The sequence below is a fragment of the Aegilops tauschii genome, chromosome 3 (genome assembly GCF_002575655.3).
Source record: "Aegilops tauschii subsp. strangulata cultivar AL8/78 chromosome 3, Aet v6.0, whole genome shotgun sequence".
NCBI classification, from domain to species: domain Eukaryota; kingdom Viridiplantae; phylum Streptophyta; class Magnoliopsida; order Poales; family Poaceae; genus Aegilops; species Aegilops tauschii.
Genome location: NC_053037.3, coordinates 23,712,619 through 23,784,707, shown reverse-complemented (window position 1 = coordinate 23,784,707; position 72,089 = coordinate 23,712,619). Strand labels below are relative to the sequence as shown.

At 40.9% G+C, this 72,089-nt stretch overlaps 1 protein-coding gene, 1 long non-coding RNA gene and 2 other non-coding genes across 7 annotated transcripts; 2 read left to right on the top strand and 2 right to left on the bottom strand.

Moving 5' to 3' along the window:
* Positions 1 to 27,099: 27,099 nt before the first annotated feature.
* Positions 27,100 to 31,260, bottom strand: LOC109769096 (uncharacterized). 4 transcript variants are annotated; one of them, XR_002234244.4, is made up of 4 exons: positions 30,835 to 31,260; positions 27,794 to 29,709; positions 27,512 to 27,720; positions 27,100 to 27,419 (listed from the first exon to the last, which is right to left on the bottom strand). It is a non-coding gene; the product is annotated as an uncharacterized lncRNA (long non-coding RNA). The 4 variants fall into 4 exon arrangements; XR_005771728.3 differs by having other exon boundaries at positions 27,794 to 29,720; positions 30,835 to 31,256; XR_005771730.2 differs by having other exon boundaries at positions 27,794 to 29,354; positions 29,620 to 31,227.
* A 13,430-nt stretch (positions 31,261 to 44,690) lies between these two features.
* On the top strand, positions 44,691 to 44,764 carry TRNAP-GGG (transfer RNA proline (anticodon GGG)). The gene has a single exon. It is a non-coding gene; the product is annotated as a tRNA-Pro (tRNA).
* Positions 44,765 to 44,903: 139 nt separating this feature from the next.
* Positions 44,904 to 44,977, top strand: TRNAW-CCA (transfer RNA tryptophan (anticodon CCA)). The gene has a single exon. It is a non-coding gene; the product is annotated as a tRNA-Trp (tRNA).
* An 8,416-nt stretch (positions 44,978 to 53,393) lies between these two features.
* On the bottom strand, positions 53,394 to 54,878 carry LOC109786193 (AP2/ERF and B3 domain-containing protein Os01g0141000-like). The gene has a single exon (XM_020345558.3). The coding sequence runs from the start codon at positions 54,780 to 54,782 to the stop codon at positions 53,721 to 53,723; it is 1,062 nt and encodes a 353-aa protein (XP_020201147.2). The 5' UTR covers positions 54,783 to 54,878; the 3' UTR covers positions 53,394 to 53,720.
* Between the last annotated feature and the right edge of the window lie 17,211 nt (positions 54,879 to 72,089).

Sequence of the window (72,089 nt, the reverse complement as noted above, 5' to 3'; positions counted from 1 at the left end):
ACGGAATTGGCGGAAATTTGTCTTTTTCACGAGAGGTGCATCAAAACTCTTCACACCCAACCATTTGGTAAATTTTACATTAAATATGGCCTGATACTTTATAAAAATGATTTGGTCCAATTTTGCAACAAATATATGGTAGGTTATTCACAAAAAACTCATTTTGGACACTCAAAAAATAATTAAAAATAGATAGAAAGATCAGAAATGCATACAAATTGGTGCTCGTCCATAAAATGTAGTCTAATTTGAGTGAACATTTGTGTGACACCCTTATGCAAAATATTTTTTATAGCTACTTCACAAAATCCCTCAATTTTTTGTACTTGAAAACTATTTTAAATAACTGATTTTCCGAACCAATCAAAACTCTTCCCACGGATCGATGACATGGCGCCCATCCATCCATCCATCCATCTGTATCTCCATCCCACATCCATCCATCCATCCATCCATCCATCCATCTACAGAAAAAAGAAGAAAAAAAAGAAAAAGAGATACCCCCTCCCCCCCGCAGCCCAAACCCTAGATCAGATCCCCCAATCGCACCCATCCTCCCTGCTGCCAATCTCCCCACCGCCGCCACCTCCTCCCCGTACCCGTGCCCCTCCCGATCCAGTCCTCTCCCACCCACCGCCGACCTCACCGTCCTCCTCACCCACCGCCGCCTCCTTCTCCCTCGATCCCCTTCCTTCGATCCAAACCCTACCAGCACTCCTCCCTCGATCCCCTTCCTCCCCGAGAACATGCACCGCCGCCTCCTTCTCCTCGATCCAGATCGACACGCCTCACCTCGCTGGTAGGCCCCGCCCCTCCTTCCCCAGCCCCAGCCATCCTCCCTTTCGCCACGCCCGCCTGCTCCACCTACTCCACCGCCGCCTCCGACGCCATGGCGGACGCCGACAGCAGCAGCAACCCGCTGCTCGCCGACTTCGACTTCCCGCCCTTCAACTGCGTCGATTCCCGGGATCCGCGCGCTCCTCGCCCGCCTCGTAAGCCCTCATCATCCCTTCCTCTGCCTCCCGTTCGCTCGTCGCCCGTCTGGATCTGACCCGCTCCCTCGTCTGTTTGTTGGTCGCAGGAGGGCGAGCTAGAGGAGCTCGAGAAGGGTGTCGACCACCTCAAGGCCGCCAAGGACTCGCATGACGAGACGCGCGTCCCACTTCCCCGACCATGAACCCGAGCGGCAAAGCCAATGAAGACTTAGCGGCGCTGCGGGTAGAACCGGCGTCCCAGGCAAGCTACATGCCTACATCCACGCCCGTTGTTCCTTCCCTACAGGTACAGTTGTGGTATACACCCGTTGTACATATTCCACTTCACACATGACACATGTATATCCTCTCCTCGTATACACCCATCGATTGGGTAGAGCCCATTAGATCTGGAAGCTCCGCTGGATAGCTAGCCATTTGTAGATTAGTTGTTGCAGCTTAGCCTATCATAACAGCTAGCCATTTGTAGATTAGTTGTATGCATCATGTCAGCTGGTACAGATCTGCATCTATAGATGAGGTCAGTGGCGTGGAGCACTTGATGACCTTCATTTTATTTAACACGTGATGTTGCCAACTCCCTGGATGCATTTGTTGACGTTGTTTTGTTTACTCCCAGCTTAGTGCAGAGCCCAGCCCTAGCAGCGGCGGCTATGCCGGCGAGCAGGGCAACATCGTTGCCTCCTGCGCCAGCATCGAGGAGCCTGACCCGCCCCCGATGCCATGGACTGGGCGCGCGGCAAGAAGCACGCCGACGAGGTCAGCCTAGTTTGCTCCCTTCTCCTCTTAACCATACACTGCACGCTCTGTGTTCTTGTTTCTTGAGCTATTTCAATTATCTAATCATGGATTATTCTGTTTTTGGATAAGACCAAGAAGGTGGCCATGGCCGGGCTCGTTCACCATTCGTTCAACTTCAGAGCTCATCTGGTCTGTTCTTGCCCTGGCCAAGCTGTTCAAGTATGTTAGGTTTGCAATAATATTTAGTGTTGGTTTGGCTCTTGCAATGCATAGGCACAGCAGGATATACTCCTGTGTGCTACTAAATGTCACGGAGAAGAAACAAAGATGGCAAGTAAAAAGAAACTGTTTATAACTTGGAACACTAGCTGAATTTACAGCAAAACTAATTTGTAAAAGAAAACCTGGATTAGATCAACAAGTCCTTAGCATATCAAACGTGCCACTTTGGAAATTTCAGCCTGTAGCACAAAATTTGTTGTCTTATTGCTGCTGTGTCACTGTATCCTAGTAATTCTGCTGTGTCACTGTATCCGAGTAAAGCAAGATGCTTGGTATACTCATGTTCCTTATGATATTGGTGTACACTCAATTTGGTTATTTCTTCTAGTTCTGCTACTAGTTGCTGTGTACTCCTAGTGTTGTAGTTGCTCTGTAGTAATACAGAAATATTAATGCTCAAATATGATGATGTGGCCTGCAGCGCACCTACTTCGACGCCGCCCCGTCCGTCATCATCGCCTTCGATGACGACGGGGACACCGCAGGCGCCGTCGGCCTCGGCGGCGGCTTCCACCACTACCACATCGTCGTCACCTACCAGGGCATCAAGGGGTGAATTGATTTGATCGTTAATATGTGGTTGGATGTGATGTTTTGCAGGTTGAAGGTGCTAAGGTGTTGGAGACGTGCCTGGACTTGTTGAGCGTTTTATCTGCTATATTGTGATTGGTGTAATATTGTATGGTTATATTGTGATTGGTGGAATGTAATAAACTTGATTGGTACATCGGTGATTTGGCTGTTATTTGAATATATTTTAAATGTCCTCTCTGATTGGTATATCGTTGAGTTACAAGTTGTGAAAAATTAAAACCTGATGTTTGGGGCCTAGTGCCTAAAAGAATCTGACTATGTGCATCCAGATGACTACAATAATCTGAAAATTGAATGTAACAAAAACAAGAAAACCCGAAAATCAAAATTATATAGAATGTGAAAAGGCTGCACCTCAGAAAGCAAAAAAGGCCGAATCAATTGCCCAAGCCCATGTAGCTAGCGAAAATTGACAGGAAAAATAAATATTAAAAAGGTTGAATTAATGGGCTCGGCCCATGTAAAACACCGAATTGGACCGGGCTGATTCTTATCCACGTCAGCTTGCCACGCTGGATCCTACGTGGCCTGGGGAGGCTGCTAATGACCAAAAATTTGGTCGTGGACCCAACGACCTTTTACATATCACAAAGAAGGTCGTTAATTTCAGTTTACGACTGCCAGCTTTTGACCATCTGTTTTTGGTCGCAAAAAGGTCGCAAATGAAAAACAATGACCATTCAGCGACCAATAGTGATGGTCGCAAGTTGACATATTTCTTGTAGTGACAGTACAATTGGTTGGATTTAAGAATGCTAGGAAGCTGGATGTTGGAATAATGATCAGTTGCCCCGATGCTGATTTCAAGGTTTGCAAGTGATGAGATGGGCCATAACCCGCAGGCCCCAGGACCTGCCAAGAAGCAAGCACACTCTTGCTGAAGGAAAAACCCTGGAAGAGGATATGCCTTTACCAACAGACGATCTTTTACGAGTTTACGCAAAACCTGAGACTTGTGAAAGAACGATAGATGTTCGTTTGGCTTGCAGAATCAATGGATTTGTCCGAACTTGGTTCGTCGACAACAGAAATTCTGCAATGCTTGTGAGGATGACCGAGTGTTAGAATGCGAGATTCGCTAAACCATATACAAGGTAATGATTTGGGTGCGGGATGGATTGATCACCATACCGACTTACTCTTATTATTCGCCTTGCTATGTGGGATGGTAAATCTGAGTGACTTACCCATAGTAGAGAGACGACGATCAAAACCTTGTTTAAACCTTAGAATGGTATGACAATTTTTCCTTGTACTAGGCAGTTGTTGCCAATCGTAGGTCATACAGTGAGAATGAAGCCCAGACCCATTTTCTATAGGAGAAACCATAAATTGTTGACCACCATGAGATATCGATAGTTGTTTAGTATTGGCGCCAGACCCGTCAGCTTAGAAGACCCAGTCACAGAAGAACCTTATCAAGATGAAAGGACAGAAGATTTGCGGTAAAGGTTATGCCACTACCGGAAGATCCCAGTGAAGGAATTTTCCCTAGAATCTGAGAAGAACGACCCTGTCAACAAAAAGGATGGAGTATATAAGTTTTGATGGAACCGTAACCATGCTTCTAAGGGTGGTAGCACCTGAGACCCCTGGAGACGATCGAAGGATTTTGAGAAGACCCCAATCCTAACCTATTTCTTTCTAGCCTCTCCGAATCTCGAGGACGAGATTCATTTTAAGGGTGGTAGGTTTGTAACATCCCAAAATTCTAAATTTTGGAATGTTATATTAAATAGATAGTTATGTTTGATTGATTGTGTGAAATTGATTGAAATTTGAATCTTTTTGAAAATTAGAGGGAATAAAATGACTTTCCCAAAACTTTCATCTTCAATTGATGTTCTCCATGAATTCAAATTCTTTTCAAATACAAAACCCTAGAGTGAAGATGACATGACTTCTTCCATTTAAATAAATGAAAAGGGTTTTGAAAAAAACTTGAATTTCATGTGGAAATATTTTAAATTCAGAAACTTTATGCAACTCAATGATTTTCATTAGAGAAGATAAAATGACTTCTTCAAAACATATGAAATATGAGTTGGGAGTTTAAAAGAATCAAATTTAAAGTCCCTTTGAAAATTATTTGCAATTTGGAGTTATTTGGGTTTTATTCAAATTATTTTTCTCCAAAAATAAAATATATGGAAAATATGGTAAAATGATTCCCTACATCAGAAAATTGGAGAGAAATAAAATTAAAATCATTTTGGTATTTGTAAATGATTTTTATTGGATTTTATTAGAGCTGTAGCACTCTTTGCTTTATTTAAATTTTTGTGGATTTTATTTGACTCAATAAATATGTTCATGTATTAGGAAATCTTTTTCGGAAAATTTTGATGTATAATATGCCTATATATAATTTTTATATTTTTGCTTTTTATTTTATTTTTAGTTGTCTGTTAAAAAAAACTCTTCGAACAGTGCCAGGCCAAAGCCCAGCACAGCTCTCTCTCTCTCTCTCTCTCTCTCTCTCTCTCTCTCTCTCTCTCCTCGCCAGGCCGGCCGACCCACTACAAGAAATATGTCAACTTGTGACCCTCGCTATTGGCCGCTGAAAGGTCATAGTTTTTCATTTGCGACCTTTTTGTGACCAAAAACAGAAGGTCAAAAGCTGGCAGTCGTAAACTGAAATTAACGACCTTCTCACAGAAGGTCGTTGAACCCATGACCTTTTGTTTTGGTCACTGGTTGTCTGCCTAGGCCACGTCGGATCCGACGTGGCAATCTGACGTGGCAAAATTGCGACCAATTGAAAAGGTCACTGATAAGATTCAGCCCGGTCCGATTCGGTGTTTTACATGGGCCGAGCCCAACAATTCATCCTATTTGCGTTTTTTTCATGGTCAACTAAATGGGCCAGGCCAAATTTTACGGCCTTTTACTTTTCTGGGCCCTTTCGTTTTTCTAGTAAATTTCTTTTTTTGTTGGCCTTTTCATTTTGTTTTTGCTGGCCTTTTCATTTTGTTTTTTATAACTTTTGGCAGAATTATTATTATTTTCGCTATTTTAAATAAAATAAACAATTCCACAACAACAACATCAGTTAGGCTGTAGCCTTTTTCCTTTTTAGGTGCAGTACAACTTTAAGCATAGAAAATTGGAAAACAGATATTTAACCAATATATATTGCTGAGAAATTTTCATAATTTTGCTGTCAAAGCAGGATGTACACAGGAATACAAGTTTGTTGTCAAAGCAGCATTTCAAAAGTACATCTTCACATGATCCCAGCAACGAAAAAACATCATACATAATTTTTTTTACAATATGCCATATGGCTCAGATCACATAACACATGACATCCAGGTTCAAATGATGCCAGCAACGAAAAAACATCACCAGCACAGTATACTACCTGCACATTCAAAGAGAACAAACTATATGTCAAAAGAGAACTGAGGAGAAAATATCCACTAAAAGAAAGCAGATAGTATACTCAGTAATTACTACAGGTTTGCTCACTGGATACACACAAAATAGAAGGAGAACGGGTGAGGCAATGCAGCAGGGAGAAACAGTGAAGATAGTTCTTGAATTTCAGTGAAGATAGTTCACCTTCTATGTGTACAGTACATATGACACCAACACCAGCAGGTCAGAAGATAATACACCAAATGTGCATGAAAGACAATACAGTAAACACCATCTTGTTTATAGTAAGTAGCATGTCTCTAGCACATCATCTCATTTAAAGAATGCACTCAGGCAAGAACTGGACAGCTGGTCTAATTTTCTCACACTTGGCATTTTCACCGTTAACACCATCATGTACAACAGCAAACTTCTCCAAGCTGGCCAATTGACTGATACTACTGGATAAGCAAAGCAAACTACTACCAAAACAAGAACCAGACATGGCAAGCAAAGTACCAGCATTTTACTCATAGCAAAGCAAACTACTACCAAAACAAGAATCAACAAGCAAACCCATCTCGCAGCACCACCAGTTTGAACGAACAGACAGGCTGATGGGGGACGGAGCGGAAACGAGACGCTTACCAGGAGACCTGCTTGACAGAGCCCTTTGCCCCAGTGCTTGCATGGAGCTGGAGCATCACCCACATAACAGTAGCACTGCATATGAAAAAGAGAACAGCAACGCCGCATTACAAACGCTCTGTTGTCAACTCTGCTATTGTAATCATATTACAAACAGGATCATATTACAAACGCTATGTTGTTAACAGGATCATAAGCATGTGTATGAGTAAAATCAAAGAGGATAAGAAGATATGTTTAGTTACAGTCTTACAATTGATGCTTTGTAACTACAGATAACTAAAAATGAGTACAGTAGATGTACAGAATTTGTATGCTCCATTTGTAACTACAGTAGTTCTTTCATTTGTTCGAAATTTTCAGTAGATGTCACAGTAGCATGATAAAAATTTCAGTTGAAACTAAAGATGCAGTACACTAAATTACTCAAGCCTTGCTAAACAGCAAGTCTTACAGTAAACAACAGGATACCAGAATCTATGTTAGTAAGTGTATGTAGCTCAAGGCAACAGTAATGTCAACCTAACATTAATACATCTTGTTCAAAAAATGAAAAGCAGACTGTAGTGCAGCACCAGCCATGAGGGCTTCCTTGTCCACCTGCAGCAGCAGCAGCTTGTACAAATCAAAGCAACCTGCACCCAAAGCAAACACACGAGGAATCAGAGGGAGGCAGGGGAGATGAAGACAAGATGCAACACCTAAATCAGACAAGGACCAAACTAATAAGTTGTGTCAGTGTAACATGGCATTCCCAAACTGAATATATTTCCAAAACAGAGAATAACATCAGCAACAAAAAAACATGGCATCCCCAGAATGAATATATTTCCAAAACAGAGAATAACAACCTCAAAGTGGTACAAATATAATTGTGCACAATTCAAGTCTTCAACCAAATTTAGATTTTAATTGATCAAAGTTGTGTCAAATGATCATATCGAGGTTTAACTACTAGGCATGCAAGTGTTGTTTCCAATTGATTCAAATTCCGTAACACACTTGCTTGTGTGAGAAATTCTGAATGTAAAAGTTGAGGCCTCCATGCAAGTAGCATATAGACTGACGCAACTTATAGTTCAAGGTCGAGCTAACTTTTCTTCTAAGCATGCTGCTACGGCTACACCACCTACAAATCTGTGCAATGCAGAGTATTTCATAGTACGAATATAACTTCTAGTGGGCCAATGGATACTTCATAATCCATCACAATTGACCCGTGTGCTGGTCTTGGAAGTAAAATGACCTTTGCAGCAAAATAAAAGCCCCACAAAGGAAAGATAGATGCTCCTCTGGATTTATTTGTCCTGTCATGTGTAACAACTAACTCAATTGGTAATAAACATTGAGTGTACCCTTAAAGTGCATCATATGTACAGCACCATAACATTCACTCAAAATACAGTAACTTATACCCCCAAAGTAACCGAGCAATAAGACCATGCACAACACGCAATTGCTATTTTCTGTTTTGCAAATTTATTCGCATAAATAAATCTCGTGGCAGCTTCAGCAAATCTAACTGAAGCTCCATGGATGCTAAGCAGGCAACCTGATAAACAAAAAAGTTATTCAAAATCTGAACCACAATTGCAGTGCTTTTAACGTAATTTGAACCATGTGAATCAATACTGCTATGCTATGCTGAAACAGAGCATCAGATCTGAAACTCTGTAAAATGGGAAGAACGGAAGTGTACCTTGCTCTTGGTGACGTTGATGGCGTGGAACAGGAGAGTGACGGACTCCTGCATCTGCTTGACGCCGGTGGTGGTCTCCTCGGAGACGCTGACGAGCCTCTCCTCAATCTTGCGGTACTTGTGCGGACGATGGCGAGCATGACGGGGTTGTCGGTGGACTCCGGGTCGGCGACCTTGCCGGACTCCTCGTTTGCCTTGACGCCATGGTGGATGAGCAGCGTGGCGTCGTCGACGATGAGGTCGGGGCTGCCGCCGACGCCCCAGTCGAGGCAGCGCTCGGTGCACCACCCGCACTCGTCGAGTGCCGTGGCTAGGGTTCTGGGCGCACGCGAGGAAGGAGAGAAGGTTGGAGGGCGCTGTGGCGGTGGGAGGAGGCGCCTCCTCCTCCTCTGCCGACGGATCTGGAGGACGCGGCCAGCCTAGTTCGAGTCAGTCTGGAGGGAAGGGGAGGGGAGGGGAGGAGCAGATGGTGCACTACTAGGAAAAGGCCTACTAGTGGCGCACCAGTTTTGCCTACTAATGGCGCACTACTGGTGCGCCACTAGTACCACGCCACTGTGCGCCATTAGTATACTCCACTGGTATTCCCTCCAGGTGCGCCACTAATAACCTTATAGGTGCGCCACTAGTAATAAAGGAAGGTGCGCCACTAATAAGGGCTTAAATGCGCCACTAGTAATGTATTTGGAAAACAAAACAAAATCTAAATTTACAGAAAACAACCTATAAGGAAAAATAATTTAAAAACAAAAAATGAAATAGAATAATAATTTTTATTATAGTAAGAATATTACAATGTCTTTACAAGTTTCCAATAAAAGGAAAATTGCAAGGAAATAAAAGAAAATCCTAAAACTAATCTTCTAGTAATCTTTTCTTCTTTTTCTTCACTTTATCCCTACAAAATGTAACAAAATAAACAGAAAGACAAACAAACTATTTATAACATGTCAATACTGTCATTTTTTATGCATAACTAGATATGAGCATATATTTCCAGAATTACATGGTGTGAATATTGTATGAGTAAGATTATAATGGAAATGAATTTTGATAGGAGCCCACTTTCAACGAGTATTTATCTGACAGAGCTAAATAATCAGGGCATTTACCTTTTGAAAATACTAGATGACCCGTTGCGCCGATGGCGCAAGGGGCGAGAGTAAGGCATCTATTGTGAGAGTGAACATAAATATATTTAGGGGCAGATTGGTACACAGAATATTTGCAATCCTATTAGAAAGAAAGGAATTAGCATTGGTGGAATGTGTACAGGATCCATTGGGAAATCCTTGTAAGTTCTGGAGATATGATCACAGGGAATGTTTGATGGAAACATTTATGTGAAAGCATGCATAATAGAAACAGATAACATCATTCGAAACTTAAATAATAAACTGCATGAGTAGCCCATAATTATACAGGTCCAGTGTCGTCTAACTCTTGTACAGCAAAACATATGCTGAGCAACCAAAACAAATAAGACATGGTAGCGATAATATGGAGAGGCATCATTGACACTTGAGTCATAGACAGAGGGCAAAACTCCTTCAACATGGGCACATATGCTCGCATTTGAGCAACATCAGTCATGTCTACGCACCGTGGATGTTGGGGATGATAAAGTAGTTAGACGTTTACATTCGAAGGCACATCAACAGGCGATATCGAAGTATGCAATATCAGATAATAAAAAAGGTCACTCAAAGACATTGGTTATATATGTACGAAACAGTAGATAAGGAAACCAATGCCAAGTTAGTACGCTATATTTTGATGTTTTTTGCCGATGCTTTACGTTGTGAAAGAAATGCTCTAATAATTGTCTAGACGACGTATGGGTGGATGAGGTTGATCATTACTGGAAAGTAAGAAACAGGTAATCTTGTGTAAAGAGAGATGTAGATGTTGTAACGAGAGTGCTAATGACAAGCAGGGTATGCTCAATTCTAAAAGAAAGTGCATATATTAGTCTATGGGCAAAAGGGCTGCAGCAAACCAGGTACTCATAGAAAGTTAGTACGCATTGAGATAAGGCATAATCAGTAACTGGCTGTTCAATCCGTAACTACTTGCTGATACAGAAAAGTATCACCAAGCAGACAGGTTAAGGGACATGTTAGTCTATGGGCAAAAGGCTCATATACCAAACCGAAATAGAAGATCTGAGATCAAATACTTGATGTGTAAAATTTTGCTAACGAACCAAAGAAAATCTGATTCATCTCTTTATTTATTACTGTAAAACAAAGCAACACAGTAGTACGATGATACAAATCCACACACATGCATGACGGAATGCGCCGTTTGTCTCTGCTCTGCCTCCCTCCTCTCAAACCATCCACCGTGACCTGAACTTGAGAGAGTATAGTCAGCGGTGAAAAAGGTCTGAACTTGAAACAACTAATGTCAGCAAGACCCCAAGGCTTGAAGCTTTGCATATAATAAAAAAACCAATTCCCAACTATTTTTGCCCAATCATCCCAAACAAGCACCATGTATTTTAAAGAGAAATTCAGTCCAAGCAGCTTCATTAATCCTTCAGGTGCATAATCAATCACTGTAGTGTTCTAGCCTTAAGAAACTGAAGAAGAAACAATCAAAAACAAAAGTAAAATCATGTGTAGCAGCAGCAAAAGCAAAACTAATCACATTCTGTCATTCTGACCTATCATCTTTTAAATCAAACTACACAAGAATAAAATTATTTAACAGAACATGAACACCATGTATCCTATTCAGAGACATCTTCACTGCATATATATGCTATATAATCAAAAATCTGAAAGCATCTTAGAGGAAGCCCTCACTAAGAACCTTGGCAGACGTTCATGAAGCTATTTCAGCGTCGTCCAGCCCGCTCCACCTGAAATTAGAAATATTTAGAAAACCCAACTCCTTCTAAATATTTACAGGAGTTTCTTCCGAACCCCAATCAGGCTACTTATGGTTATCAATATTCAATAGTCAGAACACATAACTAAGAGTCTAAATACCGAGGTACAAATTCAACAAAAAAAGCACCCACAAAATGGGACATAAAGGAACATAGGTAGAAATCCAGCATCGAAATCTTCATGCTTGATACAAGGAAGATTATCAAACGTATGCAGACACTAAAATGCAAGCAAGATTACCCTTGCAGCAGCCTCTCGGTCAGGTGCGAAGTATCCAGCTCCTCCATTATCCGCGAACGTAGGTAGTGCATAGCAAATGGCAGCGTGGTTGTATCCGAGATCCTCTGCATCACAGAACTACTGTAGTTTGCTAGCGCTAAGACGATATTGCTATAAGCAGCACATCACAGGGTACCCTGCATCACCCACCAATACATACACAAGAAAAACAAATCTGGTGGTGGTTTGGGTTTGTGTGCTCACTGATTCTTGATGATCTCATCGGCGGCGCGCTCCTCCTCGGCGCTGCTCCACCCGGACGAGCTGCTTCTGGTGCGTGTCGTAGAAGCGGTAGGCCGCGTAGCCGGCGCCGGCGACGCCCAGCGAGAGGAGCATCTTCCACCGGTGCCGCGCCCAGAAGCCCTTCCCGGGGGCGGAGCCTAGCTGGAACATGGTGGCCTGGGCGGGGACGGGAGGTGGGAGGCGACGCGGGAGAAACCCTAGCCGCTTGCCCCTGACCTTGGGGTGGGAGAGGAACTTGACGGCGGAGCCCCTGACCTTGGGATGGGGAGGACCGGGCGGCCGGGCAGGGCGGCCAGGCGAGGGCCTCACCTCGAACGGGACAGAGATGGTGGGGGCGGAAGGGCTCGTCGCCGCCGGGGCGAGGGTCGGAGCGGGGGAGGCGGCGGGGGCGCGGGGGCGGCGCAGTATGGGTCGGGGAGGGCGGGTCGGGTGAGAGAGATGGGGAAGATAGAAGAACTTTTAGTGGGGGAAGGGTTAGCAATGGCGCACGGGGTGACTGGTGCGCCATTACTAGTTAACACTAGTAATGGCGCACTGTGCCACGGTGCGCCATTAGTATTTTTGGAAAAAAGAAAAAAAATTGTTAGTAGTGGCGCACCATGTTTGTGGTGCGCCATTAGTGTCTATCACACTAATGGCGCACCAGCACACGGTGCGCCATTAGTATTTTTGGAAAAAAGAAAAAAATAATTTTGTTAGTAGTGGCGCACCTTTGTTGTGGTGCGCCATTAGTGTCTATCACACTAATGGCGCACCACATGTCTGGTGCGCCATTAGTGTGCATATTGTCTATAGCCCTTTTCCTAGTAGTGGGGGGGGAGCCGGCAGCAGGGTAGAGGGCGGAGTCGCCGGCGGCGAGGCAGATGTGCTCGGCGGCGGGAATGGATTTGGGGGCACAGGAGGAGGAAGAGGGGATAGTGAGGTGGTGGAGAAGCGCCTGGATGCGGCGTCGGCCTTTGCCTCCCGGAGGCCCGGCGACACGCGGCTGCGCCACATCTCGCAGATCGGGGCGGCCCCTAGCGCGCGTGTAGGGTTCGGCTGTGGAGCGCGGGTGGGATTGGAGAGGAGGGGATCTCTAGCCAGGAAGGGGAGGGGAGGGGAGTGGAGGTGGCGCCGGCGGCGAAGTGGATGCGGTCGCCAGCGGCTGGTTCATGGGGATCCAGATCATGGGGACGACACCATTCGTGGGGGACGGCGGCGGCGCGTCGGTAACAAGGTGAGGGTGTGTGGTGGGCTGGTTGGTTCGGTTGGGTGGTGAGGCCATGAACGACGGTGAGCTCCGCCGGAGGGAGGTGGCGGCGGCGGCGATGGATCTGGAAGGGAGGAGGTGAGCTCTCTCCATCGGGCAAGAGAACGAGGAGACGGGGGATCTGGAATGTGATCGATGGATGGATGTGGAAACTGGAAAGAAAGGAGGCGGGGGGTGGATGCAAAATGACCATCTAGGGTTTCGGGGTTGGTGTGGATGGGTTGAGGACAGCCGTTGGATCCCCAAGCATCCAACGGTGTTTGATGCACGATCCGCGTGATATGTCCACGGACCAATCAGAATGCAGTACGATGTTATGACCATCTAAATTGGTCGTAGTTGACTTAATATAATGTGTTAAAATCATTTAAGCTACTTTATGATCTGAGAAATTCTAAGAAAAATGGAAAACCTTCTCATTGTGTCACCAAAATGTGAACAAGTTTTCAGAAAAAATAACAACATGGAATAAGATAAATATCTTTAAAAGGTGTCATCGGAAATGAGTTTTTTGCAAAAGAAAACATTTTCCCTTTTTCGAGTGCCCAAAATGAGTTTTTTTTGTGAAGGACCTACAATATATTTATTGCAAAATTGGATGAAATCAATTTTTTAAACTATTAGGCCATATTTAATGCACAAATGACCAAAGAGTTGGGTGTCAAAAGATTTTATCCACCTTTGGTGAAAAAGACAAATTTCCGCTGATCCAGCTGGAAGCGGGTCAAATTTGAACTACAACTGCCTTATAGTTTGCTCTTTATTTTTTCAAAAAATCATTTCTAGGTACATAAGTATCTATTTAATCAGAGAAACACCAAAAGTTTTCCAAGATTCAACCACTAGCTAAGAACGGTCATGCCCGCCGTTTTGACCGCATTTTGAAACGGGCATGAAAAATTCAAAAAAATCAAAAAATTAGGAAACCTTCGCATTGTGTCATTATATGTGACCATGTTACCAGGAAAAATAATAAACTTGTAATACGATAATTATTTTTTTTAAAATGTTCTCAAAAACGAGCTATCATGCGTGAAGATTCATGGCTTTCAAGCCAAATGATCAATCTTATGGCCACATTCATGGCATAGTTTGTTCAAATAATCTCATATTGTGCACAAGGGTGCATCTTGGAATTCCAAACAATGTTGCCTAAGGGTGTTTTCATTTTCTTTGCACGGAAAATTCATTTTCCATTTTTCGAGTGCCCGAAATGAGTTTTTTTGTGAAGGACCTACCATATATTTGTTGCACAATTGGACCAAATCAATTTTATAAAATACTAGGCCATATTTAATGCATAATTGACAAAATGGTTGGGTGTCAAAAGCTTTGATCCATCTCTGGTGAAAACGACAAATTTTCGCCGATTCAGTAGGAAGCGGGTCAAATTTGATCTGCAGCTGCCTCATAGTTTGCTATTTATTTTTTCCAAAAATCATTTCAGGTACATAAGTATCTATTTAATCAGAGAAACATCAAAAAATTTCCAAGATTCAACCACTAGCTAGTAACGGTCAAGCCCGCCGTTTTGACCGCATTTTGAAATGGGCATAAAAAATCAAAAAATTGGAAAACCTTCGTATTGTGTCATCATATGTTACCAAGTTCCAGGAAAAATATTAAACTTGTAATACGGCATTTATTTTAAAAAAGTGTTCTCAGAAATGAGCTATCATGCGTGAAGATTCATGGCTTTCAAGCCAAATGATCAATCTTATGATCACATTCATGGCATAGTTTGTTCAAATGATCTCATATTGTGCACATGGGTGCATATTGGAATGGCAAACAATGTTGCCTAAGGAAGTTTTTATTTTCTTTGGACGAAAAAACCATTTTCCATATTTCGAGTGCCCAAAAGGAGGTTTTTTTGTGAAGGACCTACCATATATTTGTTGCACAATTGGACCAAATAAATTTTCTAAAATACTAGGCCATATTTAATGCACAATTGAGAAAATGGTTGGGTGTCGAAAGCTTTGATCCATCTCTGGTGAAAAAGACAAATTTCCGCTGATTGAGCAAGAAGAGGGTCAAATTTGAACTGTAGCTGCCTCATAGTTTGCTATTTATTTTTTCCAAAAATCATTTCTAGGTACATAAGTATCTATTTAATCAGAGAAACATGAAATTTTTTCCAAAATTCAACCACTAGCTAGGAATGGTCAAGCCCGTCGTTTTGACCGCATTTTGAAACGGGCATACAAAATTCAAAAAAATTCAAAAAATTGGAAAACCTTCGCATTGTGTCATCATATGTGACCAAGTTTCTAGGGAAAATAATAAACTTGTAATACGGCTTTTATTTTAAAAAAGTGTTCTCAGAAATGAGCTATCATGCGTGAAGATTCATGGCTTTCAAGCCAAATGATCAATCTTATGGCCACATTCATGGCATAGTTTGTTCAAATGATCTCATATTGTGCACAAGGGTGCATCTTGGAATTCCAAACAATGTTGCCTAAGGAAGTTTTCATTTTCTTTGCATGGAAAATTCATTTTCCATTTTCCGAGTGCCCAAAAGGAGGGTTTTTTGTGAAGGACCTACCATATATTTGTTACACAATTGGACCAAATAAATTTTCTAAAATACTAGGCCATATTTAATGCACAATTGACAAAATGGTTGGGTGTCAAAAGCTTTGATCCATCTCTGGTGAAAAAGACAAATTTCCGCCGATTCAGAAGGAAGCGGGTCAAATTTGAAATGCAGTTGCCTCATAGTTGGCTATTTATTTTTTCCAAAAATCATTTCTAGGTACATAAGTATCTATTTAATCAGAGAAACACCAAAAAATTCCAAGATTCAACCACTAGCTAGGAACGGTCATTCCCGCCGTTTTAACCGCATTTTGAAACGGGCATAAAAAATTCAAAAAAAATGGGAAACCTTCGCATTGTGTCATTATATGTGGCCAAGTTCCCAGGAAAAATAACAAACTTGTAATACGGCAACTATTTTAAAAAAGTGTTCTCAGAAACGAGCTATCACGTGTGGAGATCAATGGCTTTCAAGCCAAATGATCAATCTTATGGCCACATTCATGGCATAGTTTGTTCAAATGATCTCATATTGTGCACAAGGGTGCATATTGGAATGGCAAACAATGTTGCCTAAGGAAGTTTCCATTTTCTTTAGACGAAAAAACATTTTCCATTTTTCGAGTGCCCAAAAGGAGGTTTTTTTGTGAAGGACCTCCCAAATAATTGTTGCAAAATTGGACCAAATCAATTTTCTAAAATACTAGGACATATTTAATGCACAATTGACAAAATGGTTGGGTGTAAAAAGTTTTGATCCACCTCTGGTGAAAAAGACAAATTTTCGCCAATTCAGGAGGAAGCGGGTCAAATTTGAACTGCAGCTGCCTCATAGTTTGCTATTTATTTTTTCCAAAAATCATTTCTAGTTACATAAGTACCTATTTAATCATAAATACATGGTTTGGTGGCGATACGTCGAGGTTTCGGCGGTGGCCGAGGGCCCCAACTCTAGAGCGCGTAAACTCGCATGCCCGCCGCGTGGTCACCGCGTGACCGTGGCATTGCCATGTGTTCTGGGCAGCCTAGGCATGTCTAGTGGGTTGGGCACTCCCCAGGTAGGTGATAGGAAGAAAATTACAACATAAGATTCTGACGAGGAGACCGATCGATGCTCAAACATGAATTAGCAGGCAAGTGTTTGATTAGCGGTACGGGAAATGTACATGGCTAATGGGCTTGAGTTTTGACTGAGGATGATCAGTTACTAAGAAGACCGTCTTCAGAAATTTTCAGCTCAAAAGGAGGAGCCTAGGTGGTACTTGCTTTGCAAAGTACCACACCGGACATAAATACGAATGTTGAAGCTGGGCTCAAAATAATGAATGGATTGAGCTGGCATTTGGTGGAGAATGGTTATTTGGGCATAGGAAAGCACTGTAGAAAATGGATACTATTTGGACATGCCAAAGTGGTACTTCCTTCACAAAGTGCTGCTCTAAACAGAATAGGAAAATGAATATTGTTGAATTATTTTTGAACTAGGCAAGGAAGGTTTTTGACATATTTGATGAAGATATGATCCAAACAATTTATGAGAATTTTTTGGGAATTTTTGGAATAACAGAAATATAGGTTGCTTCACAACCTAGGGCAAAAATGGACACATGGACATGACACATAGGCAAAACTGATGAGATGGCGCCTAGTCATCGCAACCCACCACAATTTACAAGGCTATGACCATCTATATTGGTCATTAACAACTAGAAATAAGGCAGCGGACTAGCGTTGTTTGCTTTATGACCATTTCGTGCAAGGAAATTACGACCTTTCTGACCAAAATGATCGCAATGGTTTAGGGTTTGGAGCCCCCCAAACAGCTTTTGACCAATTGGTCTCAAATGGTCATAGATCTATGACCAATTCTTCCAGGGTCACTGACAGAAGGTCACTAGTTGACATATTTCTTGTAGTGAAAGAGGAGAGGGCAAGGAAAGTGTGGCTTAGGATTCCTACTTCCTTCCCTCTCCCCCCTCTTTCCTTCCACCTCGGTTATATATGGCAGGGGGTGCGTGGCATGGGAGGGACTCCAAGTAGGATTCCTCCTACTTGGGGCGCCCCCCTTGGCTGCTCCCTCTCCCTCCCACCTATATATATATGAGGGGGGAGGCTCCTAGAACACACAACAACATCTGTTAGCCGTGTGCGGCGCCTCCCTCCACAGATTACACCCTCAGTCATATCTCTGCAATGCTTAGGCGAAGCCCTGCATGGATCACTTCACCATCACCATCACCATGCCGTCATGCTGACGAAACTCATCTCCCTCGACACTTTGCTGGATCAAGAGTTCGAGGGACGTCATCGAGCTGAACGTGTGCAGAACTCGGAGGTGCCGTACATTCAGTGCTTGATCGGTCGGAGCTAGAAGAAGTTCGACTACATCAACCACGTTGTCAAACGCTTCCGCTTTCGGTCTACGAGGGTATGTAGACACACTCTCCCCCTCGTTGCTATGCATCTCCTAGATAGATCTTGCATGAGCGTAGGAAATTTTTGAAATTGCATGCTACGTTTCCGAACATGCGCAGCTACCACTTTATTCTGCTAGAGATTAAGCTTGACCGGGGAGTAGTAACTGTCTTAGACTCGAGACAAAAAGATCCCCAGGACTATGCGGAAATGACTGAAATGCTCCAGAAGTAAGTTCAATCGATCATTATCGCACCATATCGGCAACTTTTTTCATTTCCTGATATCAAGTAATTATTTTCTTTGTTTGGCAGGTTTGGAAAGAGTTCACCGGAATTGTTCCAGGACTGCCGAGGGAGCTGCGATTTACACACCCGAAAGTAAGTACTACTAGCTAGTTCCGTGCATCTCCCATTGATTCTAGTTTCATCAATACTATTTATCATGCCTGATTATCAGTTTGATCGAACTCTATTTCTCGTAAAGTGCTTGTGGCAGGAAGCCGAGAATGATTTTTTGTGGATACTACGTTTGCGAGTTCATCTACAATGCGACCTCTCAGCGGGGCTACTCTAGAAAACAATATCAAGTACGTAAACAATAATATTCACAATTTTATTTTATTACCATCATTTGTGTTGAGTTTTATTCATATATATGTATTGACCCCCTTCTTTAAATTAGATCTGGCAGATGCGGGATGAAGTCCTACCACATGATCGCATACGAGCAATTCAAGAGGAATTGACGGGATTCTTTCTTGACCACGTCATACATAAAGCCAGAGAATACCGTGTGGAAATTGATATAGACTTGATGTTAGGGATTGTAAGAGATCTTATATTGTATATATGTAGCTAGTAGCGTCGGATAGATATACGAAAACTTGTTGTTCGACCAATCTCTCGGGGAAAGAGAGGTCACTTCTCTCTGTATATGTTCATGACGATCTTGTGTAATTAATGGTTCCTTCATTTGCTTACTGGCTAGCGTGTCGAGTTCTCTCTATATGTATAGTAGCTAGGGTCGACCAAGCACGGAGAAAGAGAGGACACTTCTCTCTATTAGCTAGCTCACACAATATGAAACCCCTAAATTAACCCTCCAAAACCCCCTAAACTTAACCCCCCCCCCCCTTAAAAAAACAAAAACCCCAGCTCTTGCCAGCTGCTGACGCGTGGATGCCTTTTGGTCCCGGTTGGTGTTACCAACCGGGACTAAAGGTCCTCTTGCCTGGGCACCCCGCTGCGACCATGTGGAGCCCCTTCAGTGAACCGGGACTAAAGGTTTTGGGCTTTAGTCCCGACCTTTTTGTCCTGGTTCCAGAACCGGGACTAAAGGCCTTCTGGAACCGGGACTAGTTCCCTGTTTTCCACTAGTGTTAGCTCGTAGAGGCATGCGGCAACGTCTCTCCATCTTTGCGGATGACGTGGTGGTGTTCATCAAACCTAAGCCTGTGGAACTTGAGGTTTGCAAGAGCATCTTGGAAATGTTTGGGGAGCTGTCACGACTGCGGATAAATACAGTGAAATCGGCGGCTCTCCCAATAAGATGCAATGATCAGGAAATCACTATGGCGTGTGGGGAGCTGGGATGCCCGAGAGATTATTTTTCAATCAAATACCTTGGACTGCCATTGTCATTGAGAAAGCAATCAGCGGCGCAGTTGCAGTATCTAGTCGATCAGATGGCGAATTGCTTACCCAAGTGGAAAGCGGCTTTAATGCCGAAGAGCGGACGACTTACCTTGGTGCAGTCAGTGCTTTGCGCCATGCCCATTCATGCCATGATGGCCTTGGATCTCCCGATGAAGACTATTGCTGCGATGAACAAGGTGTGCAGAGGGTTTCTCTGGTGCAGACGGGCTACCGCGAATGATGGCAACTATGCGGTCGCCTGGGATTCGGTATGTACACCGAAATGGGCTGGAGGTCTAGGGCTACCGAATCTCAGATGGCTCAATGTGGGCATGCAAGCTAGGTGGCCATGGCTCAAAAGGGTGGACACAAGTAGACCCTGGAGTGAATTCAAAATAAAGGTCCCAATGGAAGCGAAGCTACTTTTCCAGGCGGTAGCAAGGAGTGAAGAGCATTGCGGCCTCAATACACTTTTCTTGGAGGATCGTTGGATAGATGGTATGAGCGTATAGGATATCGCTCCAACTATTTACGACAGGATCCCAGCGCGGATCAGGTCGACGAGGATGGTTGCTCTGGCCAACGAGAATGGGTCTTGGGCAACGGATGTTGGCCCGAATCTTGGGGTAGAGGCATTGCAGGAATTCCTCACATTATGTGCCGGATTCTGTTTCTTGGTCATAGGAGACCAACGGCCACTTCTCGGTGCGATCGGCATATGCGGCAAGGTTCTGGGGCCGGACTGTGGAGCCCATGGCGGAGCTGACTTGGAAATCTCGGGCCCCATCTACATGCAAATTCTGTGCTTGGCTCGCATTGCGGGACATGTGCTGGACCTCGGATCGTCTTGCACGGAGAGGGTTACCGCATCAGGACGCATGCCCTTTGTGCGATCAGGAGGATGAAACTATCAATCATGTGCTACTAACATGTGTGTTTGCCAGATCGACATGGGGTGTGATCTGTGAGGCCCTGAGCAAGCCGGACTGGACGCCGACAACACAAGACTACCTCGACCTATGGCTAGATGGTAAGCAAGGGACGAACAACTGGCAGAAGAAGGATCTCCTCACTATTTTCGTCCTAACAATTTGGGGGTTGTGGAAGCATCGGAACGCTATCGTGTTTGACGGGGCATCTCCCTCGACGGGAGTGCTTCTAGGTAGAGTGAGGTCTGAAGGAAGGCTATGGTCGGTAGCAGACAAGTTAAAGGGGAATGTGGACCCCCTTCTTCCTAAGACTAGAGCGGTGGGCGAGTAGTGAGGAGTAGTTTTGTAACGAGACTCTTGTAAAACTATGATGGAGGCATTCTTTGCCTTTCTTCTTTAATATATGATATGCACACGTGCATATTCGAGAAAAAAAATCTACGTGAATTGAAAAATGTCATCGATTTTCAGAAAATATTCATGAATCTGAAAAGATGCTCTTGGATTTCCAAAATTGTACACGAATTTGAAAAAAAAGTTCTCTGATTTACGAAACATTCACCAATTTTAAAAGATCTTCTAATTTTAAAAAATATTTGGAATTTAACAAAATGTTCTCGCTAATTGAAAAATGTTTCCAATTGTAAAAATGTTCATGAAGTCAAAAAATGTCCATGAATTCTAAAAATTGTTCCCATATTTGAAAAATGTTCATGAATTTGAAAAGAATCAGCAATTTCTAAAAAAAATCTGTGAATTAAAAAAAATGTTGATGAATTTCGAAAAATGTTCACATGTTTGAAAAATGTTCACGTGTTCAAAAAATGTTAAGATTTTGAAAAAATGTTCGTGAATTTGAAAATTGCTCGGTATCTATTTTCCTTTTGATTAATTTTTTATTGTGCTTTCAGATCTTAAATTTTGCATGCAAAACTCTCGTTTTTGCCCTCTTCGTCCCCGTGGTGTGGGTAAGTTTGGTGCCGGGCTACCTGCAGTGAACCTGAATCATGTTTTTTCTTTTGAATCCACTTGGCAGCTGCATCCTACCTTATCCTGTGGATTCAGTGGCAGCAGACTTATTTACCTCCTTTGAACTTTAATTTGGTACGTACGTTGCAGGGCTCAGATGCAGACGCTAGTTACTAGTATCTGCATCTCCATTTAGTTTGTACGAAACTTACAAGCGACAGTTATTGCATTATTGCTACATGATGTAAGCTCCCTGACGTACTTGGGTGAGCTACAGTGTGCAAGAGCTTTCATCGGTCCAGTCAAGAAAGCACAATCTTAACTTCTAGAAGGTCCTAATAGTCATAAAATTCCACACCGAATAAGATCAATGATGGCGATTATACATATATGCTAGCGCCCCGTAGTATATGCTTTCGACCTTTCCGTTCGATTGTGAAGGAGATGCACGCAAGTCCTCTTAACACACACATTTTTTTGGTGAAATCTCTAGCACACACATTTGACGAGTGGAGTCGTGCCCTCACAACTCTCGCCTATCGCATGTTTTCGTTGACTCTTCTTCTCCTAGATGCGCATTTCAGAAAATCAAAACAACTAGCGAAGAGACCAACGTGTCTAATTGTGCATGCATATACATACACAACAACTATGTAAAGCTCCCGAAAAAAAAACAATGTAAAGCACAAAACACAAGAGAGGTTCATGCATGCATGTACACAGGGCATGTCCTTCTCACCTAATAATTTTAATCCACTTGGTGATTTCAACTTGCAGCGCCTTTCCATGTCTTGGCAAGTTTCAAAACCTGCCAAGTGGACAGTCTCCCATGGTGGAAGAAAATCACGGCTAGCTAGTAGCTAGCTCCTTATTTTTCTCTGAGGTACCGCCAATTTGATGACGTGGCAAGATATTCCAGCTGCAAATGACAACAAACAAATTGTAGTACGTATACCATTATTAATTAATGATGCTAAGAACTGACCAGCGTGGACAGGATATTTGATTATATTCATTTCAGTCACGGGACACCATTAATAACACTGTTACTTTGTGCATTTTGCCCCAAATTGCAGCTTCATACATACAGTTCTGCACAGTACACCAACCCCATGGGACTGGGAGTAACTCCCTTTTTCTGTTTCCTATTTGCAAATTTGCATAAAGAAAAATAATACAGATTCATTGGTATATATTATACAAATTAGTACACCTGTCATTTTCTTTTGTCAATGTTCTGTAAATTTAGGAGATGGGATTTCTGGTGCAGGTTTGTATCATCAAACTAGGAATAGGAAGCATGTCCTTGCCTTTTAGAACACGAGATGATACCCCGCACGTTGTTGCGGGATAGTTTGCAACATATTTCAATGTGATTCTTTGTACAAAACATGAACATTAGGAGTAAGAATATAAGAGCTAGAACTAAAAATACATATGACTTATTGTGTTTCTATGTAAATATCACATTAGAATGGAATTTTCATGTATGGGTTGCATGTTGAGGCGAGTCTTTTCCCATGCATGTTGCATGATGATGTGACACGCTTGCATGTTTAGAGAAAAAGGTTAGTGGAGGTGGGCCTTTTTCGATGCATGTTGCATGATCATGTGACATGCTTGCATGTTTAGAGAAATAGGTTAGTGGAGGTGGTCCTCTTTTCATGCGTGTTGTGTAATGAGGTGTCATACGTACCTGCATGTTGAAAGAAATAGGTTAGTGGGGGTTGGCTATTTAGATATAGAATATTGTTAGAAGCTTACCGTGAGTGACACCTGCCTGTGTTAGTAAAACAAATATGAAACTAACAAATAATTTTGTACTCCTAAGAGTATGTATTTCCATTCCTCATATACCATTTAGATGGATCAAGTATAACTATTTATAATTTCTAATATACTTCAAAAGTAATTAGTAGATACAAAAAATAAATCGTTTTGTCTACAATCACGTAAGATGCGACAACGACTGTCCTAGATCCCTCAGATTTCGCCGGCTAGCCAGCAGATTCTCCTCCCCTCCATATGCTGCTCCGGTGCCAGTGGTTCAAGGGGAATTCTGATGCCTTGGATCCGGCTAGTAGTTTAGGTTATTGTTTTTTTCTCACAGGAGCGGCTTTTAGACGGATGGCGGGTAGTCTTCTAGGCTCTGATCCTTCTTGTGTTCATCTGTCAATAGAGTCGGTGGAGCTCCTCGTAGATTCCTATTGTATTCTTTAGGCGGCGAGGTTCCCGGTACCTGTAATTGTGATTTGTTTGCCGGAACCAAGAGGGTATCTCTTCATGCATTCTGATCAATTCAAGGGTTCAATTCGATAACCGTGACTCCAAGGTGCTGGTCCTTAGGGCCACGAGCATGAAGATTTCCCTAATATCATCGATGAGCTCAGACCAACTCTGGTAGGGGAGCGGTGACATTGGTGCGTTGGCGGCTCGTTCTAGCAGTGGTAGACCAGTAGTGGTTGTTCGATGGTCTAGGGACCTTTATATTAAAAAAAAGTTGTGCTCAGGGTGTTTTGTACTTCTAGTGAGCCTTGGTAGATATGACCCCTTTTTCACAAAAAGTAATTACTTGATACCCCAAAGTGCTTTAAAAAAAATCTGTCTGAATCCATATATTTTACATAGTTTGCGTATATACCTCTTTCATAAGTAAAAATGGCATACAGCCAAAACTAGGGGTCACGGTTTTATTTTTCTGTACTACTTATATTGGGGTATCTTAAAATCATTAACGAGATGTACTGAAAATGATTTTGTTTAGTGGAATATTGAATGTGGGAGAACATACTCCTGGTAGTAAACAAAAGGTGTATTTTTAACATTTTGCTAATATTTTCCATAACTGGTTAGTTATTACCATTTTCATCTTATACAGAACCTAAGATCTTTTTCTAAAGATTACTAGTCAACCTAAGTTTGATTGCGAAAACTGACTTGAGTATTTGTGTTGCTAAAATAACAAGACGCCCATGAAATGCATGAACTAAGCATGTGGGCAATGCGAGGCAGCTAGGATGTTGCAACAAGTTAACTCCAAACTCGAGGCATGGAAATTCCTGTCAAAGTCTACTCTCCATATGCTCTGAGGGGATTCCGTGTACTTGACCAATTACCAACCCAAGTTGCAGCAGGCGATATCATCAAAGTGATATTAAAACAAAAAGGTGTGAATTTTACAATGATTATCTATCCATGCATACAGCTGTGACGCCATCCACAGAATTGTCCTGCCCTCGTTTAATTACAGGGAGCAGAGATCCATTGAATCTGCTTATGCTAACATATGATCACCAGAAACCTAACCACGTCTACTTTAGTATTGTAGGTGCAAGTGGCAGGCTCCATTCTCTGAACCATACACATCGATCATAAAGGTGACCGAATAGCTATGGCCAGCAAGGGACAAGGTGGTTGCCCATTTGATCTGAACAGATTGCAAGTTGGAGGAGCTGGAAATGAGGGAGGCTGGTTAGAGATGGGAATTTGAGCTGGCAACTTGTTGGGTATGAAACTGTGTGCTGCCCGTCCAAACCATGGAAAAGGTTTTCCCTTGGATACCCACAAGTTGCTGTCCTTCTGGTTCTTACGACGAGGTTTTGTGGTGCTCATCCATTCTCACTGGGATTGAATTAATTCCTCTTGAAAAGAAAATCCATGATTAGTGCCCCGAATCATGGTTAGACCGCACACGACGATGAACAAGAGAAACCGGTCATAGACTGGGTGCTGTTTAGCTTGAATACGTATGCTTTGTCATAAATAAGATGTGTGGTGTATTTATTTATTCTTTGAAAGATGTGCGGTGTACTTAGTGCAAATTTTTGGCACACGCTTTGGTACATGCTTATTAGTATGTGCACTTACATGTTTTGTCTTATTCCAAAAATGAAAAGGTTACATATTAAAATATGAGCATTTGCAGTCTCTAATATACCTATTATACTAAATTTTGTAGGAATATGGAAACATTTTTAATATGCTTTCTCAATAATTAATAGATACTCAAAAGTAAGTTCCGTTAAAAATTCCATCCGAGTCCATGCTTTTCATAGTATTTGCTCATAAACTGGTATTCGTACGTAAAAATGTTATATTAAACTAAGGCCATTAATTTCTAGCTTGGTACCTGTAATATGGGTTTGTGGCCTTGTATAAAAAAATGAAGGGAGTATGTCTGGATACAAACTGGGTATAGAAAAACATGATAAGTAAATTACAATTTTTTTGTATACTTATCTTCCATGTCCAATTATGATATTTTGTCACCCCATATACCACCAATAGTGTGATGTCTATGAACATAACTGTAGAATTGAACGAATAGTTCTGCATTCTACTCCCCCCCGTCTCATAAGACGTTTTTGTAAGCTATGTTAGCTTACAAAAATGTCTTATATGGAGGGAGTAATTCCTAGTTATTCAATAGAAACATGCTCCATTTTGTTCTATGAGGTATAAGATTGATCGAGTAGCCGTGGTTATTTTCACGATGGTTTTCGGTGCATAAATCATGTTACACCTTTTTTCCTTTTTGATTATATATAACAAAACATTTTTTGTCGAGGAAACCTTTTTTTCTCTCTGTGTGCCTCCCTAGTTTCCGTTTTGACGGAGCTGAATCCATTTCTGTGTAGATATAAAACACCATTTTTAGAAAAATCCTTTGGGTTCAAAGGTAGATAAAAATGATGAACAAGACTACGGATCCATCTTGGCATCTGGCCAACACCCAAAAGGAGAAGAAAAGGTGAGGCGGCTCCGAGGCATCTTGAGATATACATGTCATGCTCCTTTTTTGTGGTATGTTCTCTTCTGTTATTGAACTACAGCACTACTTAGTACTAATAATCACTTTACGTTTGTTCTGGTGAAGAAGAGTCATGTGTATGATGCACATGTGCATTGCATGACATGGTTGCAACTTGCAAGACTACTTGATGCACATAGACATGCGGCCGCGGCGGGAACCATCGACCGATGACCAACGACCATTGACCGCCAAGAACGTTTTTGACGCCTGACTGCATCTTGAAGTATTCGCGCGGCCTTGTCGTGCGACTGTGCACGAGTTTTCATTGCCCAGGAGAACACAGGCAAGCTCTCTCTCTCTCTTTCTCTCTCTCTCTCTCTCTCTCTCTCTCTCTCTCTCTCTCTCTCTCAAAATGGAGTAGATATTTTGAGCAATCCCTCTACCCTATATTGGCCTGTACTACTACTCAAAGTAGCATGTCTCTAACCCTACGCACAGAAGGCGCCACCACCTATACACCTACACTAGTGGTTGGGGTGCGCCCCAGGCGCACCTCCTGAAGCGTTCCTGTGCGCACTTGTCTTGTTTGAGTGCCCCGACTCGTCACGTGCGTCCATTTTACATAGTAGCACATGTCTTAGTCGGACAGAGTTCATTACTCGTTTAACATGCCTTTCCACGCCTCCTCGCACAGCCCTCTGCGCTACTATGCCTGTTACTTGTGTACATGAACATTGCCTTGAGTTAGAGGCAAGATCAATGTCAGGAAATCCATATGTCAGTAGGTGAGATTGTTCGGACGACGAACAAATATCAGGCCCTCTGGGCACCAATACAGTTAGTATACAACAGAGAATCAGATTCATTATAGGAAGTAGTATATGTGATTAGAGTCACACAGAGCATAATTCAGTTAGACAATCCAAATCCAAAAGGAAATGAAGCTAACAAAGAGAAGCTATATGTGACACAAGAGCATTCGAAGGCTTGAAATTCAGTACGTGGGATATCAGTATCACACACAAAAGTATTACCAAGGCTCCATCTAGAGTTCACTACATGAGATATATATATATGGGCATGAGTTAGGTTTGACGTTTGTTAGCCCCATCTAGATGAAACATTTTAGCATAGAATATATTCACCATCTCCAGCATGTCCAATGTGCTCACAAAGTACACGAACCTTCAAGCACAAACAAACAAAGCAAACACCTATCAAAATTCAATTTCCTCGACACCACCAAACTCTAACACTACAGAATAGTATCAGCAAACCTCTCAAAAGTGTGCCCCTGCTCAACCACGCGGGGTGTTCCTCCAGCTGCAACCATGTCAGCTGAGAATCCGCTTGCTCCTTCGCCGCGTGATCGTGCGTCACGAACAGCTCCATGGACCGCGGCGTCATCGTCTCCATTCTCCATTTGCCCACTGCCTGACACCAGCAGCTGATATCTGACTCGTAATATTTAATATTTTCCGTTTTTCTGAAACATATGTCAATTACATGAATTATCATTTCCATATATGAGAAAAAGAAAAATATACACCAATATGCACCTTGATTGCATATAATATTTGGACTGCACTGATGTGCAGTGAATGCAAAGGACACACTCCAGTTGTCTACAAACAGAAAAGAGCAAATGTCTGATTAATACACATAAGTATGGAGATATAAGCAACAAACATGGCCACAAGTAAACAAGCATGGGGGAGAATATCCATCAATTCTGAACCACCTTTTCATTCCTGCCTATTTGAAAAATAGGAGCACATTGGCGAATCTCAGGTCATGCAAATGCATTTCATGCTTACTCCAGAATTCAACAAATTACTATAGAAATATTTTGTTGTCGATTATCAACTAAAGCTGCAGCAAAATTATGGTTCATATGCAATGCATAATGTATCGTTCATCTTAAGCCATGAATACATATCAGTTGAAACTGGCATCAGTAGAAGTAGGATATTAGTAAAAGTAGGGATCTCAACATATCAGTGTTTATCCTAAGTCATGGATTTATCATATTCCTAGGAAAGCAAAAGATATTATGCGTGCAATGTGAAGAGGCTGAGAAACTTACCATGATTGATATACCTCAAAATGTTTGATATTAAAATAAGCGAATAATCATGATGACAACTCTTTGATCAACCTGCCAGCGAATGGTTACAATATTCTCCCAACTTCTAATTAACAATTAAATGGTCTTTTCCATCTTTGCAAGGGAGGTTTATTTAATTATCATCATTTGAGAAGCACTGAAGATAGTTGCCAATAGTGGCACTGGTCAGAAGAACAAAAATTGATTAACCAAAAATAATGTATAGAAATGGCAACATGGAATCAGGAGCAAATGTGATGAGCCCCTCCTAAGGGCAGTGAGGTAATGAAAATCATTACCTTGGACAACTTGAGAGTAAGATCCAATGAAAGAAAAGAAGGTGTGAGACGGAGTGCAAAATACGTAGTCATTACAAAAAGGAAGCAAGATTCTAGTGAGACGGAGTGCAAAATAACTGATAAAAAGGAAGCAAGATTCTAGAAAGCATGTTACTTGTAAGGCAAAACTTACCTGTGTAACTAACACGCGCGAATTCGAAATATGTAACTCCTATACCTACATAGCAGGATAAGCGCATAACTAATACAAAAGACAACGTTATAATTGCCCTACAGTTTTCAGTGGGAAAAAAATGATAAACTTAAAGGATGGCAAAACATATTTACATGTAATTTTGAATAATTATGAGTACACTTAGCAACACCATAAGAAACAAATAAGAACAAGAACAATGGATGAATAAATTACCCATGTAGCCAGAACCACTCCCGGACATCCATCAAATGTGGTGAGGTGAACAACACGAAAGCCACAGGATCACATGATTGATTCCCATGGGCATGTTAAACACTACACAAGTGACCCAATAATACATCGTTGGGAAGCCAAAGACTTGATTAATCACAACATGCACCATTCTGCGATTTTTGTCTACCATGAATTAAAGCTCTGTAATTGGTTACATTGCATCTCAGTGCCGAATAGCACTAAATTGAAGTGGCTGCTTAAATTTCAGCACCAAATTGGAAAGCCCCAATCATTTATGTATCACACTGGAAATGAAAGGAATCAAATGTGAAACTCAAATGGTAAAAGACATGTGATACACATAACCAGACCACACATATTTAAATACGTGAATCTTAAGTACGTCAGTGTGATATACATGCGTTCAGTGTAGCAGTCAAAGAGGGTGAAACTGAAGTGAGATAGATGATATAAATGCAAGCAGGGAAATAAATCAAGAAATGAAACTGAAACACGTACTGAACATGAAAATTTGTGAGTAATAGGGGATTTAGGAGAGCAAGGGCAAACCACGGCAAGCAGAGCAGCTGACAAAGAGCACTCAGCTGAAAACGAAACGAGAGCACACAAGGCCACCTACAATCCAGTCAAGCGAAGAACCTAGCAGTATACTATAGATGAATCAGTGGACTATAAAGGGGAAAAATGAATTAAGAGAAGTGCATAAAAACAACAAGCAGGTAACTCATAGAGCACATCATCCATATAAAACAATGAGCAGGGGGTATAGTTGCTTTACAAAACACAGAGATTAAACATTAGTAGACGGCCATCATCACAAAGCAACAAGCACCACCCACTGCATCCATCCTTTCCAAAGCACCAACTGAAACAGTCACCATGCCTATAGTCAGCAAGCAGCAACCATTGGCTGGTGGTTTACAGTAATCATTGGATAGACCGACACATGCACAAGTGACACCCAAAGAACCAAACTAAACAGGGACTGCAGCGCACTGAAAACTGATGACACCACACGAGCATGCACATGAGCCAGAACGCACAAACACATCCTCCAACAAGCAAGGAGCAAGCGAACCAAAGGGAACCAGGAACAAACAGAGAGCACCTTTTTACAATATAGAACGAATCAACGAAGTAAAGCCATGAGAGCACATCTCACCTTGCCGATCGACAAAAGCGAGGCCAAGCAATCGAACAAAGCAGCTGACAGATAAGGAAACCAAAACAAGCAACACTGTATTTGAATAGGCTTAATAGGATAAATTATCTATCAGCTATTTGATTTATCTTGTAAAATCAGTCTACAAGTAAAATATTGCAATTAATAATCATTTATGCTAGGTCAGGTCCAATGCCGTGGCATATTGCACAGAGTTTGATCACATATTTTCCATGAATCAGCAGCCCATATTTTTAATTGTTGTTGCACACCACATACAAAAGCAAACTTTCGCCCCACAATGCACACCGAAGATCAGGACAGATTTAAGTAAGGTAGACATCAACAGATATTCCTACTGTGGCCATTCTTATATGGCTATTAACACAAATTCCATTACGAATAGATGCGGCGCAGATCATGCTGGGTCTTCATCCCAGATACTAAGGTTTCATCACTACGGAGTTAGTTGACTATATTTCTTTTCCCCACAAAACCAAGTAACATCCACCTCCACACTTCAGAACCAAAATCAGAAATCCCGACGGGAGAAACTGGAAAAATAGATGTGAATGCTTTCATAGAAAATGAAGAAATTACACCTGCAGGGTGGAGGAACATGGCAAAGGAAGAAAGTGAAGAAATTAGGATCCGGCCACCCCGGCTCCGACGATGATGAGGTCCGTCAGGCCATCGACTGCCTCGCTCCCTTTGCCGTGAGCGACCGTGCAGCCGTCCTCCAGCGCGGGGATCCCTTCGACCGGAGCCCTGCGGCGGAGGCGCTGGCGCCCCAACGCGACGGCGACAAGGACCGCCTCAAGTAGCGTGGCCGCGGCGGCGCCAACGCGCTGCCAGACGCCGGCGGCGGGAGACGGCGTTGGATGATAGGTGGAGCTCGGGACGGGATACGAAGCACGAGCGCTGGTGAGGGTGGCGGCGGCAGCGGCGGTGGTGGGAACCCTAGCTGAGAGGAGAGAAGGAAAGAACTATGAGCGAGGGGTGCGAGCGTTTTGTGTCTGTCCTCACTCGACACAGTAAAAACGCGACAGTAAAACCTGCGGACGTGGCACGCACGAGGGTTCGCACTTTGCGCGACCGTTAAAGGGTTTAATATGGATAGATACCGGTAGATCTATGAAGGGACTGTGCATCCACTTGAATTTTTTTTCTTTCTGCCGCTATAGCCACAGCGAACCCTTGTCGTATATGCCCGTCTAGTAGTACATATCAGAAAAGGACAAGTCCTACCCACACCAACTGCCATATGTACGCTGTCCATTACCCCAGCAGTCCTTAGATATACTACTAGTACCCTCTCGGTTTCTTTCCACTCCACACGATGATTTGTCTAAAGTTAACTTTATAAAATTTGATCAACTTTATAGAAAAAGAATCAACTTTCACAATAATTCAACATCACTAGATGCATCATCAAATTTATTTTTATATTGTATAACTTTAATGCCGTAGCTATTGATCTTTTTTAATATAAATTTTATCAAACTTTGCGAAGTTTGACTCAGACAAATCTTATGTGCACCATAAAAAGGAAAGAATGGCGTACTTCATACCGGTGGCCAGTGGGAGAAGACAGGTTAATCCTGTTGTGCTAAGTAGTTTCTTCGTTTCTTTTTACTCCGCGTATTAATTTTGTCTGAAGTGAAACTCTCCAAAGTTTAAACAAAGTTATATGAAAAAATATTAACATTAACAGTACAACTCAGTATCATTAGAAATATATTTAATATTACATTTATTTGGTCTTGTTGATGTCAATAATTTTTAATATAAATTTTGACTTCAGTCATATCTAATATGCAAAGTAAAAAAAGAAGAGGAAATATTTCTGTTTCTTTGATACTCTTACTTTTTCCAGGAATTTCGATACTCCTAGTTGAGTAAACATCAGAATAAAACAAATAAATGCTAACTGGTAAACTTTTACAGGCTAAGAAACTATTCACTCTGCCTCATAACATAGTGCGCATTGGTTCCTGCAAAAGTCAAGCTGCACAAACTTCAATTATGTTCTTAGAGAAAATTATGTATATGCAATGCTAAACTTTTACCATATGAAAATACATTTCATGATGACTCTAATGGTATTGATTTGTTATTCTAGATGCTGATAAGTTTTTCTAGGTTAAAATTATGAAATTTAACTTTAAACAACTATATACACATTATATTTTGGGACATATGGAGTATTAATAAAAACATTCATGTGGCTGTTCACCTGTGCATTTGTGCAATTGATTGTGACATTGTTGGTTCAATTGTGTCTTCTCATGCAATTCAACTGGTTCAACTAAACCCTGCAAAAAAATGGTTCACTTTCCGTGTGTTTCTATATAATTTGTTAGGTATGTTGGTTCCTTTGTTTCTCTTTCTTTTACGTTCTTCCTAACCTAGAGTCGAAATGGAGCAGAAAACTTCAAAGTGCAACATCCTTAGTCCTAAGTTCAATTAAGAAAATCGTGTGTACATGGTATATGCAACGATTTAAATCATGGATTTCATGGTGAGGCCCATCTTTTCACGACAACTTTTAATGGACTCTGACAATGGATCACATATTCATATTATAATGCAAATAGTAATTATGCATACCACATTACACAATTCTCCCATCTTTTGGTACCAAAACACGTACCACCTTGTTAGAACCTCACTAGTTAACAAGATAAGTGTACATATAAGTCACCATAACAAGAACAAGATATTCTTCACCACAAACACACTTGCCCACTAAGAAATATATGGATGTTGAAACTGAGAGTAAATGAGGTCTTTTCACGGGTTTCCTCGTAATTTAAGCTTATGATTGATCTAAGTGTTCCTTTTCATGAAGTTACAATTTGAAATTAACACTTACTTTTGGCAAACTTTATCTATATAGAATAGGGGAACTATCTATAGTTATAAGATCATAGAACTAGTAGAGTGTTTTGAAGCTATAGTGATCATTGCTAATATGGTGGAAAATTTGACCGTCACTTAGTGATTGATATCCAAACCACCAGCTACCTTTCTGAACCTTGGTACTATGCCAAGATATTTAACCATCAAATGCCAAGATATTTTATTCTACATATATGATGTTTTGTGTCAACTGTAGCGTCGATGCTACATGAAGGGTTCAAGTGGTGTCTAGCTCCTCTACCACCACGGGCTGCCCTATTATTGATGCGACATTGAGAGTCTTACCTAGAACATACTAGCAAGATCATTGGCACCTTAGGAAGCTTAATGAAATTAATTGTTGAGCCATCTAGCAATTTATGTTCCTGCAAGTTGGTTGTTGTCATTGCATATCAATCCCACAAGTCGCCAACTAGCTAGAAAAATAAAGTGGACATACAGTAGTACTACTTATTGGTCCATGTCCTTTCCTTGAATAGATATACTAGTTGATGAGTGGTATTAATTGATAGTCGGCAACCATGACATCCATTTTGTAATGGGTACAATCTCTACCGTATTGTCTACACTATAACGGCACAAGACAGGCCTGCCTTTGATTCAACAAAGCCATCAATTGGCCAAGATTGCGTCTAACAACCACTTACACCAAAAATCACAAAAATCAAGGAAACAACAAAAGATACATAGTCCTAGAATAACTTACAACCTAAAGGCGATACATGAAAAAGAAAGGGAAATAAGAAAACCCAAGATGTAACACCAAGGACAAAGTTTCTTAAACAACAACCACCACTAGGGAGGTGAAAATCATGGAAGTAGTTCTCATCACCAGAAGAAACACATCTTCGTCCACTCCACAAAGTCCAGAACTAGGTTACTATACCCTCCGACCATACAACAAGATGCAAGTTCAAGAATGTCATTGCATGACAAAGACCAACACAAAATACCACAACACCGGTCTCGTAGAACTGAACCCGTTGAGACACCAGGCGCTCGCCAGCAGTGGTCTGACAACAACAACCATAGAGGAGAACCCTATAACCTATTGTCGGTCTCGAGGGCATCGATCCACCGGTGTACAGGTGGCACATCATGCAAACAAGGATGAAAGACTTAAAATTGCTTGTTCCGCCACAAGCCTATGTCATCACTGAATAACAAACCACCATCGGGCACCCCAATTCCTAACAAAGTGCACTAGCCTCACACGCAAAATCTAGACTACCAAGTTTCGAATGATGCGGCCATGCATACCGTGCGGCCAAAGTAACAGGATACCACCCATGCTTGTTGCTTGCTACAGAGTGGACACCGCCCTCTTCCCAGGCATCCACCCACCACGCGGATCCCAACCCCAACTAGAACGTAAAACTATGTTGACACCACCATTACATACATGCACAATTACCATGATGCATGTGGAGTTTAAAGCATGTTTGTAGCGTCCACACCAGCCAGATCTAACCGGAACCTAAGCTTGCCAACCGCCAGAGCACTAGATCCGACGGCTTGAGGGAGGCTACGACCCGCCCATGTAGGACCGAACCCTTTCCTGATACTAGCCCGTTGGGATAGGCAACTAGAATCCAGTAGGGCCTCATCAGCGCCAGATCGGGTGAGGGGATGGCGGCTGCCATTGCACCCCTGCCCTAAGCCAACTCACGCCGAGCCCTGACACCGCATAAGCGTGACTATAGGGTGGAATACGGACTTTCGCTGCTGCCTACCACTACATAGACTATGCCCAACGACGGCTATCGGCACTGCGAGTGGGTATCACACAAAGGGGGAGGGGTGACATTTCCGCTGCTAGGGTTTTCCCTCCGTGTCACCTGAGTGGATGACGCGATGGGGGGAGGGCGGAGGTTAAGATACATATTTAGGACACCTGGATGTTAACATATCGTCAAATCACATAAGCAAAACATGCCTTGGAATAAAAGAGTGATGAGACATATATTCCGAACAACATACATACAAAAATATATGCGTGTGTACTCGATCTTGGAATGCCATATTTGTGCATCTTAGATCCTGAGAAATCGCATTTGCATGCAAAATATGTTCGACCCTTTGCAACTGCAAAATACTATGGAGAAATATTACCAAATGTTCATGTACAATACAAAAAACTAACGAGTCAACTAACCTTGTGTTTTTTTCTTTTTCAAATGTATGTTGATTATGCTTTGTATATCTTTTGCAGGTGAACATATTGTAACATGTGGCACGTCTATGGCTTCAGTACCTTATATTTAATTTGTAGTGTGTGTAAATTGAAATCTGTGCATGCATCTATGGAAATAAGAAAAATACATTTAATCAACAAGGTATGTTAATTACTAAGGCAAATACTGCCAACTTTTATTCAAAAACATAACTTTCATATATTGATGTGAAACACTTTCATTTGATATTTAAGTGAGACTTAAGAAATAAGTACATTGGAGTAACTATTATAGATAGATGACACTCAAAGTGCCTTTCTCCTCCCGAGCACAAATGAGCTCGGTGAACAATAAAATAAAAAATTCAAAATAAATTCAAAAAATCCAAATATTTTTGGGGAGAAACATTGACAAAAGTTCTAAGTGCTTGCAAAAATTCGTCGTGGAATCGCATTCGTGTAAGGCGTGGCAAAAAAACAAATTCAGTGCTCCAAAATGCTTTTGAAAGTAGCATTTTCAGAGTACCGATTTTGTTTTTGCCACGCCTTCTAGGAATGTAACTCCATGACGAATTTTTGCAAGCACTTAAAACTTTTGTCAATGTTTCTCCTGAATTTGTTTTGGAATTTTTTGAATTTTTTCGATTTTGTTTTGATTTTACTATTCACCCGAGCTCATTTGAGCTCAGGTGCAGATACTCTGCGTCCGGATACTACCCCCTTTTTTGACGTGAAACTGTAGGCGAAATACCTACTCCAAATATTAATAAAAAGTCAGAATATAGTGCGGATGATTATTGGTGTACTTAAAGCTAAATATTTACAAGAATCTGATCACCCAGCTACTGAGTTGAGCATAAGAGGTCCTCTTGGCTTATGGAGTAGCAAATATATAGTTCATCCTTGAAAATCCTTCTGTATCCTAGAAAGGGATAGTGCCAATTTTGTTCTAGTTTCTGACAAAGAATGCTATTTGTATGAAGATCATTTATAGAAAATCATTAGTTCACATAACATCTTTTAAAGCATATACATACCTCTTGGATTCTGGTTATGTATTACTTATTGTGAAACATGAGAACACAAATGGAGAATTTAGCTATGTGAGTGAACTAATCAACTCAACTATAACAGTATCCAAGACCAGCAAGCAATTCAGATCTAATACATTACTTCTTATTTCTATCCATGCAAACCAAGATAATTTTCTATCTTTTCCAATTCAATAAATCTCCCATAGATCATTTTAAGGTGGTCATCAATCTACTTTTCTGCAGTGGTATATATGTCATCTACAACTAGAACAAATCTGGTAAAATAACCTATGATTAGATTGTTAGATTACTCAAAGCTCACAAACAAAAATAGAGACTAACATAAGCCTAACTGATCCTTGGAATATAGCATGTTCATAAGTAATCTCCTGATCATTTTGAAAAAGGGCAGTAGTCAGTTGTAACATAATAATCTCAAAAACAAAAAAAATTGTGGGGAAATTTCAACAACAAATTGATAGAATATGAATGAAGCTAGCAAGGTCTTAAACAATAGGGTCGTGAACACATCGCAAAAGAATTGAAGTATGTTCATCATTGTATTCATGATGATAAACATCAATTGTTTTTTTGTGGGGAGATGATAAACATCAATTGATAGGTACATATAAGTTAACTAGTAGAAGGTACATGCTATTCACCTGGTGTCTTATAATTAAACAGTTGGATTTTCAAAATTGACTATCATGTTGCCGCTGTTGTAAAGGCTTGTTGCTACGTTCGCGTTTGAGGCTTTTGACATGTAAATACTCGTTGATGGAATATTTAATTATGCACTACAGCAAACCGCTAGGGTGTAGGCGAGCAGCGCGTCTGGCATGTCTAGAAAGATCCAGATTGGCAATGTTTTGGCACGCGCCCGTACAACGCGAATAGAAGAAACATCAGTTTGGTATTGATAGACAGTGGAGATCCAACAAATCAACGGCTAACAACTTTGCTTGTACATCTCGGTGGAGGGGTAGTCCATGTTCGAAAATTGATGTACTATAGTAGTAGAGATGCACTCCTTTTGGGTATATGAAATACAAAGTCTAAGAATGATGAAGTTGAAGCAAACAATCGGTGAACCATGCATAGTTTCAATTATAGCCAATAGAGATCCACACAAGTGAAGGAAATATGCCCTAGAGGCAATAATAAAGTTATTATTTATTTCCTTATATCATGATAAATGGTTATTATTCATGCTAGAATTGTATTAACTGGAAACATAATACTTGTGTGAATACATAGACAAACAGAGTGTCACTAGTATGCCTCTACTTGACTAGCTCGTTGATCAAAGATGGTTATGTTTCCTAGCCATAGACATGAGTTGTCATTTGATTAACGGGATCATATCATTAGGAGAATGATGTGATTGACTTGACCCATTCCGTTAGCTTACACGGTCGTTTAGTATGTTGCTGTTGCTTTCTTCATGACTTATACATGTTTCTATGACTATGAGATTATGCAACTCTCGTTTACCGGAGGAACACTTTGTGTGCTACCAAACGTCACAACGTAACTGGGTGATTATAAAGGTGCTCTACAGGTGTCTCCGAAGGTACTTGTTGGGTTGGCGTATTTCGAGATTAGGATTTGTCACTCCGATTGTCGGAGAGGTATCTCTGGGCCCACTCGGTAATGCACATCACTATAAGCCTTGCAAGCATTGCAACTAATGAGCTAGTTGCGGGATGATGTATTACGGAACGAGTAAAGAGACTTGCCGGTAACGAAATTGAACTAGGTATTGAGATACCGACGATCGAATCTCGGACAAGTCACTACTAGAAAAAGGCCTACTAGTGGCGCACCAGTTTTGCCTACTAATGGCGCACTACTGGTGCGCCACTAGTAATTGATACTAATGGCGCACCCCTGGTGCTCTACCACGTTTGGGCAACCCTCTCAACAATTAAGAGATCCATTCGAAGAACACGGAGACTAATTTAAGTAAGAAGTCTCCCAGATAGGGGGACTTCTTACTTAAATGAAATTATTTTATTCTTTTAGTTGGAGTTGGTGGAACCTTAGGTGGTTCTCGGAAGAAGATAGCGAAAAAAATTATCCCTAAAGTCGAAACTAAAAGGAACGTATAAACCAATGCTTCCATAGATTCGATCCTGGTTTATTTACAATTATAACTTCCACACCTATTCATTTGTCATTTGGGAGAATTTCCCATATAAAGAAAGAAAAAGAGTCAAAGAAAGGATGGGAGATGTTTCCCATGTCAAATCAAAAAAGAGAGGTGAAAGATACTATAACAATGTGTATCAGACTGCCTGTTTCCTTGTAGTTGGATCTCCCACTTTTTGGAATGTTCCAAATTCCACTTGAGCATCCAAATCTGGATCAATACCAGCAAAAACATCTCGGAACAATGTTCTAGCGCCATGCCAAATGTGTCTGAAAAAGAAGAGCAAAGCAAAGGTAGCATGACCAAAAGTGAACCAACCCCTTGGACTGCTGCGAAAAACACCATCAGATTTCAAAGTCGCCCGGTCTAATTCAAAAATTTCCCCTAATTGAGAACGCCTCGCATATTTTTTTACAGTAGCAGGATTAGAATAACTTACTCCATTAAGTTCGCCACCATAGAACTCCACCGTTACACCTACTTGTTCAACACTATATTTGGATTCTGCTCTTCTAAAAGGAATGTCTGCTCTAACAATTCCCTCCTCATCTACCAAAACAACCGGAAATGTTTCAAAAAAAGTAGGCATACGGCGTACAAAAAGCTCACATCCTTCTTTATCTCTAAAGACGGGATGTCCTAACCATCCAACAGCTATTCCATCCCCATTGTCCATTGAGCCTGCTCTGAATAATCCCCCTTTTGCCGGATTATTACCAATATAATCATAAAAGGCTAATTTTTCGGGAATTTTAGACCAAGCTTCTGATAAACTAAGATTTTCGGCTAAACCATTGCTAACTCTTCGATATATTTCTTGCTGAAAGTATCCCTGGTCCCACTGATAACGAGTAGGCCCAAATAATTCGATTGGGGTCGTTGCTGACCCATACCACATAGTTCCAGCAACTACGAAATCTGCAAAAAAAAAACAGCAGCGATACTACTGGAAAGTACATTTTCAATATTGCCCATACGTAATCCTTTATATAGACGTTGAGGCGGACGGACACTAAGATGGAATAAGCCCACTAATATACCCAATGTACCCGCAGCAATATGATGAGAAGCTATTCCCCCTGGAACAAAAGGATCAAAACCTTCTGCACCCCACGCTGGATGTACAGCTTGTACTTTTCCAGTTAGTCCATAAGGATCGGATACCCATATCCCTGGACCATACAAACCCGTTACATGAAATGCCCCAAAGCCAAAGCAAGTCACCCCTGCAAGAAATAAATGAATTCCAAAGATCTTGGGCAAATCCAAAGAGGGTTTTCCCGTCCGCTCATCAGAGAATATTTCTAGGTCCCAATATACCCAATGCCAGATCGCTGCCAAGAAACACAAGCCAGAAAACACAATATGCGTACCTGCCACACCTTCATAACTCCAAATACCCGGATTTGTTACAGTTCCTCCTGAAATACTCCAACCACCCACGAATCCGTTATTCCTAAACGAGTCATGAAGGGAATTACGAACATACCTTGTCTCCACATTGGATCCATAACAGGATCAGAGGGATCAAAAACTGCTAATTCGTATAAAGCCATTGAGCCAGCCCAACCAGAAACTAGAGCTGTGTGCATTATATGCACCGCAAGCAATCGACCCGGATCATTCAATACGACAGTATGAACACGATACCAAGGCAAACCCATGGAAATACCCCTTTAGCAAAGAAAAATAGACGGCGATGTCGCTTTATTTTATCGCATTGAAAAAGACTATCCATATCCTATGTACCTAACACTTCTAGGGGATTCTGTGTCAGAAAGCGCGAATATTTATTTCATTCCATTAAAAATAAGAAGCCAATTCTGTTCATAAGAAGAAAGAGAAGCAAATCTATTCTATACTCGATAAGTGCCAATATGCAATGGGTAACTTGGCCAATTTGGAAAAAACGAAGAATAGATCGCTACCCCTCTTTGTTTAGCATTCGAATCACCCATTCCTTTTCCTTTATTCAATCTGTCTTACATTCCTTATATGTATAACCTTTCAATCTACGTATTAATAGAATCTATAGTATTCATATAGAATAAGAATAAAAATTAAGACAATAAACTGCGGTTCTTTCTTTCTGTTCCATTCTTACGTTTCCATATTAAAGTGTGGTTTTCTTACTTAAATTTAATAATATTAATCTAATATGCCCATTGGTGTTCCAAAAGTACCTTACCGGATTCCTGGAGATGAAGAAGCGACTTGGGTTGACTTATACAATGTTATGTATCGAGAAAGGACACTTTTTTTAGGTCAAGAGATTCGTTGCGAGATCACGAATCATATTGCAGGTCTCATGGTATATCTGAGTATAGAAGATGGAATTAGTGATATTTTTTTGTTTATAAACTCCCCAGGCGGGTGGCCAATCTCAGGAATGGCTATTTTTGATACGATGCAAACGGTGACACCAGATATATATACAATATGCCTCGGAATAGCCGCCTCCATGGCGTCCTTCATTCTGCTTGGAGGAGAACCCACCAAGCGTATAGCATTCCCTCACGCGAGGATTATGCTTCACCAACCTGCTAGTGCTTATTATCGGGCAAGGACACCAAAATTTTTACTAGAAGTAGAAGAGTTACACAAAGTTCGCGAAATGATCACAAGGGTTTATGCAGTAAGAACAGGCAAGCCTTTTTGGGTTGTATCCGAAGACATGGAAAGGGATGTTTTTATGTCAGCAGACGAAGCCAAAGCTTATGGACTTGTCGATATTGTAGGGGATGAAATGATTGACAAGCACTGCGATACTGATCCAGTGTGGTTTCCAGAAATGTTTAAGGATTGGTAGTGTTCGGACTTCTTGTAAAGTTATTTCACAGCTAAATTCGTGTTTTCCTCGATTTAATAGAAAATAGAAAGACTTCATGATGAGCAATCATCAGGTTAAGATGGATCTAAACCAATCCATTTTTTTCTATATACATACAACATGCCGACGGTTAAACAACTTATTAGAAACGCAAGACAGCCAATACGAAATGCTTGAAAAACGGCCGCGCTTAAAGGATGCCCTCAGCGTCGAGGAACATGTGCTAGGGTGTATGTGCGACTCGTTCAGATCATGACTTCAAACAAATATAAAAAAATTGAAGTATCCATGATTAGTACCAATGAATAGGATATAGCTTCTCTATCCTAGATTTCTATGGTATATGGAATTTATGGTTTCCTTTGGTGCAAATCCAATTATCTAAATTGGAAATAAGAAGCAATTCTCCCATTGGTAGCAAATGGTTATCCATTAAGCGGAGGAAATAGTAATAAAAAGAAAAAGGCTTATGCTCCTTTATCTTAAAAGAACGGACTAACAGGGTCAGCTACTTAGCCAACTTTCATAATTAAATACCGTCACTGTATGGATAACTCTTATTGTGAAAAGAGCTATTTACTCTATAATGGATAGGTAGAGCCAAAGAATGTGGACTATACAAGTTCGCAATACCTTTTGATGAAAGAAAGGGCTCCGGTGTATAGAGAGGGCCTCACCGTTTAAAAGGGAACCATAGAAACGATGGAACCCACTATTTTTTTAGTATTATTAGAATGAATTTGTTATTTCGTATAGAAATAACTGAACGGAGTGGAATAAAAAATCGTGGTTGGGAAGGTTACTATAGCAAAAGCCATTGGAATTAATATTTTATATATCGGAATAATTAGTTTTGTTATTAATGAGAAAAAGGGTGGCCAAAAGAAGAGAAATCATTAGTTATTCATTAAGGTTAATTTGATTCAATGACCAGAGTTCCGCGAGGATATATAGCCCGGAGACGACGAACAAAAATGCGTTCATTTGCCTCAAACTTTAGAGGGGCTCATTTAAGACTTAATCGAATGATTACCCAACAGGTAAAAAGAGCTTTTGTTTCCTCTCATCGAGATAGAGGTAGGCAAAAGAGGGATTTTCGTCGTTTGTGGATCACTCGGATAAACGCAGCAACGCGGGTATATAAAGTATTCGATAGTTATAGTAAATTAATACACAACATGTACAAGAAGAAATTGATTCTTAATCGTAAAATGCTTGCACAAGTAGCTGTATCAAATCCAAATAATCTTTACACGATTTCCAATAAAATAAAGATCATCAATTAAAGGTATAAATAAAGTAATATACTGGAATAATAAAAGTTGAATTCCCGGAGAGGGAACTCCGGGAAGATACAATAAATTAAGATTAAGTGGTAGGAATCAACGAGCTAGATTACTTTCTTTATAATATATATAGGTCTGGCCCTTTCGAATTCGAATAAAACATCAACAATCGGAACTTAAGTTCCGGTTGTTGTCTCTTAAATTTTGGTTGTTGTTTCTTAAGTTTCGATTGGAATTGTACTTTTGCGTTAATTGAGGAATATGTCTATTTTTTCTGGGTCTAGAACCTGTAATTATTGAAATTGACTGGGCTTGAAATTGCTTTTCGTTCTCATAGTTACGAAACGGTAAGAAAGATAAAATACGAGCCTGTTTTATAGCAAGAGTAATTAATCGTTGTTGTTTCAAGGTTAATCTATTTATTCGTCTCGATAATATTTTTCCTTGTTCACTAATAAATCTATTAATTAAACTCATGTTTCTATAATCAATTCGATCTCCCGGGCCAATCCGGGGACGCCTACAAAAAGGTTGTTTAGATTTACGAAAAGGTTGCTTGAATTTACGAAAAGTTTGCTTGGATTTACGAAAGGGTTGCTTGGATTTATTAAAAGTTTGCTTGGATTTACTAAAGGGTTGCTTAGATTTAAGAAAAGGTTGTTTAGATGTATACATGATTTATTCCTTATTTAAAATTTGAAAATTTGAAAATTCAATTCTTTATTTTATTAATTTAGGATCCAGAAGAAGTAGTTTTTCTTTGATCCATATCTTATTTGATTCATATTATAGTATATGAATACCCTCTATACATATGAAATAATATCTACCGGAAATCAGATGAGTTGATTTGTATTTTGTATTCTATACTATGTTTTCTTTATATATTAAATATGAAGTTCTTACTCTTTCTGTTGTTTGGAAAGATCGAACACACGATGTTCCTATTTCTTTATTTCGTGATGAGTCGTATGCTTGCGACAATAACGACAAAATTTTTTGAATTCTAATTGTCCGGGTGTATTGTGGCGATTCTTTTGAGTACTATATCTAGAAATCCCCGTCGATTCCTCATTGGCACCTTTTCGAACACAACTGATGCATTCCAAAATAACTCTGATTCTAACATCTTTTCCCTTGGCCATGAACCTCCTTTTCTTTTTGGATTGACTTAACTTAATTCTTCTACTTATTCTTTTATTCTTCTATTTTGAATCCGAAGAAGAAGAATAAAATTCATTAGAATAATTTTTTTATTCTTAAATTAAGTAATAAAAAATAGAGAAATAATTAAAGAATACAATCCTTGTCGAATTAGCAAAGATTTTGGTTCGAAATCCTTTCATTTAATTAGCCAGCCCCGCCTTTTCTATGCTCTGATTTCTGAGGCCTTATTTAGCTTGGGTACCCCTTTAAATTGAATTTCTATTTTCAAAAATGGGGTTTACCAAATTTTTAATGACTCTGAGGTTCAACCCAATCCATCTTTTCTTTCTTTTTCCTTCCGATACTAAAAAAAGATTGAAAAGGATCAAATTTTGTCATATCACGAAGAAATCTATCCCTCCCATAGCAATAACTAGAATTAAAAAAAGGGAATGACAAAGCATCTGGGAATAAACGATTAATTTCTATCCATAAACCTGCTAAAGCACCAAACCATAGACTACTTAGCACGGGTGCTACAGAGAGATATGTTTTTATATCCCGCATTGAAAATCTTCCTTCCTTGTTGGAATACATATATGATCATAAACTCTTGCCCAAGATTGTTATGCTATATATAAAATGAACCATATCGACGAAATTTTCCTATCCCTAAAAAAGAAAAAGATGACCCCTTCTTCCTATATATTAGCAAGGAAAAGTAATCCTTCTTTTATAGGCGAAATTATATTGGATTTTATATGTATATAATTCCTTAATTATATGAGACCAAAAAGAAGAAATGACACGAGGGTTCTATATATAGATAGAGAAAGAAAGAAGAAGAAAATTATGATGTGGAAAAGAAGACAGGAATTGTGTACAATGGCATTGTACAACAATTTAATTTGGAAAAGGGATGTAGCGCAGCTTGGTAGCGCGTTTGTTTGGGGTACAAAATGTCACAGGTTCAAATCCTGTCATCCCTACCTATTACTTCTTTCTTCTTTATAGGCAGTAGCGACGAGATCAATTAAAGTAAAGTGGTTATAACTTGAATTTGTGGAGACTATACGTACGTGAGATACATTAGGAATAGAAAAAGATTTTCTTTTTGAATGAATGAAAGCGCTCTTAGTTCAGTTCGGTAGAACGCGGGTCTCCAAAACCCGATGTCGTAGGTTCAAATCCTACAGAGCGTGATTCCATCTATTTTATGTCGAAGCAGAGTAAAATAACTTAACAAAATTGAATTGTAACTCCAATTTCAATTTGACCTCCTCTCTGGTCTGGAGGAGGTCAATCGAAAAAAATGACTCAATCAAAGATCCAACTGATCCCCACGCCTGTATTGCAAATACGCAGTCACGAATAATCCCGCTAAAGTAATAGGAATTAGGCCTAAGACGACTCCAAGTAGAAAAACTTCATTCGATTTGTTCGAGGGGATAAAAAAAGAGGTACGATCTATCCCTAAATAGTACTCTAAATTATCCACGAACCTCAATGACCAAGAAAAGAATTCCTAATTAGTCTGGAAAAGAGTCGTAGAATGCCAGGAATCCCAAAGAAAGATTTTTCTTTTCTGAATTATAATTATTCAGTCAATTCAAATAAGGCGTATCTTGTTCAAGCCAATAAATAGAGCTGGGGTTATAGTTAAAGCAGCCAGTAGAAAACCAAAATAACTAGTTAAAGTAAGCATGAAAGAGTTAAATTCCATTTATTTATTTTTACTACACTACATATGTTGGTAAAGCATTTACCTAAGTTATGGAAAATTCATAATTCATCAGTTATTTTAGATAATACTAAAAAACAAGGTAGAGTAAGATACAGAAGTGTAAAAGAAAGTGGATTCATTAGATGATACATGAGTCCCTAATTTCGAATCAAGAGATTTTTTGTGGAATTTGTCAATTGAGTAAAGTAATAATATTAAGAACTAGATCATCTAACCCCATTGAATTTCATTTTTTCATTCAATTTTCAGGGAAATTTTTGAATAAGAGATAAATAAACAATTGAATTTGAAAAAAAAAACTTCTTTCTATTTTGGATAATTTCTTTTTCAATAGGACCCTCTTTTTGGAGTGAACGATCGAATATTCCCCTATTCCTTCTTATTTTAACTGATTGTATTCCATATGGAATAAGAGGAGAACAAAAGCATTCCACGACCTGCCAAGGGGCTGTTAAAAAAAGCTCTTCCTTGAATTTACTTTATTTTTATTCCTTTTTCGAACTCCAACCAAAGTAGATTCGAAGACGAGTCACTTCAATTATCCTTTTAAGTTCTATTCTATCTTCTGTCTTTCCCTATTTCATCTCGTAAAGTTCCGCGCTCGCAGTTTGGTCAAGAAAGTTAGACCTAATCCAACAAACAATACATAGATGAATTACGAATATGAAAGGATAGATTTCACATATACTTGTCCTTGTATTGTGTCAGTATGAGAATATCCTTCCTAAATTATTTATCCAAACCTATTGATCATTAACATAGATTTTCCCAAGATTTTGGCTGCTATTCCGAATTACTCTATTATTCCGAAGCCAATGAAAAGTAAGTAGAACCTACAAAAATGGGGTTTTCTATTGATGCCTTGAACAACATATAGCTTACCTATAGACAAAAAAATAAAAAAGTAATTCTGTTTCGGAACCAGGCAAAACCAGATTGATGTGCCATAGGAAGGATAGCTATACTAATTCGGTATACTCAAAATACACCTTTGGTACAAAATTGACAATCTCACAAGGATGAAATATCAGTAATTTTCTATTTACTGGTCGATCCCATCTTTTACAGAATCAATTCCTTTTTTGAATGTACAAAATTTTTGGGAGTTCAGCATGTCTGGAAGCACGGGAGAATGTTCTTTTGCTGATATTATTGCCAGTATTCGATACTGGGTTATTCATAGCATTACTATACCTTCCCTATTCATTGCGGGTTGGTTATTTGTCAGTACGGGTTTAGCTTATGACGTGTTTGGAAGTCCTAGGCCAAACGAGTATTTCACGGAAAGCCGACAAGGAATTCCGTTAATAACCGACCGTTTTGATTCTTTAGAACAACTCGATGAATTTAGTAGATCCTTTTAGGAGGCCCTCAATGACCATAGATCGAACCTATCCTATTTTTACAGTGCGATGGCTGGCTATTCACGGACTAGCTGTACCTACTGTTTTTTTCTTGGGATAAATATCAGCAATGCAGTTCATCCAACGATAAAACAAATTCCAACTATAGAACTATGACACAATCAAACCCGAATGAACAAAATGTTGAATTGAATCGTACCAGTCTATACTGGGGTTTATTACTCATTTTTGTACTTGCTGTTTTATTTTCCAATTACTTCTTCAATTGAGAGAAAGAAAGAGACTAATAAGAATTCTCTTATCCCATTTGGAAGGATACCATCCTTATAACTACCCATGACTGTTTTTGTCTCTAGCATGACCAATTGATAAAATGTGGAGGAAAGTAGGGGAAATGGCCGATACTACTGGAAGAATTCCTCTTTGGCTGATAGGTACTGTAGCTAGTACTGCTGTGATTGGTTTAGTAGGTGTTTTCTTTTATGGTTCATATTCTGGATTGGGTTCATCTCTATAGTAATCGGAGGGACCAGATTGTAAACATGAAAAAGTAGGAGCTTAGCGGGTCCTTACCCCCCTTTATCTGATTAGAGCGGAAAGGACCCGTGGAATTTTTACTCTTATAACGCGAATTGAATCTATTCGATTCACTCTTATGAAGCAACAAGAAAAAGAGATCACTCGAGGATCCAATATCTTATTCCACGAAGGAAGTATCCTGAAAATCCTTGACTTAGTTTCGAGTAATAAACTAATAAAACCTTAATCAAAACTATTCAACTAGCCTAAAAATAAAAAAACCTTCAATGGAAGAGTTTACTTTTTTTTGCAAAATTTCTGTAAATTTGAAGTTGAACTTAATTAAACAAGCCAAGCAATTTGCTCACAATCACAAGAAATTTTTCCCCCGCCATATTTTCTTCCCCTCTGTTTGTCCACTACCTCGGCTAAACCTAAGCAAAATAAAGAGAGGTCCAAGAGACAGACCCGAATAAAGAAGAAATAGTAATCTTTGACGAATTAGGAATAAAAAGGATTCTTATTTTGATACAAGAAGAATCGACACAAGAAAAAGGCTTTTTCTTGTGCCGAATAGACGATTAAGAAGACCTGCAATCCCTCCGAAAAGGAATAAATTTTAATTTTATTGTTCTCGCCTTTGCCTTGGATTATCTTCTTTTGCATGGGATATAAATAAGGAATTCCAGACATCTCATAAACAAAAAGCAGTCTAAACAAAAAAAGGATTTCCAAAATAGATCATAGATAATTCTAGCAATTGCCAATAAATCGAGGCTTTTTACCAACTTGATGGTAAGAAATCCCGGGACCTAGAAATTCATTTCGTACAATTGAACCTTTTCAAACTGTTTCTTTTTGAGAACCAAAAAAACTTGTGCCAAAATAATGGATGCGAAGAAGAACAAAAGGCCTTGGACACGTAATGGATCCTGAAGCACGATTTCTGCGTCCCCCTGACCAAAACCTCCCACATTAGGATTGCTTGTTAATGGTTGATCAAGCTTGATGGATTCCCCCTCTGAAACAAGAAGTTCTGGTCCGGGAGGTATAATATCAATCACTTGGCGTCCATCTGATGCATCAACTATGGATATTTCATAACCCCCCCCCCTTTCTTTACGTAGTATTTTTCTTACTATACCTGTTGACGTAGCATTATAGACTGTATTGTTACTCTTGCTACCATCAGGATAGATCTGTCCTCTTCCTCGGTTTCCCCCTACATATATGGGATATTTTAAGAAATGAGCATCTTTCTTCGTAGCAGGATCAGGGGAAAGAATGGGAAAGACAATTTCACTATATTTCTTACCGGGAACAGGGCCTATCACAAGAATGTTTTTTTTATCGGGACGATAACTCTGAAAAGCAAGATTTCCTATCTTTTCTTTTAACTCAGGGGAAATATGATCGGGCGGCGCTAATTCGAATCCCTCGGGGAAAATAAGAACAGCACCTACATTCAACCCTCCCTTTTTTCCATTAGCAAGAACTTGTTTCAATTGCATATCATAAGGAATTCGAAGAACTGCTTCAAATACAGTATCGGGAAGCACAGCTTGGGGAACTTCAATATCGACGGGCTTGCTAGCTAAATGGCAATTGGCACATACAATTCGTTCAGTTGCTTCTCGTGGGTTTTCATAACCCTGCTGCGCAAAAATGGGATATGCATTTGAAATAGATGTTTGAGTTATTACGTATATCATGATCGATACAGAAATCGATCGAGTTATCTGTTCCTTTACCCAAGAAAAAGTATTTCTATTTTCCATGTCCAATCGCAGATCCCAGAATTTCTACAATAAATTAGATAGGTAGCTAAGCTAATCTAGTTCCCTATACACGAATCTGTTGTCATTCTACTGCAACAGTTGTACTGCAATGATGAATACCTTAAAGTAGGTATAAATAGAAATAATTTTGCTAAAATGGAACAGGGCTTTCTTTCTAAAAAAGATGCTTGCTAATTTGATTAATATTAATATCGGGAGATCAAATGAATTTATGCTTCACTAATTGAATGATAAATGACTACAAGCGAAGGAGATAGACGATTTAAACAAAAAAAGACCCAAAATTTCAAACATGTATCTAGAATTACTGGAAAAGTACAAACAAAAATAGTGAAAATAAGCTCGTTAGGAGCCCATCCAAAATCGTTGTAGACCCAACGAATTACTAGTTCCCAACCACGGGTGGAGTGAAATCCAACAAAAAAATCAGTAACTAAAAGAATAAAAAAAGCTTTTATTGAGTCATTTAAATTATAGAAGAATTCCTGAACCCAAGAATTCAAAATGACAAGATCCTCTTTACCCAGAAAAAAAGAACCACTTAGAATAGCCACACAGATTATATTTGTCGCGAAATGCAAAATGGTATGGAGATGATCCTCATTATTTATTTTGACCCATTGTATTATTTCCTTGTGTATTGGCCTGTAGGAGGTTTTTGTACATGTGTCTTTAGTTTCCCTTTTATCATCTCGTCCAAGAGAGAAAGTTCTTCTAATTATATGAATCTTTCTAGAATCCTTTTCTCTTGAATATCAGTTAAGAGAGTTTCGGATTGCCTGGTATTCCACCAATTCTTAATCCAAAGTTCCAGACATTTGTTAAATGAGGAAGAGACCCCCCAAGGCAAAAGTACGATAAATACAAGATATAGTAAAGAAGGCAATGCTTTCTTTTTTTCATTTTTGATCCGTAAATGGAGTTGTTAATGAATATGCTTCATTCGCTGACTCTATTCCATTCCCTGACTCTATATGATGATATTTCTATTTCATGATATTTCTATTTCTTTGAAGAAAAAACTACATAGGTTTGATACCCTGTATCTATTCTTCTTTTTTGTATATTAGTTAGTAGTGGAATTTCAGTGCATTGGGTTCTTTCTTAGATCTAGATGGAATGAAATAGTGAAATAGAATTAAAAAAAGCCCTTTCGGATGAAAAAAGAAGAATAGTATGCGATATATCTCACTTGGATAAAGAAAAATTAAAAGCAAATTTCTCTTATCCTCGTTTGTTCCTTCCTTTAGATAAATACTTAAAAATCCCCTTACAATAACAAATCCAATTTAGAAGGGACTTCCTCCCCGTGTTGAGAAAACTTTTCTTCTTCCAATTCTTCTTTTCTTCATTCAACTCAGTTCAAAAAAGATACCTCAAAATACTTCAATTGGTACGCGCAAGAAATAGGCCAATTCGGCAGCTTTTTGTTCAATTTCTCGTGGAGTAAAAAATTGATCATCAGTACGAGTCAAGGGAATGATCCCCTGGCCCCGGATTTCCATATAAAGAATACGACGAGGATAAAGACCCTCTTTAACCTGAATTCTAATTGATTGGATATCCCGCATAAGGAATCGAAGGAAGACGCGACGTACTAATGGCGCACCCCTGGTGCGCCATTAGTATACCAGATACTAATGGTGCACAAGGCGCCATTAGTATAGCCCACGGTGCGCCATTACTATCTGACTTAGTAATGGCACACCACATAGAAGTGCGCCATTAGTAACAAAAAAAATTCAAATATTTTTTCAGAAATATTTTTTTCAATTTTTTTTTGTTTTTTTCTTAATCTCGGGTCAGTATGGCTTAATCTCGGGTGAATATGCTTAATCTTAAGTCAAATCGCACTAAGTGGTCAAACTTCCTAGAAGGTCACCCATCCTCACACTACTCCAGCCTGAGCACGCTTAACTTCGCAGTTCTATCCAACCCCAGCACCACCTCACTTAGCAGCCACTTGTTGATATATCTATCATATCAATCCTATTAAACCTTGTTGATGTCTACGACTTTGTTCATATTCATGAGTATGATGAAATTTTGAAAAATATTTCAAACTTCCCTGTCATATTACCTATCATTTTAAAAAAAATACCAAAAAAAAATTCGAAACCAATATTTTTTTTCTGTTACTAGTGGCGCACCTAGCAAACGGTGCGTCACTAGTAAGTTTGAAATTTTTTGAATTTTTTTGCCTTTAGATCTTGAAAGCCCCGTACCTTTTTTCTGTTAGGTTTTTGAGGATTTTGAAAATGTTTAATGAGGTTCCCCCTGTTAAATTTGGATGTATCTTTTGGAGTAGATGATTTTTCATATAAAAAACTTTTTCATCCGAGTTCGTATGCAAAAGTTATGCCCATTTTACAAATTCTCGAGAGATTTTGCAAAAAAATCGAAAATTCATGTTTGTAAATTTTGCTAACAACTAGACCACATATCACATGGGAATCTTATTTTTTTTATCTTTTTTACATTTCTATCATTTTCTTTTATTTTTTAAAAAACTAAAAAGGCGGTCCGGGGGGTGCATTCGCGGGAATGTTTGGGCCAAACTACTAATGGCGCACCGTGAGAGTGGTGCGCCTTTACTAGTTCAACTAGTAATGGCGCACCACACCCACGGTGCGCCATTAGTAGTTTAAAAAATAAAATAAAATAAAAATTTGAAGAAAAAAATTGAAACATATTTACTAATGGCGCACCGTGGGAGTGGTGCGTCATTAGTATTTGCACACTAATGGCGCACCAACACATGGTGCGTCATTACTATTTAGTAATGGCGCACCACATGCATAGTGCGTCATTAGTGTCCATATTGGCTATAGTTGTTTTTGTAGTAGTGAGTAACATACCGATGACAAAGGGAACAACGTATGCTGTTATGCAGTTTGACCGATAAAGATTTTCGTAGAATATGTGGGAGCCAATATGAGCATCCAGCTTCCGCTATTGGTTATTGACCGGAGACGTGTCTCGGTCATGTCTACATAGTTCTCGAACCCGTAGGGTCCGCACGCTTAAAGTTAGATGACAGTTATATTATGAGTTTATGTGTTTTGATGTACCGAAGGAGTTCGGAGTCCCGGATGAGATCAGGGACATGACGAGGAGTCTCGAAATGGTCGAGACGTAAAGATCGATATATTGGACGACTATATTCGGACATCGGAAAGGTTCCGAGTGATTCGGGTATTTTTCGGAGTACCGGAGAGTTACGGGAATTCGTATTGGGCCTTAATGGGCCATACGGGAAAGGAGAGAAAGGCCCCAAAGGGTGGCCGCACCCCTCCCCATGGACTAGTCCGAATTGGACTAGGGAGGGGGGGCGCCCCCTTCCTTCCTTCTCCTTCTCCCTTCCCTTCTCCTACTCCAACAAGGAAAGGAGGAGTCCTACTCCCGGTGGGAGTAGGACTCCCCCCTTGGCGCGCCCTCCTCCTAGGCCGGCCGCCTCCCCCCTTGCTCCTTTATATACGGGGGCAGGGGGGCATCCCAAAGACACAACAATTGATCTCTTGATCTCTTAGCGGTGTGCGGTGCCCTCCTCCACCATAATCTACCTCGATAATATCGTAGCGGTGCTTAGGCGAAGCCCTGCGTCGGTAGAACATCATCATCGTCATCACGCCGTCGTGCTGACGGAACTCTCCCTTAAAGCTCGGCTGGATCGGAGTTCGAGGGATGTCATCGAGCTGAACGTGTGCTGAACTCGGAGGTGCCGTGCGTTCGGTACTTGATCGGTCGGATCGTGAAGACGTACGACTACATCAACCGCGTTGTGCTAACGCTTCCGCTTTCGGTCTACGAGGGTACGTGGACAATACTCTCCCCTCTCGTTGCTATGCATCACCATGGTCTTGTGTGTGCGTAGAATTTTTTTGAAATTACTACGTTCCCCAACAACAAGATGACTTCTCGAATTTATGATAAACTCAAGCAGCATAAAGCAATAAATGCCAAAAATGGGTGCAATTGAATATGACAATGACTAATCTATGCATACGACTGAATTAATGAAATCGATTGTAACAATCCAGGGCCAGCAAGCAATTCAGCGCCCAATTTTTTTTCCTGCATGCATGTTGCAAAATACTGGTTTAGTAAACATTTTTAACTGCTTGCTCATATAGTGGCTGAGCGGATATCAATTGGTGTAGCAAAATCAATATTGCCAATATATTAAGCAGTGAACAAATTTTCATTGAAACATACACAAACACATCTCTTGATGAGAAGGCAGAATGGAACTTTTTAATGTGCCAAAATGATAGTACATACATAGATGTGCAACAAACATCGTCGGGTTACTATGACCTCTCTAGCTAGAATTCCTAGTTATGCACACACACATAATTACATATTACTACAACTCAATTTGCAATCCGACTTGAAATTGAGTTCTCCAGAGAATTTTATCTAATCCACGAACAGGATCAACATATAGGAGTATATGTCATTTAACAACAATAAGAAAAGGGAGGAAAAGTATAAATATATAGAGCTGTATGTGCAGATGCTATAAGACGAAGGCACCTAGGGCAGGAGAGTGCTGACCGTGTGCCACGCATTGCCTCTTGAACAACTCCGGCGGGCCATGCTCCGCCGTCGCCGCTCGCCCCCTCTTTACTCCGGCGATGTCAACACCGAACAGCCTAACGACGCGGACTTGTTCTCCTTTGGCAGTCTCCACTACCGGCAGCGGCGACGCCGATTTGCCACCGTTCACGGTCGTGTTCTTCTTGCAGTTGATGAAGAACTGCTTCTCCTGGCCGTACGCCGAGCACGAGAACACGATGGAGTCGCCGGCAGCGAGGCCCTTCTCCCGGACGAAGCGACTCCAGCCCTTTGTGAGCACGTAGCTCTGGCTGCTGTTCCAATACGAGTACCGGAACCTCCACACCTTCCCCTCACCGTCCTCAAAGTTGAGCAGCACGCCGTTGCCGGTGGTGGTCGTCGTCTCCGGGGTGCGCTTCAGAGGGAAGTGCTTCTCGGCGTGTTGCTTCGGCACCACGAGGCGATTGAGCTTGCCGACATCGCTTGGGGTCACGGCCTTCTCGAAGAGGGGCTCCCGCGCCCACGATGGCGTCGGCTGCGCGCGCGTCCCCATGCCGCGGCCGCGTCGCAGACCCTGGCGGAGCTCGTCGGCGTAGGTGTGCTTCCGGAGCATGTCGACGATCTCGGCCTTTGAGTGCGCTGCCAGGAAGGCGAGCTCCGGCTCCGCGGCCGCGCACGGGAAGTTGGTGGCGGCATCGCGGCCGCGGTACCTGAGCGCGGCTACATCGTAGGCGCGCGCCGCCAAGTCCTGGTCCGCGAACGTGCCGAGCCAGACGCGAGCGTGGCGCTCGTAGATCTGGGAGCCCCACCGCCCGTTGGGCTGCGGCACCACGCCCTTGAACCGCGACAACGCCAACTGCGCCGATGTCGACCGCGAGGTCACGGACTCGTCGGCGATGGCGACTGGCAGGCTCAGAGCCATCGGCGATCTTCCGGCGGCGCCTGACTCCGTCGTGGCCGTGGACGCGCTGGAAGAGTACTGGGAGTAGTGCTCCACCGTGGAGCTCAGGATTTCCACCCCCATGGCTGCTTGCTTTTCTTTGGTTTCTTGGCGTGTGTTCTTGGAGTTGTGTGTTTCTTAGCTGTTCTAGCTAGGGCTGGACCAAGATGAAGGTGGTTGTTGTGGGGTGTGTACACATGTGTTGGTGTATATATAGATATTGTGGGGATGCATCTACCTGTGTACACGATATGTGTGGAAGTGGAGTAATATTTCCGGGCATATCCAGTTTTTGGTTAATTTGACGTGATTGGTGGAGATTTTATTTTTTGCACCCTCACAAAGCTCCATATTACATGTGATTTTCTGCCGTGTAGCAAAAGCATGGGAGCTAGATATTACTTTATTTAGCAACTTGGATGTTCATGTATTGGTTTATGGTAAAATGTTCTTGATGCATGTAGTACAATATGGTGGCTATCCATAACCCGCATGAATGAGTAAAAATGGCCAAGTGTAAAAAAATGTCACATTGTCAAGAAGATATGCATGAACAATATACTTTTGGTACGTACTGTGTTAAAAATTATCATGCATAATGAATACACTAGCTCTATTCCCAAAATAATGTGTAGTCAAGTTTCTTTACAATTGACAACAAAAACCTAAAAAACTATATTTGAATTTCTTAGCTATAATTGTATCATTGATTTCTCACAATAATACTTTTGTGCAACCTAAAAGAAAATGTCTACCTATCCAAAATAATAGTTTCCCAGTCTTTTCTAATTATTTATGTGCATATTCGTACACATATTTTTGGTCAAATTAAGTCGCTCATTCGAGAATGTGGAAAATCTAAACATCGTCTGTTTTAGAAACACATATTAGTTTTCTCATATTTTCTTTCTTCTTGTTTGTCATGTACTTTGTACTTTCTTACTAGGACCTTTCGTTGATCTTCGTGATCTAGAAAGGACATGCTTTATTCACACCTTCATAGTTCATACTATATACCATCGACGAATCGAACACTTTTGATTTTTCTTAAATCAAACCATGTCCTCAACAGGCTAATTTAGTTCTTGTAACATGGTTATAGTTCTAGCGTTTACAAATTTTGAAGTTACTAAATAAATAAATAAATAAATACAATTTTACTTGCTTGAGTTTATCGTGCCGCCAAGCAAAAGAAAAGCATCAATGCTGAAAAGAACAGCTTACAAAGAAAAAGAAAATCCCAGGCCATTCAAAAATGATCTGCCTCGTGGCAGTATCCATAATCTGACTACAAACACTATGGCATGTGACCGAAAACTAGAATTAAATCTAGTTTGTAGAATATTTCATTAGTGTGAGTCAGCTTTTCACGTGTACATTTAGGTTTGGACAATTAAGATAAGAACATAAATTTGGTTATCTGGTCAACCCATTCAACCCTTGTTAATTTGTATTTTCCAATGTTGGACATGATCCTCTCGGTTGGCTAGGGATTATGTATATACCAGTGCATAAGGATTAACTGAGCCTAATCCAACTATGAAAAATATTGGTGGTTTCAAAGGGAGTGTGAATCTTGGTTGGAGTTGTAATTAATCACAAAACTAAATGAATTATTGTAAAAGCCAAAACTCTTGTTAACTGAGGGATACTTTTTCTGTAATGGGATAGCATTAATTCGGAGTCATCACACATCGTCTTTTTTTAACAGGGTACAATCAAAGTCACTCACATACACTCATCCCTATGAATGCACGCACTCATTCCTATGGATGCACGCATTCACACCCTAGCCTTATGAGCACCTTCGAGAGACTGTGCTGGCATAGCATCTTGAGATTGACGAAGTCACCATAGGTGTCTCGTAGTCAACGGGAACGTCTACTTCCACTGAACGAACATCGCTGAATAGCCTAAAATAAATCCAAGAAAATGCGAGCACCAATATCAAGTCTAGGACTTGAATTCTGGTCAGATGCGGATACCACTGTCCTCCTAACCATCCAACCACAGGTTGGTGTGCACAAGCCGTCTGTTTGGTACTTATTAAACGGGTGCCATACATGCGTAAACAAAACTAGCAGCTTTACTAATTGTTTTATTTGATAGTTGTTCCTTTTCCACACATATGATTTGTCTACACAATATAATTAGATGCTAAAACAGTCTTTGCAACGATACAAACGTTCTTTTCCACACATATGCTATCTCATTTGATGTGCACGTGTATGAAGAAAGTCTAGGCCTGTGTCGTCATCGAGGAATAGGTATGCATGTAACGTCACCCTTTTTCTTGAGTTTGATTATTGTCAGTTTTTTATAGGCAACTAGTGTTGGCAATTTCACAAGCAAGTGATGGACTAAGTTGCAAAAGATTCTACTCATGGAGCCAAAAAATTGTGAAGTATTATGCAAATGTTACCAAAACAAAAGGAAGCATATTTAATTTCTAAAAAAGTAAGGGAAGCTTTATTTTCTTGTGGCCAATACTAGTATTGGATTTGACGACTTAACGAAGTGGAGATAGGTCAACTAACTCGATTAACTAATTATAAGGTGAGTGAGAGGGAAGAAGGTTCTTAGAAAGAGAGACTCAAAGAGATGTGCCGAGGATTGTGAGCACCCAATAGTCTACTAAATTCTTTGGTTGTATATGCATGACCAGACGACCTTATGTCTCCGTGCATACCCTTTATTAATCAAGTTTGATATGTTAAAATAACCTATGAAAAAGCACCATCGTACATTTTTCTCTATCTTTATCTGAACAAAAACCGTGTGGCTCATGTGAATGCAGAGTGTTATAAGAGGTCGTGAGGTGCTGAAGAGTGCTTGCATGGCGAAGTTCTTTTCCAGATGTCCGAATAGTAGATAATGAGCACATCCAATTTTGTTCGAAAAAATGTACTTCCTCTGTAAACTAATATAAGAGCGTTTAGATCACTAAATTAGTAATCTAAACACTCTTATATTAGTTTATGGAGGGAGTATGTATGGGATTTTCAGAAAACATTGATGGACAAAACCGCCGTTGATTTTTCCATGGGTTGGAGACTGGAATTGCCGGCGGCGTCTAGGAGTCTTGTCCTTGCCCGGCCCGCTGATAGCGGAGCAGCAAGCAAGGTGGTGGGCAAGTGGCCGAGTGGACAGGCCAGAGAGCTCACCTAGATCCCAGCCGAGTCCATTGCATGCACTCCCGTGGAGTAAAGCATCCGGGCCCATCATATGTAGTACGTCTCCTTTTGTCGTCTCTCGTCGACCTTTCCCGATTGCAGGAAACCCAAAAAAAAAAATCCAAAAATGGTATGAGAAAAATGGGCCTCAGGCACGCTGAATTCGGATGTGGTGGATCCTAAGGGCATCTCCAGTGCCGACCCACAAAAGTCTCCGGTATATATATCTGTTTTTATGTCCGAACGTCGTCCACGGATGTGATGTCGAAGTGAGCTATCCAATTACACGAACGAGACCGACTGCGGCGGGTGAAAAAATTACATAATTAAAAACTTCTTTCGAATACGAATTCACTGATATAATTTTTGCTCCCGCCGCAATCGGTCTTGGTAGTTAAATTTACGGTCAAAGTTGAAGCACGGAGATAGAGGAAGCACTACATTTTGGAATGGAGGGAGTACTAATCACAAAGTATCCGATGAAAGGAGAAAAAGTAGGTGAAGACAATGCATGTGGTGGCCTATTTGTAGTGTGGTGTCCGGTTGGGATGAGAGGGGGGCATGCATGAGAAGAGAGAATGGCAATGCGGAGGCTTTTGTTTGGTCAAATGAATGTCCAGACTCCGGTGTAGCTTTACCGTGTTTGTCTGCACTTTGCCGAAAAATGAACATTTGAACCACTTCATGCACCGATGCAGGATCACATTGTATTGCAAAAGTTAACACAAATGCCTAATCAAACATATACCGGAGCTTTACGGTCTCGTTTGGAGATGGCATAAGACCGGTTCAATGCCAAATTGGAAGACCGGCTCGCTAAGTTCCTGGCGCCACAAGAAAGAATTCCCGAGAATTCTGATCATCCAAATAATTAACCGAATTAAGTGCCAAAGCTATTACAGCTCTTATCTTCAAAAGCTAGCCCGGCCTGAACTCGAAGGTTAGAAAGCGCCATGGTGAGTGGCGGACGTCGCCGGATTGGTCAACGGCGGGGAGAGTAGGGACGCAGCGGAGTAGCCAGCTCGTTCTCCAGTTCTGTTCTGGAGATAATGCCACTCGTTTTAAAGTTTGTTTTCTCAGGAATTGGAAATTCAAATTCTCAGTTTCCTCAAGAGCGTGAGCTTTAAAATCTACATTGATGACAACATTGCAAATGATTCCTTCAAACCGAAAGTCCTTTCCGCTCCCGAGCTGATGAATAGTAAAATTGAAAAAAATGAAAACAAATCAACAAATTCTGATTTTTTTTGGCAAACTTTGATAAATGTTTTGAGTCCTTGTAAAATTTTAACATGAAATGACATTCGTAGAAGCCATACATGGCAAAATAATCAAAATCAACACTCGGAGATGGTTTTATAAAAATAACATTTTTGGAGCATCGGTTTTCACGATTTCCATTAATGTCACTTCATGATAATTTTTTGCAAGCACAGAAAACATTTTATCAAAGTATCAGTATTTCTTGAATTCTTTTACTATTTCTTTCGATTTTACTGTTCATCAGGGAGCATATCAGCTCGGGACCAGATCAAACATTATTTTTTTTCCTTTCGGGCGATGGAGGCTCAAGAATGGAGTATTGTTTCACGATCAAACAAGCAGAAAACATCATTTGCAAACGAAAAACGATTCCTGCCTGTCGACCGGCTAGGAAATGCACCAGTCGCTTCATTCGCCCACAGCTCCCCCACTCTGTTCCCCTTCATGCGAGCAACGTGTGCATGCGGGGTCCACCATCGCTCCTCATCTTATCCTTCCACACGCGTAGGGAGATGCACATATCTCCTTCAATCCACCACCACTAGTAGAAAAAGGCCCATTTGTCCCGGTTCCAGAGGCCCATTTGTCCCGGTTCTGGAACCGGGACTAAAGCCCAACACCTTTAGTCCCGGTTCGCTTACGAACCGGGACAGGTGGGGCTCCACGTGGCCGCTGCGACGAGCCTAGGCAGGAGGACCTTTAGTCCCGGTTGGTAACACCAACCGGGACCAAAAAGCATCCACGCGTCAGCAGCTCAAGTGCTGGGTTTTTTGTTTTTTTTAAAGGGGAGGGGGGTTGGGGGTTTTGGAGGGTTAATTTGGGGGTTTCATATATTGTGTTATCTAGCTAATAGCTAGAGAGAAGTGACCTCTTTTATCTCCGTGCTTGGTCGACGCTACGTACTATACGTATAGAGAGGACTCGACACGCTAGCTAGTAAGAAAATGAAGGAAACCATTAAGTACACAAGATCGTCATGAACATATACAGAGAGAACTGATCAACCTCTCCTTCTCCGAGAGATTGGTCGAACAACAAGTTTTCGTATATCTATCCGACGCTACTAGCTACATACATACAATATAAGATCTCTTACAATCCCTAACATCCGAAGTCAAGTTCCACATGGTATTCTCCGGCTGGATTGATGACGTGGTCAAGAAAGAATCCCGCCAATTCCTCTTGAATTGCTCGTATGCGATCTTGTGGTAGGTGTTCATCCCGCATCTGCCAGATCTAAATTGAAGAAGACGGTCAATACATGTGCATGAATGGAACTCAACACAAATGATGGTAATAAAATAAAATTGTGAATATTTTTGCTTACGCACTTCATATTATTTTTCAGAGTAGCCCCGCTTATTAGAGGTCGTCGCATTGTAGATGAACTCGCAAACGTAGTATCCACAGAAATCATTCCCGCGTTCCTGCCACAAGCACTTTACGAGAAATAGAGGTCAATCAAACTGATAAGCAGTCATGCTAAATGGTATTGGTGAAACTAGCTAGAATCAATGGGAGATGCGCGGAACTAGGTAGTAGTACTTACTTTCGGATGTTTAAATCGCAGCTCGGTCGGCAGTCCCGGAGAAATTGTGGTGAACTCTTTCCAAACCCTGCCAGACAAAGAAAATAATTACTTGATATCAGGAAATGAACAAAGTTGCCGATATGGTGCGATAATGATCGATTGAACTTACTTCTGGAGCATTTGAGTCATGTCCGCATAGTCCTCGGGATCTTTTCGTCTCGTGTCTAAGACGGTTACTACTCCCTGCTCAAGCTTAATCGGAGAATAAAGTGGAAGCTGCGCACGCATGCATAACTCATCAGTTACATTACTATAACCTCGAGTAATAAGGGAAACCGAATATGCACAAGACAGTAACACTCACTTGAAGTTGTAAGGAAAGAGTATTTTATCTTTGCTTTGATTTTTGAGCAACGATTGTAGCAAGTTGTCCTCGGTTTCTGAGACATTTTTTTTAACCGTCCATTCATGTATGACATTTGGGTTAATGAACCCAATGTCATAGATTTATTCTTTTTTGCATTCGACGATCTTCAATCTGCATAATATAGTGAGGATAATTATATATACATGCAATGAAAGAGCTGAGCTATATATAGAGACTTAATTACAGAAAGTAGCAAGCCATGAGTGATTTGTCGAGGGCCTTTTGATTGTAGAACTGGAAAAACTCGTCAAAATCAACAGTTAACAGATCTTGTCCAATGAAGTCGTGGTCATCTTTAATTCTCATCGACAAAGCATCCTTCCCAGACTCGCTGCAGGTTTTCATGTACCATTGATGGATTCACATCATCGTTGTTAGAGCAGGACTGTGATACGTCTCCAACGTATCTATAATTTATGAAGTATTCATGCTATTATATTATCCATCTTGGATGTTTAATGGGCTTTACTATGCACTTTTATATTATTTTTGGGACTAACCTATTGACCGAGAGCCCAGTGCTAGTTTCTGTTTTTTTCCCTTGTTTCAGTGCTTCGCAGAAAAGGAATATCAAACGGAGTCCAAACGGAAGGAAACCTTCGGAAAAGTTATTTTTGGAACGGAAGCAATCCAGAAGACTTGGAGTATACGTAAGGGAAGCAACGAGGAAGGCACGAGGCAGGGGGCGCGCCCTCCACCCTCATGGGCCCCTCGTGGCTTCCTTGACCGACTTCTTTCGCCTATATATATCCATATAGCCTAAAACCATCGGGGAACAGAATAGATTGGGAGTTCCGCTGCCGCAAGCCTATGTAGCCACCAAAAACCAATTGGGACCATATTCCAGCACCCTGCCGGAGGGGGGATCCCTCACCGGTGGCCATCTTCATCATCCCGACGATCTCCATGACAAGGAGGGAGTAGTTCACCCTCGGGGCTGAGGGTATGTACCAGTAGCTATGTGTTTGATCTCTCTCTCTCTCGTGTTCTTGAGGTGGTATGATCTGGATGTATCGCGAGCTTTGCTATTATAGTTGGATCTTATGATGTTTCTCCCATCTAGTCTCTTGTAATGGATTGAGTTTTCCCTTTGAAGTTATCTTATCGGATTGAGTCTTTAAGGATTTGAGAACACTTGATGTATGTCTTGCGTGGGATACCCGTGGTGACAATGGGGTATTCTATTGATCCACTTGATGTATGTTTTGGTGATCAACTTGTGGGTTCCGCCCATGAACCTATGCATAGGGGTTGGCACACGTTTTCGTCTTGACTCTCCGGTAGAAACTTTGGGGCACTCTTTGAAGTACTTTGTGTTGGTTGAATAGATGAATATGAGATTGTGTGATGCATATCGTATAATCATGCCCACGGATACTTGAGGTGACATTGGAGTATCTAGGTGACATTAGGGTTTTGGTTGATATGTGTCTTAAGGTGTTATTCTAGTACGAACTCTTGAATAGATCGATCCGAAAGAATAACTTTGAGGTGGTTTTGTACCCTACCATAATCTCTTCGTTTGTTCTCCGCTATTAGTGGCTTTGGAGTGACTCTTCGTTGCATGTTGAGGGATAGTTATGTGATCCAATTATGTTATTATTGTTGAGAGAACTTGCACTAGTGGAAGTATGAACCCTAGGCCTTGTTTCAACGCATTGCAATACCGTTTGTGCTCACTTTTATCATTAGTTACCTTGCTGTTTTTATATTTTCAGATTACAAAAACATATATCTATCATCCATATTGCACTTGTATCACCATCTCTTCGCCGCTAGTGCACCTATACAATTTACCATTGTATTGGATGTGTTGGGGACACAAGAGACTCTTTGTTATTTGGTTGCAGGGTTGCTTGAGAGAGACCATCTTCATCCTACGCCTCCCACGGATTGATAAACCTTAGGTCATCCACTTGAGGGAAATTTGCTACTATCGTACAAACGTCTGCACTTGGAGGCCCAACATCGTCTACAAGAAGAAGGTTACGTAGTAGACATCAAGCTCTTTTCTGGCGCCGTTGCCGGGGAGGCTAGGTAAGCGGCACTCACACCCCGTCAACTAAGCTCTTTTCTGGCGCCGTTGCCGGGGAGGTGAGTGCTTGAAGGTATATCTTTAGATCTTGCAATCAAATCTTTTAGTTTCTTGTTTTATCACTAGTTTAGTTTATAAGAAAACTACAAAAAAATGGAATTGAGTTTGTCTCATACGCTTCATCATTTTAATATCTTCCGTGAGTATGATGGAAAGGAAAATTGTGCCAAAGTACTAGAAGAAGAATTACATAGAATGCTTGGCATAAAATATGTGAATGATGAGCATGATTGCAATGTTGTTAGTATGAATTCTTTGAATACCCATGATGCTAATGATATGCAAAGCCACAAGCTTGGGGAAGCTATGTTTGATGAAGATGATATTTTTTTGTCTCCCAAGCTTTGATGAGCAAATTTAGTATGATGAAAGCATGCCTCCTATCTATAATGATTATTGTGATGACACGTATGCTATAAAGAATAATGATAACCATGAAACTTGTCATCTTGATCTTAATTTTCAATCACATGATAGTTATTTTGTTGAGTTTGCTCCCACTACTATTGATGAGAATAGATTTGCTTATGTGGAGAGTAATAAAAATTCTATGCTTATGCATCATGAAAAGAATGCTTTAGGTGCTGGTTATATTTTTGAATTCATTCATGATGCTACTGAAAATTATTATGAGAGAGGATCATATGCTTCTACATATTGCAATAATATCAAGTTTCCTCTCTATGTGTTGAAAATCTTGAAAATTTGCTTGTTTTGCCTTCCTATGCTAGTTGATTATTGTTCCCATAAATTGTTTGCTCACAAAATCCCTATGCATAGGAAGTGGGTTAGACTTAAATGTGCTAGTCATATTCTTCATGATGCTCTCTTTATGTTTCAATTCTTATCTTTTATGCGAGCATCATTGAAATCATCATGCCTAGCTAGGGGCGTTAAACGTTAGCGCTTGTTGGGAGGCAACCCAATTTTTATTTTTGTTCTTTATTTTTGGTTCTGTTTAGTAATAAATAATTCATCTAGCCTCTCGTTAGATGTGGTTTTATGTTTTAGTTAGTGTTTGTGCCAAGTAAGACCTATAGGATCTCCTTGGATGATAATTATTTGATCTTGCTGAAAAAGACAGAAACTTTCTGCTCACGAAAACAATTATTAAAAATTACCAGAACGTGATGAAATACTGATTCCAATTGCAGCAGATCAATAATCAAATTATCTAGTCCGTCCTATTTTGGTAAAAAAAATGAGTTCCAGAAGTTTGCGTTAGTTACAGATTACTACAGACTGTTCTGTTTTTGACAGATTCTGTTTTTCGTGTGTTGTTTGCTTATTTTGACGAATCTATGGTTAGTAAAAGAGTTTATAAACCATAAAGAAGTTGGAATACAGTAGGTTTAACACCAATACAAATAAAGAATGAGTTCAATACAGTACCTTGAAGTGGTGTTTTGTTTTCTTTCGCTAACGGAGCTCATGAGATTTTCTATTGAGTTTTGTATTGTGAAGTTTTCAAGTTTTGGGTAAAGATTCGATGGACTATGGAATAAGGAGTGGCAAGAGCCTAAGATTGGGGATGCCCAAGGCACCCCAAGGTAATATTCAAGGATGACCAAGAGCCTAAGCTTGGGGATGCCCCGGAAGGCATCCCCTCTTTCGTCTTCGTTCATCGGTAACTTTACTTGGAGCTATATTTTTATTCACCACATGATATGTGTTTTGCTTGGAGCGTAATTTTATTTTGTATTTGCTTGATGTTATTTAGAATAATTTTTTTCATATTTATTTTCAATAAAAATGTCAAGGACAACTTTTACCATGCTTATTTTGCAAGTATACATGTTGCTGTTTCAAAACAGAAAGTTTACCGCTGTTGCAAAAATTCCCTAGAAAAGTCAGAATGTGATAAAATGTTTAAACCTTTTGCATAATAAGCTCTGATAAATTTACTACAGTGGGAATTTTCTTTCATAATGTTTGGAGTTAGGGAAGTATGATGAATCTTGCATTCTTTACAGACTGTACTGTTTTGGAAGATTGCTGTTATGTTTGCATATGTTTGCTTGTTTAATGATTCTATTTGAGGATAGGAGTATTAAATATGCATAGGCATTTAGTATGCAATGTTGAATAATAATTTTAGTGATTTGCTACAGTAGAAAATGATAAGGTTTTTGCATTGGTTTATACTAACTTATCTCACGAGTTCTTGTTGAGTTTGGTGTGGATGAAGCTTATGAGATTTAGGAAACCGTGATATGAGAGGAATTAAGGAGACAAAAAAGCTCAATCTTGGGGATGCCCAAGGCACCCCAAGATAATATTTCAAGAAGTCTCAAGCATCTAAGCTTGGGGATGCCCCGGTAGGCATCCCACCTTTCTTCTTCAACAATTATCGGTTAGTATCGGTTGAGCCTAAGTTTTTGCTTCTTCACATGATGAGTGCTATCCTTGAAATGTTGTTTTATTTTGTTTTGCTTGCTGTTTGAATAAAATACCAAGATCTGAAATTCTTAAATGATAGAGAGTCTTCACAAAGCTACATAATTATTTAACTACTCATTGATCTTCACTTATATATTTTTGGAGTAGTTTGTCATTTACTCGTGTGCTTCACTTATATCCTATGAGTAAATGGTTGAATGATTTGAATGTCATAAATCTGAAATTATATATGTTTCATATGCCTTTCCCATGGGGAGTAATGCCTTCACATATAAGAAGTAGAGGTGGTAAATTTATTGAAGGTTAGCAAACGTTGTATTGGTCACTTGAACAATTCATGAAAGAATATTGAAGGAAGAGAGATTTCACATATAAATATACTATCTTGGACATCTTCTATGATTGTGAGCCCCATTAATTATTTTCAAACCTGGGCAAATTAGTTGAAGTTGGACAACGAAGACAACTTAATGAGTTATGCTTGGGTATATTTGTATAAGTTATATTGTTATGGATGCTCTAACATGTGGTGCTTGCTATTTAGAATCCTTTGCTAGCCAAAATATCTGTACTAAGCGGGAATACTGCTTGTGCATCCAGATTCCTTGAACCAAGTTTCTTCCATGAGTGTCCACCATATCTACCTATATGTGGTATTTACCTGCCGTTCCAAGTAAATTTGCATCTGCCAAACTCTAAACCTTCAAATAATAATTTGTTTTGTATGCCCGAATCGCTCAAGTAGCGACTAGGGGTTGTCAGTATCTTCCATGCTAGGTGGGTTATTCTCACGATGAGTGGACTCCGCTCATCATTCATGAGAAAATGGCTGGTAACTGGGATGCCCAGTCCTATGATCAGAAGATCAAAAACAAAATCACAAATAATTTAAACAAAACTCCCCCAGGAATGTTGATAGTTGGACGGCATCCGTTGTTTCGGACAAGCCGTGGAGTGTGAATGTTGGTGGAGGGGGAGTAAAAACTTTACCTTTCTGCATGGGAACCGCCTATAATGTATGTAGTATGGAAGATATTGGGAACTCTTGGTCGTTATGTTGACAATGAAAGCATACCTCTCAAAATTATTTTCATCTCTGTTTTTGCTTCGAGCTCTGGCACCTCTGCAAATCCCTGCGTCCCTCTGCGAAGGGTCTATCTTTTACTTTTATGCAAGAGTCAATAGTATTCCTTCTCATTCCGACCTACTCTTTAGTTGGCAAGCATCATGTGATGGAAAGATCTAAGCATATATGGCCATTCAAATATAACTGATCATGAATTATTATTGTTGACATTACCCTTGAGGTAAAAGGTTGGGAGGCGAAACATTAAGCCCCTATCTTTCTTTGTGTTCGATGAATACTATTTGTTCTAAAAATATGCTTTGAGTAGTAGCAATCATGGAAGACTAAATGATAGTTGAGTATGTGAAGTTTGCTGAATCGAAGCTCTGACATAGACTCTTTCTGAAAATAAGATGAATCGTAATTGTTTGATGACTAATAACACGGTTGTTAGTTTTCAAGAAAGCTTATGATCTATACTTTAACATGTGAATAGTTTGTTACTTGATCATGCAAAGTTTTATGAGTTGAGCTACTGTTATGACATATAATGATGCTAGAAAAGGTGATTGAAATTATCATTGATCAAACTTGTGCACCTGCTAGCATTCACAGTTCATAAATTATTTCTTTAATCATTTACCTACCTGAGGACGAGCGGGAATTAAGCTTGGGGATGCTGATACGTCTCCAACATATCTATAATTTATGAAGTATTCATGCTATTATATTATCCATCTTGGATGTTTAATGGGCTTTACTATGCACTTTTATATTATTTTTGGGACTAACCTATTGACCCAGAGCCTAGTGCTAGTTTCTGTTTTTTCCCTTCTTTCAGTGTTTCGCAGAAAAGGAATATCAAACGGAGTCCAAACGGAATGAAACCTTCGGGAAAGTTATTTTTGGAACGGAAGCAATCCAGAAGACTTGGAGTATACGTAAGGGAAGCAACGAGGAAGGCACGAGGCAGGGGGGCGCACCCTCCACCCTCGTGGGCCCCTCGTGGCTTCCCTGACCGACTTCTTTCACCTATATATATCCATGTACCCTAAAACCATCGGGGAACAGAATAGATCGGGAGTTCCGCCGCCGCAAGCCTCTGTAGCCACCAAAAACCAATCGGAACACTGTTCCAGCACCCTGCCGGAGGGGGGATCCCTCACCGGTGGCCATCTTCATCATCCCGGCAATCTCCATGACGAGGAGGGAGTAGTTCACCCTCGGGGCTGAGGGTATGTACCAGTAGCTATGTGTTTGATCTCTCTCTCTCTCGTGTTCTTGAGGTGGTATGATCTTGATGTATCGTGAGCTTTGCTATTATAGTTGGATCTTATGATGTTTCTCCCCTCTACTCTCTTGTAATGGATTGAGTTTTCCCTTTGAAGTTATCTTATCGGATTGAGTCTTTAAGGATTTGAGAACACTTGATGTATGTCTTGCGTGGGATACCCGTGGTGACAATGGGGTATTCTATTGATCCACTTGATGTATGTTTTGGTGATCAACTTGTGGGTTCCGCCCATGAACCTATGCATAGGGGTTGGCACACATTTTCGTCTTGACTCTCCGGTAGAAACTTTGGGGCACTCTTTGAAGTACTTTGTGTTGGTTGAATAGATGAATATGAGATTGTGTGATGCATATCGTATAATCATGCCCACGGATACTTGAGGTGACATTGGAGTATCTAGGTGACATTAGGGTTTTGGTCGATATGTGTCTTAAGGTGTTATTCTAGTACGAACTCGTGAATAGATCAATCCGAAAGAATAACTTTGAGGTGGTTTCGTACCCTACCATAATCTCTTCGTTTGTTCTCCGCTATTAGTGGCTTTGGAGTGACTCTTTGTTGCATGTTGAGGGATAGTTATGTGATCCAATTATGTTATTATTGTTGAGAGAACTTGCACTAGTGAAAGTATGAACCCTAGGCCTTGTTTCAACGCATTGCAATACCGTTTGTGCTCACTTTTATCATTAGTTACCTTGCTGTTTTTATATTTTCAGATTACAAAAACATATTCTATCATCCATATTGCACTTGTATCACCATATCTTCGCCGAACTAGTGCACCTATACAATTTACCATTGTATTGGGTGTGTTGGGGACACAAGAGACTCTTTGTTATTTGGTTGCAGGGTTGCTTGAGAGAGACCATCTTCATCCTACGCCTCCCACGGATTGATAAACCTTAGGTCATCCACTTGAGGGAAATTTGCTACTGTCCTACAAACCTCTGCACTTGGAGGCCCAACAACGTCTACAAGAAGAAGGTTACGTAGTAGACATCAGACTTCCATCTTTGACGAGAGGCTTACCGTACTGGTATCTGAACACTTCCACCTCCATTGTATCAAAATGTACATCATCACCCAGGTAATCACCAGGATTGGTACCGGGCACCATCCCAGGCAGATATGCGACGATATCGCTAGACACCTTGAGCGGGGGGTACGATTGGTTCGCCTGTTCGCCGAGTTGGGGAATTTTTTTCCCACTTCTTCGTTCTTCTAACCTTGCATCACTTGAAGTAGTTCCCGACCGGCGCGCATCTTCTAGTGTCTTTTTAAGAGCGCGGACATGGTTGTCATCCGGCGAAGGCGGTGGTGGTCGCTTCAGGGCATCGATAGTGCGCTTTGCTTTCACTGGATCTATCATCTCCTTCGAAGGTGGAGGTTTCTTTGTGAAAAAGTCTTTCACATAGGCTTCACAGATCTCCGCGTTTTCCTCTATGGTCCTCTCGTATGGTAACTTCCCTAGAGGCTTGAGAGATGGACTGTATCTGTATTGCCTCCCGCCTCTGGTTGTACTGCTAGACGTCGGAGCGGCGGCGTCTCTCTTCCCTCGTTGCTTACGAGGCGAAGAAGGAGGTGGAGTGCTCCCACGAGCCAGAGGAGCCGGAGCGGCAGCGTCTGTCTTCCACCGATGCTGTCGAGGTGGAGGAGGAGGCGGACTGCTCGGACGCGCAGGAGGAGGCGAAGGAGGAGGCGGAGTGCCGGCCTCACGCGTTGGAGCAGCCGAAGAAGGAGGCGGAGTGCCCTGATCACTCGCTGGAGGAGGAGGAGGAGGAGGCGGCGGAGTGCCCTGACTCGCCGGAGGAGGAGGAGGCGGAGGCGTCCAGTTCGGAAGCTTGATGTGCTCCTTCCGCCATAGACATAGAGTCTTTAGAGCAAGACCCAGCTGAGTCTCCCCTTTACCTGTAGGGTGGTCAATCTCGAGCTCCTCAAATCCCTCCATTACTTCATCCACCATCACAACAGCATAGCCATGTGGAATCGGACGATAGTGAAAAGTTCCGTCGGGTTGAGGAAGTGCAACAGAGCTGACAACCGCCTTGACTTTGAGGTTCTGCCATTGCGTCATAAGCTGGCAATGTCGAGCCTCCATGATAGCATCCTCAGGGTAGCTAGGAGCCATGAAGTAAGGCTGCTGAACGAGCTTGGTGGAAGCCATGCTGCTTCTCCGCTGAGATGGCGGGGTAGCTTCTGGGGTAGCTCCACAGCCCGCTGGCTCTCAACTTGTTCCTCTAGCTTTTGTACTCTTGCATTCAGCTTTTGCATTTTGCTCTGCTCTAGTTTCCTCTTCCTCTCCCGAGTTTTATAACCGCCTGCGCTGGGAAACCCAACCTTCCACGCAATGGAGCCTGGCGTGCCTCGTGTTCGTCCAGGGTGCTCAGGATTCCCGAGAGCCTCGGTTAGCTCATCATTCTCTCTGTCGGGAACGAACGTCCCTTGCTGCGCTGCGGCGATACACTTCTGAAGCTTCTTGACGGGTGTTGCAAGTTGCTAGTCCGTCCAAACGCACTTCCCTGTTTCAGGGTCCAAGGTTCCCCCAACCCCGAAGAACCAAGTCCTTGAACGGTCTAGCCAGTTCAATGTCTCTGGTTCGACCCCTTTAGCAATCAGGTCATTCTCAGCTTTGTCCCACAACGGTCGGGCTTTGAGGTAGCCACCTGACCCCATGCGATGGTGATACAGCTTCTTTGCAGCATTTATCTTGTTTGTCCCTGACATCTTCTTACTCCTGTCCGATGTCTTGTAGGCCACAAATGCGGGCCAGTGATCTCTTATCTTCTCAAATCAGCCGGTGAATTCTGGAGTCTTCCCTTTGTCGACATACGTTGATTTCAACTCATTCTTCAACCTCCTGAATAGATCTGCCATCTTCTTAAGAGCATGAGCCTTGACCAATGGCTCTATAACTGGCTTATCCAGATCCTCCTGTGGCGGTAGGGTGCAATTTGCCTTCAGCGAGGTCCAAAGATCATCTTTCTGTCTATCGTTGACATAAGGAACTTGAGGGTCTTCGTTCTTAGGCTTATTCCATAGCTGGATGCTGATCGGGATCATGTCTCTAACAATAGCCCCGCACTGAGCAGAAAATGCTTCCTTGGTCCGCCTGGGTTCAATCGGTTGGCCATCGTCCGAGATTGCTGTGATCGTGAACCTTTCATCCTGGCGCAACCTTTTCTTCGGGCCTCGTCTCGTTACCGAAGTTTGGCTCGATCCGGAGGGCTATAAAAGAAGGAAGAAGAGTTAATATATGTACATACCAAAACAATTAATGCATCAATTAGCTAGTCAGCACAGGCTTAATTAATCACTACTAGGGAAAAGCCTAGTAGTAGCGCGGGTTTTTTGCCTACCAGTAGCGCGGGTGGCAGCGCTACTAGTACGACGCTACAGCTAAAGGTTAGCAGTAGCGTTGGTTTACCCGCGCTACTGCTATATCCACTTAGTAGTAGCGTTTCCTGAAAAGGGCGCTACTAGTAATTACTAGTAGCGCTTCTCGTAGCCCGCGCTACTACTATTATTCAGTATTATATCTTTTTATTTCATGTTGTATTCATACACCTTTATACAAGTTTTCATACAGCAGCAATTTAGAAATTGTTTTTACATCATAATGAGTTATTACATCACTGGATGAAAGAACCGTGGACTAGTTTCAAGTGGATGGACATCCACTTGAAGCTAATCCGCGGTTCTTTCACCCAATGATATAATAAATATCATCATCATCATATCATTAACAACTTATCATCATAATATATCATTGTCATATAACACCTCCTCATGATCATCATTTTCATCAATGAGACATCATATAGCAAGTTGGTCACTAGTCATAATCACAACTCCTTTTCATCATCATCAACTCTAACACATTGTACCACATAATAACACATTGTATCTAGGACCTACTTCTCTCCACTAGTGCAGAACCGGGCTGTAGTCCCGGTTCGTAATGCCCTTTAGTGCCGGTTCTGTAACCGGCACTAAAGGGTGGGGACTAAAGGTCCCCTCCTTTAGTACCGGTTCAGCACGCACTAGTACAGCGAGCTACTAAACAAACGGTTTTTAACCCCTTTCCGCGACGGCCTTTGGAACCGTCGCCAAGTGAGTGTAAGCGATAGGGGGTCCTTCCCACA

Excerpts from the sequence above, each read along its gene's own strand:
- LOC109786193 (XM_020345558.3), bottom strand. The coding sequence starts at position 54,782 with ATGGGGGTGGAAATCCTGAGCTCCACGGTGGAGCACTACTCCCAGTAC.